This window comes from Lichenostomus cassidix, chromosome 2 (genome assembly GCF_008360975.1).
Source record: "Lichenostomus cassidix isolate B80296 chromosome 2, HeHo_3.0, whole genome shotgun sequence".
Taxonomy (NCBI): Eukaryota; Metazoa; Chordata; class Aves; order Passeriformes; family Meliphagidae; genus Lichenostomus; species Lichenostomus cassidix.
The window spans coordinates 39,107,383-39,179,471 of NC_139482.1; the positions used below are offsets into that span (position 1 = coordinate 39,107,383).

A 72,089-nucleotide genomic window follows, 5' to 3' on the forward strand; every position below is an offset into this window, starting at 1 on the left:
ATTAATTGGTTACTTGGATTTCTTTTCACTTAGTGCTGATTCTTGGCCCTGGCAGACTGACTCACTGTAAATTTACTGAGACAGAATTCTTTCTCTGTCCTCAGCAAATCTGAATAATTAATTTTTATTTTAATCATTATGCTCCTTAGCCAACAGTCAGAAAGGAGGGAAGGAAGGAAGGAAGGAAGGAAGGAAGGAAGGAAGGAAGGAAGGAAGGAAGGAAGGAAGGAAGGAAGGAAGGAAGGAAGGAAGGAAGGAAGGGAAAGAAAGAGAGAAAGAAAGAAAAAGACATGTTTAATTAAAACAAGAAAGTGCTAAAGTTAAAAAACATGTCAGTCACTCTGATAGTTGAATAACATGCTATTTTTTCAGGTTGCCCTCTCAGCACTATTTACTGTACCACTAATGCTTTCAAAGCTTCTTTTTGCAACAACGATCTGCCAAAAGCTAAATAATTTGCAATTAGCAGAGAGGAAGCTTCATGTTTGCACCTCAAAAATATTGGTAATAATTCCCTGGCCTGGGAAGTGCAGGAACAGAGGCCAAGGGGATGACCAGAGCAGGGGTCAGAGCTGTGTCCTGGGCAGCCACCTTCCCCACACAGGTGTTCCCAGTGCAGGAGATCTGGAAATCTCCCGTTTGGCAAAGTGGAGCATTATCAGCACCTCATTAACTGCTGTCCTGCAGGGGACCTGCAGTAATTGAGTGGGTGTTATGATCAGTGCCAAACACGAGGTAGTTTGTAGTTGCTTCAGGCTGAGTGAACAAGGTGTGTGTGGGGGAATTCACTGTGCTGTTTATGAATGTGCAATTTTTTATTCCTGCTTGGTCTAAGTTTGGCCTTTGTGACTAAGATTTTCCAGAACATTGTTGCCTTTATTGAAGATCTAACAAGGACCAATTTAATCTGTACTGACTCTTCATGCTCAGATTCAGATTTATGTAAATATCTTCAAAAAACACAAGGAAAGATGTTTCACCTTCCAAGATGTCTGCTTCAAGAGCAAAACACATAGTGAATAAAGCAAGCATTGAAGTGGCTAATTTAAGCATTAAGCTAAGTGATTTAAGTTGCAATGTAAATTGAAATATTCATGCCACTTAAAAAGAAAGACAAACAAACAAACAAATGAAACCTCATCACACATTGTGCATAGAAGTGGCATTTTAAATGTCTGTCCTGAAAAAACGTGTTTCCAGGCCTGGCTTCATGCAAATAAAGCATTCTGTCTTTCTTTGTACAAGACAGGATCACCTGATGTCTTGAAAAATAATCCACACACTCCTTTTCAGTGCCATTCTGGTATATATATGTTCACATTTCCAGCATGGATAACTTCCACAGAGCTCATCACTCTGATCACAAAAATTACTCAGACTGGAAGCTGTTCACTTCAGGCAGGTCTCCCTGCTTTTGCAGAGCAATGTGCATAGCAACATCCTGTTTTCAGGATGGCATCCTCCCAACCAGCAAGGGTAGTTTAGCGTGCTTTCTCCAGTTTGGGGAGAAAAAGTGGTATGCAGAAAATTCTCATTGGTGCCAATGTTAGATCCTCTCTACTTACTGCCTGGGTAGTTAGAATGGCTGCAAAATCCATCTGTGCCAGGGTAACTGGATTGGGATAGAAGGGGACTTGCCTAGGGCAGAAGTGCAGAGAGCATAATGATCTGTGCCAGTGGCTGGACAAGATGTGTTTGGTACAGACATTAACATGATGGATAGGTTGAAAGAATATTGAGAACCTCCAGGATTCCAAATCAGGAAACCCAATTACTGCATGATGTGGGCGAACTTAATAAAAAAATAATGATGGCAATGAAACTGTAGCCCTTCTTCCATAGCACTCCATCAGAACTGCAAAAGCAGATCTTAAAAGGAACAGAGGGAAGGATTAATGTAATAAACTTTAGTGCACATTTCATTAGGCTTGAGCCAGAAGAAACAGCAGGACATGCTGTAGTAGTGATTCCCTTTCAGAACGGCAGCAAGGGTGCTGGGAGCTGTGCTTCCATCTCCTATCAGTAGAAACTCTCCTATTCCACAAGTAAGGCACTAAAACCCATAACCATTAGGCCCTTGTCCAAATCTCTCTTCTGACCCCAAGCAGACTTCTGAACCAAACATGGAGAAACCTGTCTCTGTATGACCAGCCCAGATTTTTCATCGAGTCCAAGGGAGTGCAGAGGAGGAAGACTCTGAACAGATCCTTTGGCCAAGTGGAGTTATCTGCCAAGTGGCAGAAAAAGACACACTTTAGAGCACAATTCCTCCTCTTCTGAAGGTGATACCTGAAGGTGATCCTCCTCTTCTAAGGCCATGCCTTGTTTTCTCCATTGACTGAAGGGAGACTACAATGGGTGACTTACTATTATAAATGTCTTTGCTTTAAATGTCTAAGATTGGGTGAGAAGAGCCCGCTTGAACAGTACCCAATAAATATGCTCAGTGAAGCCTCCTCTCTAATAGCAGGATGAAGAGCCTACTACACATGCACTGGTGTATATATATATTGGATGTGTGCTTCTGCAAAGTCTGTAGAAAGAATGCGAATGAGTTTCTTAAAATTGGACCTGACACTTTTAAAATTTTGTCATGTACCTGTTGCTGTTCTGTTTCAATGCCTTAAATTTTTCTGTTGTTTTACACTCCTAAAAAAATGAGTGAAAAAGATGGTGCAGTCATATGATTTTTACCTAAAATCAAGGGTACCTGAAGGAAATTAATTTGTGCTTGTTGAATGCATTGAATCTTTCCTAAGAAGACAAAATTCACGATAAATTTCCTGATATCCTATACATCAGCATTTGTTATACATTCATTTTTAGTGAAAACAGGCTTTATCAGTCCCAGTCATGCCTCTGTCTTAATTTGCAATGTTTTCCAAGGCACTATAATCTCAACAAAAGGATGAAATGTCCCTATATACCTCAGAAGCAAATAATTTTATATTTTCATTGCAACATAGGTGCTCTAGAGCATCCATCCACACCAAATTAAGGTCCTGGGTTGTAAAGCTGACTATACCATCTGCTTTGGGCATGGAGTTCAACCAAAAGCCTTCAGAGGCTACCCCCATCGAGGAGTAGAATCTGTCTTCTAATGCAGAAATTTGGCCCCCACACTGGCACGTCAGATGAAAATGCAGGAATCAAAGCCAATTTGGGCTCCAAAGGTATTATCTGGAAGGAATAGATTGAAGCATACTAGAGCTCATTTCGCTGAGGCTAACATGTGCTCTGATTTGTATCATGCACTTATCACTGATCTCTGAGATTTCACAAACAAGGTATGTGCAAGTGTAGAACTTGTTGCTTTGCATTTTAAGCTGTATTTTTGATTTTTTACTTTTTTAGTTGCACTTATGATTCAGTTGGTGAGGAAGTGAGAAAACAATTAAGGAAGCAGTTTTTTGAGCTGATGGAAAAGAGCAAAGAAAATGATGGTGACAAACTAAATGCTCACATATGAGCAAGGACAGATAGTCTCACCTGAATGTTCTTAAAGAGCAGGCAGAGATAATTACAGAGGCGTTATCAATCATTTTTGACACCTCATTAAGAGCAGATGAATTGCCAGTGGACTGAAGGACAGGAGAGCCAAAGAACAGCCAGTAGTTAAGTAGGTAATAAACAGGAGGCAGATGTGGACCTTTGAGGCAATCTTCAATATCCAAAGAAATAATAAAAGGGTTTATTCCTATTGCTATGGCTTCCAAATGTACAGGTTTCAGTGCCTGTGGGAGGAAATACTCTCAGGTCCAAGGAGAGGCAAGCAGATGGACAAGAATATGTCGAGCTAGTAGTTGCTGACTGAGAAGTAAGACAATCCCTACTTCCCCCCCACCCCATTCCTCATATGTCAACACCAAACACTACATTTTATATTGAGAATATGTTTGGGCAGAGTACCAAACAAAGAAATAGCTATGATCAATAGAAGAATCCAAATAAAGGATTAGATGCTTGCTCAGTGATGGTTAATCTAATTTAGGCAATCCTCATACTGGGGAGTGATTTTGAGTACTAGTACTGGATTTAGTTTAGCAGACAGAAGTATGCAAGAATAGAGGCTAGAGGTGCAAGAATGGGCAGCCATGACCTGCCAGAAATAAATTAAACCATGCCCTGAATCTTCATTTTTCTTTCAAACAAATACAAGGCTGAGTTACTCACATTGTTTTGGAGCCCTTGAATAGCATTCCAATATTTCTTTCCACTATGGGGTAAATTGTTTTGCTCCATTGATTTAAGACAGCTCTTTTGGGGATTTCTTTGTTAGGTTATGTATGAATGTCCATTAAGAAATAACAGCAACAGAACCATTAATAAACTGGGGCAGATGTTAAATTAATATAAAGGCAATGATGCTAAGCTGATATATGCAAGCTAAAGATCTGTCCCACTGAATACTCTGAGAAATCACTTGCCAAACCATGTTATCTATGCTTCATTGCCTTATTTTCTGTATGCCTGAGAAAAGCCAAAGAAAATTAGTTCCTTCTTATACCACTCACAGCCAGGAAAGAATCTGTCATCATCAGTCATGAAAACACTTGAAATATGGATGCAGTGTCTTCACTACCACAGTCTTCCATGCCTAGCTTATTACCTTGCTTTAGAGGACAGAGAGCTTTTTTACAGTGCATGGGTTTCAGACATTTTTGTCAGCAGAGCAGGGTGGGGTGGTGGAGGGGAGAATCTGCTTTAATGGAATCTCTTCTTTGATTTAGATTTTTTTTTTACTTAATTTATTTTCAGGTACTTGAATTTTCTACATATATGTCTCACTATTCTGCAAAGACCATTAATCTATTCTGAGATCTCCAACTTCTAACTTTTGGTCATTCATAGCATTTTCAGTCACCTTTTCATGGCTTTTGTGGTCTTAAACTTGAACTTTATATTACTAAGCTTTCTTAGAAATGTCAAGATATGACATCACTAGGCACTTGCCAAGTGACCCTTGTTCCTTTCTCCAGAAGCCAGCAGAAGACCAGGTCTGTGATATGTGAGATGTCACTCTTAGTTAGGACTGTTTTAAGCCTTTATTTCATTACAATCGTAGCTACTGTTTTCATTTTGTATCTAGGATGGGCATTAAACTAAAAAGTGCAGCTGCTTTCAATTATACTCTAATGTTCCATTTCAAGATAGCTTTCATTTTTTGTGGCATTGCTTAGTTGCCCTTCCCCCTTCCCTGCTGTCTTCTGCACATAGAGCTTTTAACCACTTGGGAATTCAGCAGGGAATTAACAGATGTCATTTGCCACTGCTTCTGCTTCTGGTAGCAAGACCAATTTCACTTAGTGAAAAAATTATCTTCTTACAAACCAACTAAAAACTTCTGTCCATGGGGAAATGCTGCAAGAAGTCACTGAAATTAATAGGATGCTGTTAGGGAGGTGCCACAGATAAACCCTTTGTAGGCCTAGTTCCCTCTTCTCTTTCTGTATCTCTCAGTCTGGGGCTGGAGTTACCTTAAGAGAGGGGGATCTTTGCTGGTGAGATGGAGGAAGGGCAGCAGACATGGACAGCACCTGCAAAGATAGCATGGAAAGGAAGGGTGTCCCAGCCCCACAAAGTCAGTACTAGCAGGAGTCAGTAAGATCCATGCTAGGAGGTAGAGACAAGAGCCCTGGCATCTCTGACACAAACCTGGCAGACACTGAGGGGTTCCTATGATGCCCTTTCTAATGCCCTGGTTAGGCTGAGCTTGCCACTGATGTTGGTAGGTTGAGCATCCTTGGGGTGAGACACCACTACAGAGGCAGCAGGGGAACAACACAGATCCTAGGAATCACTGGTGTAGCTCCAGGTGAGTGTGCCTTCATGGAAAGCAGCAGACAGGCTTTCCCAACCTCCCTCCAGTGAAGATGATCTCTGGCTGTGTTTGATGGGGTTTTGTTAACCTCCAACAAAATGAATAAAGAGAAATTAAGAGCAACATGTGAAAGGTATGTTGGTTCATTGGGTGGTCATCAAGGATGCAGAGGTGAAGAACCACAGCAAGGACATTGGGGGTGGTAACCTCATGCTGTTCATTCTTCAGTGTTTCCTCAAATTAGCCAGAAACCTTTCCTTTTTGTTAACAGGAATTTCAAAGAGAGAGCAGCCTGCTCCCTTCCAAAGTAGCCACATGAGGAAACAGGCACTCTTTTGGCAGATGAGGTTTTCCTCTTACTTGGCGGCTGAAAAATGGAATCTGATGTATAAAACACCTCTTGTAATTAATCAAATGGCTTGTTTAGGCCTCCTAATCTCAAATTTGAAAGCTGTCTGGAAACCTGAAGTACCTTGGGGATAAAATAATGGGCATTAGGCTTATTTTCTAGCAAATGAAACTTGGAGTCTGCCAGCAGTAGTCAGGCTTATTGGACTGTACCTAAACGAAGCAGGGAAAGGTATGGGCTGAAGTCTTTGACCACCTGAAAGTTCAGAGAGTGATGAGCAAGAGTGACCTCTCTCAAGATGTGAGATAAATAATAAATGGTCAAAAAAAGAGGTAAAGAGCTAAAAATGAAGTCCAGCTAAACTGTGAGCCCTAGTAGGAGTGGTGAGAATCATTTCAGCCTCTTCTCCACTTCGTTGCAGGGAAAAATGAGTTCACAGAGCACCTCACTAAGAAAGTTTTTTGCCCCTTGCTGTTCAACTCCAAGATCTCTGTAATGAATGAATCAGCATTCTAGCAGAGCTGGGAGGGGAATTTGTACACCTTGGCTGGGAGCCATATGACCCTGAGGAGTGTGGTTGGCCCCTCACATCCACACTGGGAAATTCCAGAGACTCTGAGGAAGCAATTGCCAAGCAAGGGCTGTGGTATTAGGAGGTGAAAATGTATTTGTAGCATCTCCTTTGTAGAAGGAAAAAAAGAGGTGTCTTCAATGAGAAATAGTCTGAAGAAGGTGTTGAAGGGTTTTATTTGACTCATGCTAACAAACTCTTTGATGAAGCAAATTGGTTTTAAATGGAGGACACAGTCCAGTTATCCTGATAGGAACCACAGACAAGGGGTAGGTCAGTAGAAAAATGTGCGACTTAATGAAGCCTTGTGGTGGAAAGAGAGAGATGTGGGGGCAGGTTGGTGACTCCTGATCCCTGCTCTTACCTCAGTGAGAATTGACACATACATTTAAAGTCAGGTTAGAGGCATTTACTGAATTTGACCAAGGTAGAGAACACAAATTTTCTAAATGAGAGCAGGTGACTTTGGTGACTGAGGGAAAATTGACAGAGAAGTCGGTTCTTTCCAAACCCCACGGTCCAAAGCTGGGTTGAGAAATGAAGAGCCCACCTCAAAGAGAGCAAGAAGATGGAGCTGTCTTCCTTGCTATGTACTGAGCAACAGCTCTGAAGGTGCCTTCAGTCAAGGAGCAGAGGGAAGCAGATTAGACTCATCAGTGAACTGAGACTGAGCAGCAAGGAGCTATGACAGGAACTGCAAAAAGGGAACAAGTCAGAGGCAACACACAGAGCCGACGGTCTCTTCACAAATCCTCCTTCATATGAGAATTTCCTGTGAGTAGCTGTCAGGAAGAAAAAACAGGATAATGTCGGGTATGATCACACTGGGGATGTCAGAGCAGTGATACTGCAAAATTTGGAGGAGAGAGAAGAACACTGAGAGCAAATGGCAGAGTAGAAAATCTTACAGAGCAGGGTTTTGGGAACAGGAACCCAGAGTAAAACAATTTCAGCATAAAGGGAAGCAGCACTGCAGATGCACAAGCAGCATCCTGGCTCCAGCAAATGCATTTGGGAATAAACACAAATGGTGAAGGTGATGCACCTTGGTTGCATTAGCAATTCCCACCATTCACAACAGTGCAGTTTTGATTAATCTGTTGTGCTTGCATGTAACAAGGCCCAGTCCAATATCCACTTCCACTGGAACAGATCCTGCACGTCACTGCTGGTTTGCCCTCCTTTGCCTGCTGACTGGGTCTCACTTTACAAAGTGTGGGTTGAGACATACTGTGCTTGTCATACATATTTGTCCCTATTTATTTGATACCACCACCAGGATGCTTCCCTCTGCTAGTATTTCTGCAGGCTTTATTTCACTACAGAAATAATGCATGTCCTTGGGTTCTTTCCATCACACATCTTCTGTGCCTAGTCACTGAAGACGAAGATGTTTTTGAGCAGAGTGCTCACTCAGCATCTTCTGGCCTATGTGATGTGAGAACAGAAAAAGAATATTTGCAACTGACTCTTTATTTGGTCTTAGGCAAGAGGTGAAAGCAAGAACCACAATGAAAGGCAGACAATGTATATTGGAATGATAAAAATATTTATTTTAAGCCAGGTGTCATGTGTATTAGGAATCTAAGGTCCTCTTTCATGTAAAACTTCATGGCAGTCTGGGTTTTTTTGAAGTTGCTCAAAGAGTTGCTTCTGATGTCACCTACAGTGCCATTTTTTACATGGCAACTTGTTTGTTAGCCCATTTCAAGCACTGTTGACATTTTAAGAGGCATACAGGGAAGTTTTTCATTTATTTGAACTGTGCAAATCTTCAAGTCAGAGGCTTCTCTTTGGTATCAGATTTTTCTATGTTAGTCTATGCAAATTCCCCTCCTCTTTTCCACCACATTGTAAATACAGTCTTCCATTTGCACAGAAATAGTCTCACACACGTAAAATTCTCTCCAACTCCTACAAATGCCAGGAATTTGTAAAATTCCTAAATGAACTAATCTTTCCTTCTTGTTATACTGCTTCACAGTCCATCCCTGACACAGAGGATATTTTTCGTTTTCAAGTCACCTGACTAGTTTTATAGCTTTCAAAAACAGTAGTGCATCCCAGAGCACACAGGAAGTTCCAGAGATCTGTGCAAATTTTCCACTAATGCTGTTTTCACCTCCTAGCACTGAGCTGCAATAGGACCCAGCCCAATGCTCCTCCTCCAGCCCTCTTATAACGCCACTGGTGACACTTTGGATCTGGAAATGTGACATACCCACCTTAACTTCAGATTGTAGTTAATAATCAGAAAACAGAAAAACTGTACCAGTACATTATCCATGTGTCTCTGGAGTAAGGTTCAAACTGGCCTTTTTTTGTTTGCTCTCAGCTGATAAATGGAATGAGCCTGTCACCTTTTGATATCAATGTTGGAACAATCCTCATTTGCAATGAGCAGGGAAAAAACTTAGAAACCACTTCCACTCATCTGTAAGCGGTGTCCAAAAATTGCTAACGAAGACTGGATGATGGGAGCCTGCACTGCTTGCAGTAAGGGCTCACCAGCCAGGGTGAATGGGCTTTTTGTGCATGTGGAACACAATGAAATCACATCTGCTCCTTTTCATGTACACGACAAGTGTGACTGTGGCCCATCAGGGCCATTTCCCAGTGCTGACAGGTGGCAGAAATTGAGTTGGTCGTAAGACCCTAAAAGTTAATGAAGGCAGACATCTGCAGCAGAGCAGACTGTAGCTGAGCTACTTACAAAACTCCCTGTGCAGCCAAGAGAGAGAGAAGACACTTCTGTGGAGCCTTAATTTAGATGTCTATTTTAGGACGGCCTGAATCACACTTTGGTGCCCATTCAATACTGACCTCCCCTGGTCACCACTCAGCGCAGGTGCCCTACATTTAGGTGAGTGACTCCCACCCCTGTTCAGGCAGATGAAGTGCTGCTCCAGAAGAGCACTTTGGCTGGTGATGTCTGTAGCAGTGCTGGCTCTGCCTTCCCTCTTGTAACCATGACTGCTTGAGAGGTTATTTTGGGGCACTTGGGAATGGTTTAAATTTGCTCTCCCCAGTCGCAGGCAGTTTCCTCCATCTGGTCCTGAGGTCCATCAGCTACTGCTATTGGAAATGCAGTTTGCATCCCACTGCATCAATAAAGGTGAGTCAAGCACAGTAAGGGGCTCTAAAGGCTCATTTCATTGATGTTTGCTGTTATTGAGTAAATACGTAACTTTCCTGCCAGCTGGAGATGGCTGTAATAAGGCCAGTCTCAATAATATGGAACAGGATCCTTCCAGGGAGAAAAAGAAATTGCTCACACCTCTTTCACAAATTGTTTCTCACCCACAAATTTCAGAAAACAAAGTTCTGTTAGCAGGATGTTTTCCTGGTGTTTCTTCCCTGCCTGGAGGGAACCAGGGGACAGACACAGACAACTCTTCTCATTTCAGAAAAAGAAGACTGTGATAACCATTCAGAATGCAACAAAAAGGATTAGTATGACCAGTGTTGCAAGAGCACAGACAGCCCCATGGCTTGGGGCAAACCCTATAGGCATTTAATCCAAAACCACAATCACAAGCATAAAATTACTTTCACATGCCCATCCATAGGACATCTCCAACAGATCTAAGTGGTAAAAGGATGAAATATTTCAGAGTGACTCTTGTCTGTTTAAGCAACTTTATGCTTAAGGAGATTTTCTTCTACCACAACAAGTGACTTCTGTCTGACTAAAACCTATTTTTCAAGGCACTTTCTTCTTAACAGAGATGAAGATCCAGAAGCAGACACACCGTATCTTTTTAAAAAATCCTTTCAAAGATTCATACCCTAATGTTAAAAAAATGGTGCATCTTCTTGTCCTACAACCATTTCTGGCTTCCAAAATTTGAGCCTGATAACCCCTGTTCTTGTTTCTTGCTGAAGTCTTCTCACTAGATTAAGTATTCACTGTGCCCTGCTTTCCATTTTTTTCCTACTTCAGCTGTTATAAAGCCACTTCACAATAAATAGATCAAACCCTCTACGAATAAACCATTTTCTCAAACTCATCAGGCTTCAAATCATCTCTGCACATTTTCATTTTCCAAAATGTTTTTCAAGATGCCTGCATCAGAACTCCATGCAATATTTCAGTTCCAGTGAAATCACTTCCCCACTCCTACTTGTTTATCTCATGTTTATGTAGCTGGGCATTACATTTGCTTGTATTGCCAGAGCATCACAGGGGGACTCTGCCTGCACTGTGGCAACTCTGAGACTCTTCTCGGCATTGCTGCTTCCCCAGCTCTCCAGACACAGTCTACAGCCTGTGTAACTCAGCCATATTAAAAATCTTTATTTGATTACACTCCTTACACTAAAACTCCCTGCATTAAAACTCCTTACACCATTTCGTATAGTTGTCATGATCTTATAATTTCTATTCCAGCAGCATATGTGATAGTCACAGATTTTTTTTTAATTAACAGGAATGCTGCATTTCATTCCAGATCACTGATGAAACGGGTTGGTCAACACTGTTTCTAGTACATACCACCATGGGAGGCTACTAGAAACATACTCATTCAGAGGAAATTTCATGTTAGCAACAGTTTTGCAAGCTGCCATTTAGCAAGTTCTAAATTCATCTTATCCAAGCTTTATTGACACTAATTGCTTATTTTTGCAACCTTGCCATGCAGTTGCTCATTTTTGAAAAGCTCAGATTATCCTATGCCAGCAAACAGTACACATTAAACCATAGAAATCTTTCATGTCTACATGACTGTGTTTATCAGCCAAACACAAAATTCATAGTAAAATCAGGCTGTATTGATAAGATTTGTTTTTTAAAAACATCATATTGACTGTCATGAAGTGATATTCACACCTTTTACCTCTATTTACATCTTTATTAATTAAATATTGTTAATTTTTCTCTTATTTTTCAAGGGACATACCTCAGGATAGCAAGATGATTGCCCCTGATAACACACTTTTCCTTTTTACTGTATCATCACCAAAGGATTGAAGCAATTGGCTTTATATTTTGATGCAAGTTACCCAGGTCTGATGATTTATAAACATTCTTTTTAAAGAGATGGTAGAATTTTTTCTTACTTTCCGGTGGACTGGAAAACATTTGAAATGGCATAGGCTTATCACCTGCTTTTCTCCAAATACGGAATATAAATATATATTGTCAATTTCTCTTTTTTGTCTATTGAAGTTATGAATGGTCCTATTTTCACTTTGCAAAGATGGTCTTTTATTACTTCAGTTGTTTGTACTGACTCAAAAAGTCCTTCTTGTGCTAAACCTGACAGACCTTTCTTTTTGTAATTTCTTTACCTTCCTTCATGTGTTTTCTACAATGCTAAGCTCTAACCGGTAGCTGCTGTTTACCCCTCTCTAACACTGTTAGAAAAGCACCCTTAAGAGGACCAAGGGCTTGAGAGCTGGAGGTTTCAGGATTAATATAATACAAGTAGGGAACATTTCTGTGTTGAAACTATTGTTTCATGATCTCCACAGCCCTGAACTGCTGTAACTTTACTGAGGATATTGAGATCAACATTTCAAGGTTTTTCTCTTAAGAAAATTAAAATATTGCAAGGATCCTGGAGCTTGGAGGCTTGAGCATTTTTTTTCTTGAGGTTAGAAGCTCATGTAGTGGCTGTTATTCTTGGGTGGTGGCTGAGGTATAGTGAGCTGTGCCAAGCTGCCATTACGTTTAGTGGGATGGAGAGGTTGGTAGTCAGGATCACAGAGTAACTCAGCTGGGAAGGGTCAGAAGGTCTCTGGTTTGAGCCCCTGTGTAAAGCAAGGTAGCCTTCAGACCAGGTTGCTTGAGGGTTTATCCATCCGGGTCTTGAAAAGCCTCCCAGAGTGAAAACACACAGCCTACCTGGGCAGGATGCTTTGCTGCCTGACTGTCCCTGCAGTGAAAAACTTCTCCTTAAATGCAGTGAGAATCCAACTGTCTGTGGCACACCTGTCATGCCCAAATATTAACAGCTTGGTTTCATCTTTTCAGTGACCTCCTTGTGCTCATCAGGCATCTGCTGTTCAATCCTTCCAAAGCCATCATATCTCCTGGTGGATGAAGGCCACCTCTCTCAGCCTCTCCTCACAAGGCAAATGCTCCTGCCCTGATCATCTTGGAAGTCCTCTGCTGACCTTGCTCTGCGTATTGGTACCTTTCTTGTGTTGCAGGGGGCAAAGCTGGACACAAGTACTCTAGATGTGGTCTAGCAAGTGCTGACTAAAAGATTTCTTCATTCAACAGCTCTTTTTCAGCCACAATCGTTTTTTTTACAGCTTTTCCAAGTCCCTTAAGTGGATTGCTTGTACCCTGCCTCCATTTTTCGTGTCATTGCCACTTCAGTACAACAATTTGTTGCCCTGCTTTTGAAACTCTCACTGCTCTGCCTTGCAGTCTGCCTGAGTAATCAGTATTCAGAAATAATAGTGATATTTTGAACAGATGAGCACGGGTCTGGTTTTGCTAATGCTGGCTGCTGTGGCAGACTGTACAGCAGAAACCAAAGAAAATCAAAAAGTTCTTCTGCCCCTTCCCAGAACAGAGAGTGACAATAATGGATCACTTTCCTACAGCAGCAGCTGTGGGGGCCTTTTCTTTTCTGCTAACAAAATATGCCCTCTCTTCCCAGCCTACAGCAATTTGTATCAAGGAAAACCTCTCAGCACTGCCTTGTTATTTATTCTGCCTGCATGGCCCCTCAGTGCAGTCGCTGCCGCCAAAGGCAGACTCAGGATGAGGCATTGCCAGAGAATGTTAAAAGCAGAAAAAGTCCCAGAAGCCACACAAATGGATGCAAAAATGTACATTCTCCTCTCGCTCCAGAAAAAACGTAGCAACTGTTAGTTGTACACAGACTTCACGGAGCATTTAGGCTAAAGAGCCCTGAAAAGTCAGGGGAATCATTCCAGATGTTGTGAAAATGGATGGGATTCCACACACAGAATATTGAATGTTTCATTTTATGTTTGCCTGCATCACTCACTACAGTGGCCAGATAGACCCCTTCAAGATCAGACTTCTTCATCAGGCAAGGAGCAAACCTCAGCCATGGTTTCCAGGTTGGTTAGCTCTGAAGCATATATGCACAGGAGGGCCCAGTGTGCCACCAAAACTGTAATTAATACAAGAATTAATTAGTACCCATGCAAGCTCAGGGAGAGGACAGAATATATAAAATTCAACAACTAAAACAAGGCAAATTTTCATGGCATTTCAAACTTCTGTGTGTTCTTAGAATTTCAAATTTCCATACCTTCCTTTTTCCACATGCTCTGTCACAATCCTTTCTCAGCCCAAGCCTTCTCTGTCCTTCCCAGCTGGTGATCCTGGACATCACCTTTCTTTCCTAGGGTCTCTCAGATTCTTCCTGGTAGGGTCTATCTTGGGTCTCTCTACCTGTGTACTCCGAATCAAGAGCCGCAGAGCAAACTAGGTTGAGATTCATCAAGCCAGTGGGAAGTTGGGCAAATACAGAGGTTTTTGTGTTCTGTGACAACATGATTTCGGATAGGGAAAGGAAAAGCTTTTCAGCAGGTAATTAGCAATCAATTACGGCACTTAACAGTGAGACCACATATTGATCATGTTGGGGTGACTGTGGAATAGGTGCAATAAACACATGAAAATTAACCCGTGTGATCAAAATCTGCAAGATAGCTAAATGGAAGGACAAGCAAAAGTTTGGGGTTCTTATTTTTTATGAACATGTTTTTCCCATCCTTCAGCTCAACCTTTTGCAGCTGCTCTCCCAGACATTTCTTAAATTTGTAAAACCTTTAGGCTACTAGGCCCAAACACCCATATAAATAACTCATTCAACTATTTTCCAAAAACCACACCATGCTGTGAGCTATGATAGCTCAATGAAGTAAAACACACAAAAAAATAGAGAAGCTGGTGACATGGTGATTGGCATGCTCCATTTTAAAACAAGGCTGTTGGGCACTTTAAATACCATAATTAAGGATAATGCGAACCATTTTTACATACTGGTTTGCTGTGATAGATCTGAATTTTCCTCAAAAACTGGAAGGATCAGTAACTGAAAAAGCATGTAAATCTGGTCAGCTTAACACCAGCCTGGGAATGTACTTAATTTTAATCACTGAAACATATATATTGACAGTTGTAGGAACAGACTGAAAGCTCATTAAGGCTTGTTCTAAACTGGGAACTTAAAGAGGAATTTAGACCCAATCATCATTCGCCTTAAGTTGCAAGGGCGTATTTCAAAGAAAATACTTTGTTGAGAACAGTGAGATGAGAAACTCTGCTCAAATGAAATGGCTTTTTTATGTTCTAAGATCAATTTCATACAATCCAGTGCACATGGAAGGTCATTCAAGCTCAGGGAAATATTGCTCCCATCTCACTCTTGCTTGTTTGCAATTTTTGGAATACAACAGTGTGCAGTGGTTGTGCCAACCACCGGGGGAAAATGTCTGCCCCAAACATGCGTGGTTTGACTGCATCAGAAAGATGATAAACAGCAGGAGGCTGTAACCCTCGGGTCACAGAGGCTGACCCAGTGACTGCACCTGCCAAAGGTGACAATGGGAACCTGCAGCAACACCAAGCACTGGCTGACTGCTTTCTTGTCCCTGAAAAAATCCATCTCTGAAAGGACATCTTTGCCTCTGATTATTTTTTCTGAATATGTATTGGTTTTTAACGGCTGGTGAAGCATAATCAAAGAACATGTTCATTACTGATGTTTGTCCAAGAAGTTTCTACTCACATCAGCCTCTTTTCCTGACAATGCCAGTTTCACAGATCCATTTGCATCACATTGGGGAAGTCCTATTCATGCATCATTTGCAATATGAACCATCTGTTTTACTCAAAACAGAGATAACAGACAATGCAGTCTCAACAGTGAAGGGATTCATTTTTTAATCTTTGTGCACATTTGTTAGAATAATTTGCCTTTATTCAAGCTTAAAAATACTGTCAGAGCAAACACTGGCCTGCAAAGATCATAGTGATTTAATTAAAAATGTATAAAATGTCAAAGTTGGCTTAATGCTCCTGTGGGAAGGAAATATGGCCAAGTTTCCAGCCGCCTTGAGCACATATTGGTTTATATGAATTGCCCTGGAATGAAAAAAATATTTTCAATCAGAATTAATTATAAATTGAAGTTAGTCAAAGTGTATTTATCTTTAATGGCAGCACTGGCACATACAAAACTATATACAATCTCTGTTGTAATGCTGAAACTGTTCTATGGCCCATTCTCAAGACTTCTTGTCAGAGGAAACAATAACTTCCTTTTCAGCTCCAGTAGAGTATTTATATATTCACATCTACAATAGTTATTCCATCTCAGCAGAGAAGTAGCCAATTTTTCCCTAATTAAAGCCTCATTATGCCTTCTTAATAGAAACACATAGCTCTTTTCCACCTCCAAACACTTGCTACTTTCTAACAGTGCCCAAGGACACTCCATAAATCAGTAGTGGCAGTACAATTAGTACTAGGGATTTCTTGGCTCTTAGGTCTATTTTCAGCTGCTAAGCCAGCTCTCAGTTTCCATCCCCTGCCCACTCTTTTTGGTCTATACCAAGTTTTGTAGGTCATAAATACATGCAATGTCAAATTAAGCACCCCTTATCACAGCCTGCCCACTCACTCAACAAAAAAATGCACAGAAAAGAAGGTGAATGAGTATTCCTTGTCACGGAATAAACTCTTGCATATTTACCAAAAGGGATAATGTGATTTACTTACACCATGAGAGTTCATGAGCTCATTCTTCCCCATCTGGCAATACATTCCTTATGCTAGTCTGACAACATAAAATATTCTCAATAGAAAACAAAAAGCTAGTTTTTTTGTTTGTTTGTTTTGGTTTGGTTTTTTTTTTAATTTTTTAGAATAAAGATACCATATTTTTATTTAACATCCAAGCAGTGGCTTCACAGATGGGGTTGAAATGTAAAGCAAGCTGTTTCCTAGCACCAGTGGAAAGACCTTCCCAGTGACATTAAAGTGAGATCTTCATGGACTTAAGCTTGTCCCTGGTTAACGTGGCACACAGTACAGCAGGAGGGCTGCATCCCTCTCACTGTGTTGGTACCAGATAATAGGTTAAGTGATGGGAAGAATCACTCATGTCTTCTCTCCCTGTACCCAAACAGACATAACCAGACACATATATTTAGTGGTATTAACTCCCAGGGGTTTCTTCCCTTAGATTTCTTTGCAACACCTGTTTCCACATTTTGTAAGGAGCTATTTCATGAGTCAGTGCTATACAACAGGTTTGGTACTCCTCTTGGTGCCTAACCTAAACCTTTCTGTTATCTATTTTCAGACATGACTGTGTGTTTCTTTATGTTTATCATTCTCTACTCCAATTCTACAGCAAAATAAATCTTAGATATTAAAATGCCCTCCTTCACTGAATGGAATGGGATGATCATGTCTCTGCCTCTGCTCATAGTATCCCTGAGAATGGAGTGTATGATTTGGTTTGCCTTTGTGGCTGCAGCAGCACAATGGGGACTCAAGTTAATCTTGCTGGCCACTAGAAGCCCCACAGGAGAACCTCTACTGCTGCATCAGTCAACATTTCCTATTATTTCCTTCCATGTCCAGCTACCTGACCTAACTTTAATAAAGAGAAAATCTTCTTGTAGTCTCATCTTCATGTAATTTTAGGTGCTCTTTCTCTGACTCACTTTCAGATCCTGATGCTAGGCAAATGCTTGTTTTTAAATCCATTTTGCATTAAAAACCCCCATGTTAGTACCTCACTCCTTCTGCCATCTTAATCAAAATTGTGGTTTATTTGACTGCAACATTTCTTGTTCAGTAGTGTCTTTTGCTGTATTTTTCTTTCCAAAAGTCTTGGTGAATTCCAGGGGAGGAAATGCTCTCATCATCTGCACTGGGATTTTGTACAGAATCAAAACAAACTGTTCTCTCATGTGTAGTGACACATTAATGCCAGATTTCTCTGCTTCATCTCCACAGATCTCCTTGGTTCTCAAATGACCCATGATCTGTGGAGCAGGAAGGATGGGCTGGAAGCCCTGGTACAGCAAACCTTCCCTGAACCCTACAGATTGCAGTGTCCCGCCTGTGTAATCTGAAGCTGTCACTGCTACATGGATAAAAGCAGCTTAGCTTAGAAGCACAGAAATGTTCAACTCATTAGACTTACCAGGCCTTCAGCTGCCTTCTAGATGTGGTTCAAAGTGTTGGCTTCAATCAAAGGCTGTTGGTAATTGCTCCAACATCCAAAATTATTGAACCAGACATTATTTTAAGTCAAAAGAACAAATTTTAATTTTTTTTTCCCACTGACACAGAAAAGAGACAGAAGCTCACCTATTCTCTGGTTCTTTGCCTTTTATTAATTTGGTGTATTAGGGGGTGATAGTGGGAATGAGGGGGCTTGCTGGGCTTTCTTTTTTTCCTTCTTTATCCATTTGGGTGTCTCACAGAGAGCAACTGGGTTTTTTTTCTGCTCTAGTTTACAACTGAAGAAGTGTTTTACCTTCTATATTGTTTTCTTTCAGTTCAATAAAAAGGACAATAAAATACAACATAAAAATCTTATGATTATCTCACATGATTTTTCAGACTGAACTAAATGACTGGTAAGATGTAGAAGGGAATGAGGAGAGAGCTCACTTTTATACCACCGCCCCCAGAAAAGTTAATTTTCTGACAGAAGTTAAATCTACATTTTTCTGTAAAGCTACCTTAAGAATAACCGTCATAAAGGGCTTATATCATGCTGTAGCTTCTGGGTATTTCTGTATTGTTGCTAGAAGAAAGGTAACTCTGATGTCAGGAAATGCCAGTAACACCATGCCCAGCATAATGCAGATAAGCTAAAAGCAATGTAACCTTTAAGAAAACATCAAGCTGCTATTTAACTACTGCACATATTAGCTATCTGGCACCCCAGGCTAGAAAAGTGGATGATGCAAGTGTCTAACCTTTAGTGCAAATGTCTTTGTATGTGAATTATCCAAGCTTTGCGACCTGTGGCTTCCTTACCCAACTCACCTTCCAGCACAGAACATGGGATGAAGCTTTTTTCAAATCACAGGGAGGAAAAAAAGAAGGGGGTTTGATAGAGAATGGGAGACAGAAAAAACACATAGCAGGGAACAGGGAAAGTGATTCAGTCACTGCTTAATGAGAATGGGAGACATACAAGGAGCTGCTGCAAAGCATGACAGCAAGAAATATAAGGGAAATAGAAGGGAAAGTTGTTACATCAATTTAGACTTAGTCAGGCACCATGGACCCAATACTTTTAAACAGCCTGTGACTCCACATCCTCCTTCCTAATGTCCAGTCAGCTGTAAGTACAAGATTGTAGGTTAAATAAATATGATTGTAAATGACAGCATTTAGCTGTCTAATTACTTGCTTGTTCCTGTAATTTATCTGACTTGCAAATCTATCTCCAGGAAGGTGGGGATAATTTAATTACTCCTCATATGCAGGAAAACTTGGCAGGCACAGATCTGTGGCTCCAGGTGCTGAAAGTGTTTTCAAGCATAGTATAATGAGGTATTTTATTCAGGTATTACTCTGACTGGGGGTTCTTGGTTGGATTCTCAGTTGAAATTACCATGCACTGTTCTGCTCTGTATTTGTTCTGCTCCATACTCACACACAGAACATATACTTGTTTCAGCTTGTAAAAACAACCTTTTAGCCAAAGAAGCATGCAAGATACTGCATACTTGTTTCACTTGAATGTTTGTGCACACTGTGCTTTTTCTGAGTCTGAGCAGAAGGCAACAACCTATAATTAGTGATGATGAGAGATCTATAAATATGTTAAATATTCTTTTTGTCTTCCAGGAGATTGTGTGACTTTGGGTTTTCTTTAGCAGGAGAACAGCACACGATTCTAGTAAATGATATTAAATTATTAAATGATTCTAGTAAATTATATTAATGACAGACTCAGACTTGCTCTTCAATAGCAAAAGATTTATCCTACCCTTAAGACAAGGTAGGATAAATAGGAAAGGCATGCAGCTATGTTCAAGGGAGGTTGTGATCGTCTGTAGCAAGTCAACTGTCTTTGGGCTTTAAAAGGTTTCTTTATAGGAGTGAAAAACTGAAAATATGAAAATAGAAAATCTCTGCAGACCAGTGGGAGGTAGGCAATGGTTGTTGTGCAATTCATTTAGTACTGGTAGCTGCTTTCCAGCCCCTCTCCTGCCAGAACAGAGATGAGTTTATAGGGGAAAGGAACTTAATTCCCACAGTGGCATGTAGAGGTTTGGAGAAGCATTATGCACACTTAACTGCATTATATCCTGCTTTCCTTATGTGATAATCCTCACACTATGCATATACGTAAATAGGCATTTGTTTTTAGCACAGCCTTCTTCTCAGAAAACTATTTTGGAACTCCTTTCAAGTATTTTTCTTACTAGCAATTTATCTTCTTTTGATATAATGATGATTGTTCATGCAAATACAAGGCAAGCCAGAGAGGGATATCTGTGCAGGATTAGAGCTGCCTGGGAGAGCAGCTACAGTAATACCAACACACCCCTCAGCAGAAGGATAGCACCTGGCAATGCACAGAACACATGATAACTGTAAACCACAGATTGCAGCCCTCTGTGCCCTCCTTGTCAACTTCGTACACATTGGTGGCTCTCTCAAAAACAAGCCTGAAGTGACCTGACACACAGATTAGGAATGCACTACCTTCATTACAAACTGCCATTTCAGATGTACTTGATCTGCAGGGCTTGTCCTTCTGTTCACCTCTGTAGTAAAACACTGAATGGATTTGAAAAACAGAGGAGTTCTTCAAGACCTCTGTCTTAAGTATTTGTAATCCTTGGGACATTAGTTTGGGAAAACTTCACTGCCACCAGTTTAAAAACTGGTCCATTATTTAAAAATTGTAAGTGGTCCTTTCTCCTGTGCCTTTGCAATTAACTATTTCTTTTTTATCCTCACCTTACATAACTTCAGTTACATTTGGCGGGTGACCAGCTGACAATGGTTCAAGCAATTCCCTGTAATTCATGGAAATCAGTAAAGGAAATCAGTAAAGATTTCATTATCCACACACAGAGCCCAGTGGAGTATCTCTGGCACCTACCAGAAAGAGGTACAGATGTTGCAATTTTCTTGCTCCAGGGTAGTAGGGCCAGAAATCCTGAGGCTGGGGGCCTGCAGACACCCCCTATTTCCCTGCCTGTGCTTTCAAAGCCTGCTTAGGATGGGCACCAGCTGTGTTGCCTTCCACTGGGGACAGGACCGTGTCACTGAGAGCAGCCAGAATGAGTGCCCAGTTCCAGCTTGTGTTAGAGTGATCCACAGCTCTCTCATTCCAGCCTGTCCAGTGCCTGGCTATAACCTTTCAGAGTACAATTCCCAGCTTGGGTCCCAGAAGGAGCTGCCCTTGTACATCCCCATGACACATAAACTCAGCATGGTTTGGGTTTTTTTTAATTCCAAACTGTTTACAAACTGCTGTGTAGAGCTACTATGTGTAACACAGTCTGTCTGTCACTGATACTCAAGTGCACTCCAATCCAGGATTGAAGGGAGTCATGAAGCTTCAGAGAGGTTGGCCAGAGAGGCTGTGGAGTCCCTCTCTCAGTGGAGACACACAAAAACCATCTGGACACAATCCTGTGCCATCTGCCTTAGGACAACCCTACTTGGGCAGGGAGGCTGGACAAAATGACTTTGGTCCTTTCCAACCGGACCATTCAGTGATTTTGTGATTCAGTGGAGTCAGTGTTTCCTTGAAAAAAGGCCAGGCAAATAAAAGAGATGACACTACATCTCAGTAAGGATGACTGTATACCATTACTGTGACATGGGATCTTTTTTCCCCTGATCTTTGTGATGAGCATGTGACAGTGTCACTGGGAATATGGTACTGTCATGAAAGTGAGAGACATGCAGCAGAAGAAAAAAAAATTGAAGGACATTACAGTAAGAGAGGAGCACAAGTTATAACCCATAGTGCATAAACATGTGCTATTTGTCACTGTCTGCTTGCACACAAAGAGCCTCAGTGCCCCCAGCCCAGTGCAGGTCAGGCTGCTGGTGGTGGAGCAAGAATCCTCCTCCCGCTGGCACTGGCTGCTGGCACCTGGTGAACTGGTCAGTCTAACATCAGGAAATGGCAGTGACAGATCAGTGTTTGTGCTTGATATGCTCACAGCCATGCCAAGCCAGCTGTTTTCCGCATGTCTCTGCTATTTGCTTTCTCAGGCTCACTAGCTGGTGGTGAACACGAGCAGCAGTGGCACAGGGCACAGCTCTGTGTGGCTCTGTGCTGCTCTCACGTCTCACCTGCTGCAGGTGTGGGCCAGAGCTGTTACTCCTCCCTCCACTGCTGCCAGCCCTGCCCACAAGGCAGCTGGCCTGCCCCTCTTTGGCTCCCAGGGAGTCCAAAGCCTGGGGAGCTGGGGCAGAGTCACCCCCTCCCCATCTGTTGGAGGCTGGACAAGCTGAGCCATAGCCTGAAACTTCACTCTAGGGACACCACGAGTTGCACAACAAGCTTGTTACATGCAGATAAGGCAAAAGTCACATTTAATTGTCCATGAAATAAAAACTGACCCCCAGGTGGAGGTGGTGGGTTCAGGGAGCTGAGCCAGCCTTACTGGGGTTCTGTTGCTGCATCCTGATGCCAACACAATTTCCACAGCCTCCAGTTCCACAATCCCTCCTTTGATGTGACTCAGTGATCTTTTCAGGTGGTTAATTCCACCACCTGATCTGCTTTAGCACTGGAAAAGGTTTATACCTGACCTGAATCTCTGCTTCTTTACACAGAGCTGATGAGCATTCATTTTATCCCTCACAGTCTTGGGTAAGGAAAACTGTTTTTCTGTCCCTTCTTTTCACATTTCAGATGTTTGTACAGCATTATTATATTCCTGTGGATTTTGGATTTTTATTGAAGGTATATGAGAGAGGGGAAGAGAGGGCATACCTAAGAAAAGGATCTCCATATTAAATTATGGAGGAAACTGAGCAAATATTTAGTATGTGTATATGCATACGTTAAGGTAAATACATATAGGAGGATGCTGTATTTTTGTATTCACAACAAAATACACATACATAAGTAAAATCTAATTTTCATCATAAAAATGCTTCATTAATTAGTTGCTGTTTTAATGCTACATGAAAATTTTTCCCCTCTTAAAAAACAGAATTCTGAATGCCTCTGAATGCAGCCAAGCTCACACCAACCAAAGTCTCTATGAGAGAGGACTAGGGAGGAGTTTACTCATTTACTTGTCACATACTGAGTTATCTGAATGCACAGTAAAGGAGTCACAGTGCACAGCAGCGTGGGCTAGTGCATGAGCAGAATCTCCATAATCTCCAGTGCCCATTTGTCATAATATCTTTAGCTCCTCTCTCTGCTTCTGCAGCCAGTAAAGCTGGGTGTCTCTAGGCACCCTAGAAGACACCAGATACCCAGTGCTTCCCACAGGCGTGGGATAAGTGATGACAGCTTTGGCTGCTGCTCATGTACTGATCACACAGAGGCAGGGGATGGCACAGCCCTGGGCTTTACTCACTTTTTGCATCTCTGCTCTGCACAGAGGACTTGTACCTAGATACTCCTCAATGGGCAAATAGAGCTTAGACCCACACTTATAAGGCTCAGGCATACACTGGACAGGTGCTGTGCTGCTGTGCTGGGCTTGTGCAGGCTACACATTTTGTGTGGGTGAGCAGGGCTTTGGGTTGCAGATAGCCAAAGGTCCACCACCTCCCTTTGGGGCCAACTGCTGACCCATGAGACCGCTGACCATTTCCCCTTGCAGAGTTTACAAACAGAGCCTCTCTCCAAGGCAACTCAGCTCCATGCTCTTAGCTGATCGTTTCAGGGTTTGCACTGTAAAAAAGGTCATGATCGTGCCACTCTCTGGGTATGAAGAAAAGCTCAGTGGTTTTCTTTCTGTGAAGTCTGAAAGGCATTTCAGATCTTGAACTGCTGGAAAACCAGCAACCCTCCCCATGATTTAATTTTCAAAGGCACTGACTTCATTCCCAGAAGGCAGTGATAATGCTGGCTGTAATCAAAAGGGCTGTGCCTAAGAAGAATTAGAATTCCCCTCCACCTAATTTTTACTGCCTGGTTACATGACAGCAAAAAGCTCTGCAGAGAGAGGGTAGAAATGCTCTCTCCCCACCACCCCTGATACAACCAGGTCTGTCCAAGTAGGACAGATCCATGACTACTTCCCACCAGCTTTACTTCAGTGTAAATGTACTGACCAAAAGAGCTCATCTCTTCAGTCTCCTCCTGCAGCTACTTCCTCTTTTAATGCTACAATGCTAAGACTAAATTACAAAATTATCAGAGGGGAAACCTGGGGGAAAAGTAATGATTTCCAGCTACTCAGAGTCTCCATTCTGAGGGAATAATTTGCTGTGTTTGTAGGTGCTTGTTTCCCCTATGGCAGGGAAATAGGGGAGAGCTGGCATTTCCAGTCATCAGCTTCTGAAAGGCAAACTGAGTGCAGCCTGTCTGCTAAAATCTGGCGAAGACTGAATTATGCAGAGAAGAAAGGAGGACCATATCATTTGCACAGCATGCTATATATTTTCTTTCTCTGTGTTCTCGTTATGCCTCAGCAGTCTTCTCTACCAAAATACTGAAATACAATCCTTCCTTCTGAGAACACAGTGAATAATTCTTTTCTAGATAAATTCAATCCCAGGAAAGGCACTGATCTTAATGGCAGAGTAGCTGATTGAACTAAGTCTCAATCCACTTTATGGCCAAATAATCCAAAGTCTGCTATTAAAATTTTCATCAAAAGATGCTGGCAGGAAAAGACAGACTTTTTATAACAGCTATTGCATGAGACCATTCCCTTAAAAACACTGCTTTTTTGTAGCCAGGATGCCTCTCTGGCTGGTTGGACCTTGCATATGGCTGCAACTGCCCCTCCTGTTTGCTCCTGTGGCAAGGCAAGCTGGCAGCAGTGCGTGGGCTGGCCAGCAGCCTGGGCTGTGTGCAGGGCACACGGCTGCTGTTGTCAGCCACCTCCAACGCCTCTCCCACAGCAAATGTCATATAAGGGAGAACTGGAAAACAGATTTGACTTACAAAACTATTCCCATTTGCCTTCTGTGGAGGCTGATGCTCTACCTCCTCCCTGCTAGTGGCCTGTATTTACTTTTTCTGCTTTCTGTTCCCTCCCCACATCAAGAAGGAGGTGACCATTCAGGCCTGAATTGACATTGCACCTATATTGTTATGTGTTTTCTGCATTGACAAATGTATCTGCTTTAATGCATCTTAAATACTGGTTCTCCATTATGTATTGTATTTACTGTTTTCTTGTAAATTTTAAATTTGCCTATATTAAATATTTTTCCACGAGGTTGATATATTCCTCTGTGATTTTATCATCCTACCTGCATTTCTCTTGTTTCTTCAATAATAAAAATTGTCAGGACTGAAGAGAGAGTTTGGCCACTTAAGGAGTGGTTTCAGTATTTCTAAGGGAGCTGCTGAGAAACAAATTTGCATTTGATATGATTCCATATTAACAGAGGTTGACCTTATCTGAACACAGCCTTAAAAGGAAAGTCTGCTCTGTCTCAGGCTTGAGAGTACACAGACATGTGGACCTTATGTAAGTAGTAATAAGTGTTTACAGCATTGCTCAGATATCTTCATTGTTCTTAGCTGTACTTTTGCAATACTTTTGTTTGTTCAATTTCCTTTCTCTACTGTAATCTTAATGTAGTCATAATGGATTTGATTATATGTTGTTGCTCTTTCTTGGCTTATTACAAACTGCTGGCAAACAATCCATGGCTCAAATGTGCTCCTGCAAAATCAGCCGCTTAATAACGCCAAATAACAAACAAGTCCTTGGTGAAGAATCTGTAAACCAAGCAAAGGGACACATCTCTGCAGTATGCTAAACAAGCCTCTGCCTGCAGTTAGCAGCATGACTGACAGGTGAAGATAAAGGGCAGAAAGATAAAGTAAAGAAAACTGTTTTTTGAAGCTTATACAAAATACCTTTTCTCTACAGAACACACATCACAAATGCAGCAGAAATGCTGTGGACTAGCATATAGTATGCAAGAAAACTTCTTCGGCATGACCTGGATGTCTGATTTCAGCCCCTCTTATGAGTAAAATCCTTGTCCCAAACTTAAAACAGTACAAAACCTCACAGCCTCTTTGTGCTCTTCTCCTCCTGGGAGACAACAGTCTCGACAGAAGATGCCTATTTGTGAGTCATTGGATAAGAGAGATACCAATGCTGGGATTTATAACAGCTCTGTGAAAAATCCAGCTCCTCATCTCCTTTCTGTCTTTTTCAGGCACTTATAACAAGCTCACTTTTGGGGTTCGATGCAATACTATGTTCAATCCTAAGATTTTATTTCCTATTTTATTTGTTTTAACAAAAAAATTAAAATAAGGCGTCTATTTAATAATTTCACTTCTGAGACAACTTTGACACCTCCATCACTTTAATCTGCTATCCTTTGATTTATGCTTGGCTTGTAAGCTCCTTGGGGCATAGACAGGATTTCTCTGTAATGTTTTTGATTGCCAGAGTAATAAGAAAAGAAAATAGTAATTATAATCTGTTGGTGTTTGTTCATAATAATAAATGAATGCTGAATGCCTCTTCAAGTGAACAAAACCACCATATCTTGCTTTTAAGGTCCTTAGATTTGAACTAATTACTCACACAGCCATTTTCTGTGCATCTCTGTGATTTAGACTTGCATCCCTGTGGAGGACATCTTGCAAGCACAGACTGAAGTTTATTTGGCAAAAAACAAGCACATGTACTCCTAGTGCTGGACTGGACCTTCAGGGAGAAAGTGATGGTTGCCCAGTCACAGCTGGGGGACTCTGTGCTGATTAAATTGAGGGGTATTAATGCTAAATGTTTCTTTAATCTGCTCTCATTCATACTGAGTCTGAGCAATGGCCTGAAACATGACTGCACTCCCTGGAGCAGAGAGTCCTCTGTTAAAGGACTGGGATTATAGGTCCAAAGAGGGATTTCTTCAGCCTTACCTGCCTTAACCAGCAAACAAAATCATGCATCAACATAAAACATCAGCACATTAGTTTTACAGAAACAGATATATTTTCCAACCAAATCCATGCAAACCTTTCAGTTTTGCACAAGTCGTGACTAAGTTGTGTTATTGTGGCTGTAAGCAGCACAACGTGTAAATAGTAAAATGCCACCTCACAGCAAGCCAAACTGTGTGAGGTACAACTGGCCATCAGTAGGACAGAGATAAAATCATGGAATGGCTTAGGTTGGAAGGGACCTTTCAAGGTTATCTTGTACAAACCCCCTGCAGTAAACAGGGACATCTTCAACTAACCAGGTTGCTCAGAGCCCCACCCAACCTGATCATGAATTTTTCCACAGATGGGGCATCCACCACCTGTTTGGGAAACCTGTTCCAGTGTTTTACCACCCTCACTGTAAAAAACTCCTTCCTTGCATCTAGCCTATATCGACCCTCTTTCAGTTGAAAACCACTGCCCCTGTTCTACCACAACAGGCCCTGCTAAAATGTTTTTCACCCATCTTTCTTGCAGACCCCCTCTAGGTACTGGAAGGCGCCATCCTGTCTCCCTGGAGCTTTTCTTTCTCCAGGCTGAATGACCCCACCTCTCTCAGCCCTGTCTTCATAAGAGAGGTGCTCCAGCCACTTGATAATTTTTGTGGCCCTTCTCTGGACCTGCTCTAACAGGTGTTAGAAAAACAACATGTTTTTCCCATGCTGAAGAAATACAGACATGCAGAAGGTCAGAAAATCCAGGTGGTTTCTTCCTATTTAAAATATTTTGGAACACAGGTCAGGCATACAGTCACTCTGAAAAGAAAATCGTCCAGATCCTGGGATCTGAGCACACTGTCCACTGCCATGCAGTGCTGGCACAAACACTGGCATGTTCCTATATCCCTAGAGTTTAACACACAGAAATGGCAAATGTACCATGCCCAGTTTTATTCTGCAGCATTTACAATAGCTGATGCCTTTGTCACCACACCCACTATTTTCTTACCAAGGCTGTCACTAAAACCTGCAGAAGCTGCATTTATTTACCTGGTCATGCATGAGGAAATCTCTGCTCTGCACAATGCTGCATTCCAGTTTTCTCCCAGGTGAAGTTCTGCTATGGTAGATGGGATACCACCTCTTGTCCAGAGGAGCTGAAAACAGTAGAAACTTTGCTTAATTTGGCTCTTGCAAGAATGAACACTAGAAACAGAGCAAAATAACACTTCCTTCTTACAGGGATGTTGGAGACCCACCTGAAACACAGGACTTACCTTTGTAGGTATAACTATCTGGACAGGGTGCACCATCCTCCCTACGTCTGCAAAATCTTGTTCTTCACCTAACCAAGGGTAGGTGAAGACCAGATGACCCATGTGGCTAATATTTGCCCAGCTGAGACAAAAGTAGTTCATGGTCCTTCAGCCTGTATGGGGTAAAATTCTACTCACTAACACTCAGTGGAAAAATTTAAGCTTGTTTCCATGAGATTGCTACTCCTTCGCTGTATTTTCCTAGAATCACAACCAAGAAATCATACATGGTGTTCTATGAATATACAGCAATGCCTAAAAAAATGCAGTACTGAAAAAATGAAGAGCTGTCTCAGAAAATTTTCTGCTAACCTTGCCTATTCTATTATTTTCAGCAACTGTCATCTGATCAAAAGTACAGCTTTATAGACTAAAATGTATAGAATTGAAGGAAGCCAGCATATGCTATTTTAGTGAGTGTATTATCTAAAGTAGGACTTCCATCTGTTTCAGACCTAATTATTACATCATCTTTATGTAGCTCAATTTACAATGAGTGAATTAAATGCTTATGTGAGTGGTTCACACAATGTGAAACACAGCTGTGTCATTTTTATAGACAGAACAGGGCAAAATGTTCTAGACACACTGAATTTCATTTTTCTACTGTGTATACAAAAAAACCCCCTTTGTAGCAAATATTTTTCCCACTCTTTTAGTAATACACAATTGTATTTGGAGAACCATACAGCATATACTTGGATTGCAATAAAATTCTGAATATTTTCATCTGCCAAAGACAAGACTGTGAGCTTAGTGATCAAAACAGCAGTCTCTTTGAAAAGCATTCAGCTGGTTCTTCCTAACCTAGCTGTTGCCAAACAAAGACAGATTAAGATTAATTGCAGTAATTAAACAAAGGGACAGGCTACAGCATTAGTAGCAGCAATGTATCACATTCATTGTTCCCAGATACCTTATTCAACAGGAAAACAGAAAATCACATGAGCTCTAGTCGATGTTATGCACATTTTCTATAAGGATTAACTCTTCAACTGATACCAGTTACAAGGCATGTGCATGTATAGTTTGCTATAGCATATTGCTCCTCAAAAATGTCTTTAGCTAGTGAAAGTGAGCTAGATTTAGAACATATTTTTTTAGTAGATTATAACCCTCTAAAATAGTTTAATGGGAACAATTTTTTTAAACTACCCATTTTTTAGTTGCATTTCAAAATTCTTCTGACAAGTTGTAGTGAAAAGAGAGGTAGAATATAGATTAGGGTCTAGAAAAAGCTCTTGTTTCGAACCATGTAAGGAATAACCACCATTTTATTTTTTCTTTCCCCTTATCCAATATTTTTACTTGCTTTTGGGTTGGGATTGGGTTTTGGTTTTGTTGTTTCTTTTTGTGTGTTTGCTTCAAAAGACATGCACTCTGCAAGGCCAGTTTTGGTCACATCAAGGGTTCAGGTTACAGTGGCACCAGGCTCCCAGCAGGACACTGAAAATTAGCTATATAGCATTCACAAGGCTTGGCTGTATACCCGTTCTGAAAGCCAGGATATTGGTTGTTGTTTCCTCAGAATGAAAAACGAAGGACTGCCAGATGTCTCAAATACACACCCTGTCAGGGTGGAAAGCTAGATTTAAAAACCATATTTAGGATATTCCAAGGTATATAAATAGTCTTTGACCAATAGTTTAAGGACTCAGCATAAATTCCATGTGCCTCCAAAGCTTCATCTCTCCCAGGACATTTCCCATCTCTTTCGTCGCCAAAGAGCTGGACACAAAAGTAGTCTCTGCTGAGGAAGACACGATTAGAGATTATTGCAATAAAATAAGAAAAAACCAAACAAACAACCTTTTATGTCCACTTCAGTGTGGCACAGACACAACCTGTTTTGCCAGGGTTGGTACAGCTTAAGGCTTAGTCATTAGTCATTAGGACAGAAATACACACGTTAAGAAATCAATAGGCAGTTTTGCAAGCAGAAAGGTAGCAGAAAATAAACAGAGCTGTACTCTAGGAAGCAATTATGTATTTTCCTCATTTAAGCTTTGAACTGGAGAGTGAATCTGATGGTGGGAAGAAAACATTAAGCACAGCTGAGGAGGGGAGAATGTGTCCCTTGCAAATAATTTCCCATGAATAGCTGCCTGCTCTGACATCTTTTGATTGAGCTATTTCGAGAGCTAACCCTCTGCTTGTAAATACTGATGCTAATCTTGTTTCAGAAATGTTTCATCTTGGCAAGGCATTAATAAACACTGTACCAGAAATGCTTGGAGTCCAGCCATGCACAAGGCCTTGCTATAACAGATCAATCAACAGTGGAGGTAGGTAAAGACCAGAAGGATGTTCAGAAGCCTTTGTGGCTCTTTGACCACATTTTGATTTGGCCAAGACCTGGTTTAGCTTTCCCTTTGCACAAGAAAATTTTAGCTTGTGTAGGTGCTCACAGAAAACAACTGCTAATTCACAGGTTGAAGTTTGCTTGATGAGAAAATAAAACTTGATTTGATGGAGAGAACAAGACCTCTGTAATGCAGTCATCCATCAGGACAGTACAGGTAAAGCAAGGGGATACCTACTCTCACTACTACAAATTACAGCAATAACCATTACAGAACATTCACTAATCACTTACAGAAAGGGGGTCCACTGTATAGGCCAAAAGTAGCTCATGTCTGCAGATTTTTAAGTCTCCTTAAACGAGTCAGATTTTCAGGAACCAAGGTCTTCAAAACAATCTCATTCTTCGGTTGTTTTTGAAAGCCATAATGCATATATCACAGCCTGTTAAATAACAACCAAACTACAGGAAGTTAGCTCTTATTGCAGTAAATTACTATTACTATTACTTGCAATGCTGTTGACAAAGATTGGCAGCCTGGGCTAAACAACTGGAGACAGTCCCCTTGTGGCTAGCACAGGTCTTTCCCATGAGAAATCTTTTTGTGTTTTATAAATAAAGATAAGGTTTGGATGTTATTAAAAACAGTGTCCCAAGACTTGGACGGTGCAGACTTGGCCAATCAGGCCTAGGGGGAGGTTTTTGACTGACCAATCTGGGTGAGTTTTGAAAACTCTATATATATGATGAAATCAAAACAATAAAGGCCTTTTCCTTCTTGCCACTGAGAACTGACTTCCTTACTCTGCTAGCTGCTCAACAGCGACATCCCCTCTTTGCAGGAAGTTTTGTAAAATATACAACACAAAAAAGACAAACTCATCTCTAAACAACTTCCACTCTCAATGATGCATTAATGGAAGAGGGAGAAATATTACTTTTCCTTATCCAGTGCATAGACACCATTGAACTTTCACCACTTATCTGAGGCTAAAGGCTGCTCTCATTTATGCCAGATGAAGAGTATTAATAGCAACAAGTGTCACCGGACGAAAGCGGTGAGTGAGTCTTTGGTACAGCCTGTTATTGATAAGACTCTGATCCCCTGCCCAGCTGAAGAATGAGACTACAGCTGCCAAACAAAGTGCTTTTGTTTGATGTGGTAGCTGCAGCCATGTAGGGAAAGGTGCCAAGTATGATTCTGAAGTAGCCTTTTAATAGCAGATAGCTAAAATGAGAGGTTGCTCTGAGTGGGAACACAACACATGTGGGGGGAGGCATTTTTGCTTGATGTGTGAAAGCTTACTGTTTATACAAGCTGATGCACATAGCATTACATAATTGTAATTGGATGCTTTTTTGTCTCAGGAGACATCTGAATTGTAGCCTAATCATTTGTACGTGACATCATGCACCCCTATTATCGAAACAAAAGTTTTCAATTGTACAAAGAAATTAAAAATCTGAAACAGAGTTTAGTAGGAGTCATATTCACCTTTTTTTTTCCATAGCTTTGCCTTACACCCCTATAACCAGTGAGATGTTTATGGAAATATACTTAAGGCTAAATTATTAAAAATGGAGACAACAATATCATGATTCTGTTTCATTCCAATAAAAAGAGAAATGTACTGTAGGATAAAAGTCAACAACTCATTACACAAGTCACCATCTAGTGGTATGTGAGAACATGATCTACTATTCTGTAAGTTCAGATGTTAAATAAACCTTGGGGTCTTAGGGACTTTAAATCACATCTTCAGTTCTGCTCTGAATGAATTTGTGAAAATATATATGTGGTACATGTGTGAATATATATTTTGTACATATATGTTCTGTATTATAGATGCATGTGTTAATATATTAGTATAGAGAGATATTTTAAGCAAATTTGGTGTTACCCTATGAAAAGTTTAGTTGAAATAAAGTTTTAAATCATGTATTTAAAATTATGGAGCACAACAGTTTGTAGGGGACATGTTTTTTATCTGTTTTCTCTCCTCTGTATGCATTGATATGTGTGCCTTTATTTATGTGCATCTGTAGCTGTATTTATCTGTCTGTAACTGATGCTCCAGAGCATACCATGGAAGGGATCTGTATTTCTTACTAGCTAGCTGAGCTGCAGTGGCAAACTTGTAGTTTACTAGTGCTATTTGGTAACTGCAGGAAGAAGTGACATCTCCCCCACTGCAGCTATCTGTTCAGAGGGAAAGCTATTAGGACTGACAGAGCAGCTCATTCTTGCTCATTATATTCCAAGCCCTTACAGATGAGGCAATTTTTCACTCTTCTCAGTTGTGATAAAAGCTGAGGACAAATACAGCATTATACTCTATTCAGCCTGTATCTAAAAATGTTCTGAATTTATTTATCTCTGAAGAAAAGCTGTATGCAAGCCAGCATTTTTTCTCTCCTCCAGTCTACCTTTCCTATTTGCATTTATATTTAGCATTATTTCACTTGGGGCCAAAGCTTTGAGACATTATTTGACTTTTACCCAATCTTTCTTCCTGCATTAGTCACCATATGAGATTTGTCCAACAAAGGACTAAATTAAAACTTCGCAGAGAGGATGTGCACCAGAACTTCCTGATGAAACAAAAATCACATGGCAAACAAGATATGACATCAGATTACAAAGGTGTACTGATGATGAGCCATAACATTCCTGTTCCTGGGCTTCCAAAATGCCAGAAGATTTTGGAAGAGGCAGAGAAATGAGACAGGCTTGGTGTAAAGAAGGATGATCTGCAAATAAACAGCTATGATTAGTAGTTGGCCATGTGCAGAATTTGTTGCTTGGACTCCCACAGAAAGTGCAGTATGATGGGTCACAGAAGCTGATACCAGGTGCTGACAAAGGCCAGCTCACCCTTTTCCCCACAAGGCAGCCAAGAGCAAGAATTTGACCGTCATGCTATTCTAACTGTCCTCTACTTTGGGGAGATATTTATTATGGAGAGCTCTAAAATTCAGGCATTGTGGTGGAAGATCTTTCACTGGTGAGCACTGCAGCGATTGAGCCAGACTTCATCAAACGCAAGAGTGCAAAGGAATGCAGTGAAACTATCTTATAAAACACCAGGTGAGCTTTGGGGATGAGTCTTTGTAAAACATAGTCAGCAAAGCAGGGACTTTTAAACACTTTTACCAGTTTTCAGCTCCTGCCTCCTTGTACTGAACCTGGAATAAGGGGAAGAGAGGGTACTTTCTATTTGGACTCATACTCTGGATTTGGTTCCCTCAGTGGCAGGATACTACACGTCAGCTTAGTCGCAACTAAAATATTTTACCTAATATTCCTCCATTTAGCTAATGCTTTTTAGCTTTTTTTTTTTTGGTTTGGATTTTTTGTTTTTGTTTAAGAGCAGGCATATGACCACTTACTGCAACTCAGCTCAAAAGAGATAACTGCTTAGGTCTTAGTTGTCTCCTTGAATTTTTAAGTCTGCCTGGGTAGTTCTCTGTGCAGTCTGGGAAGGGGAAGAAAGCTGAAACCATAGTGTCTCAGACTCAGTAATGACCCTGCCTCAGATATCCCGAGAGCCCTGATGCCAGTGGGAAAAGTGCAGATTCATACTTCCCCAGATTATGTACTAACCTTATAAATTCAATTCAGTTCTCTCCTGAATTAATTTCCTGGCTTCCTGTATTATTTTCTCTTTAAAGGCACCCAACCTTACAAAGGGCCAAAGGCACCTCTTGCCTGACCTCTCCTTTCTACCTGTGCTCTTAAAAAAATGGCCTTTTGCAGATGGGGCAAGATAGAACAATTTAAGTTGAAGCTTTGTAGCACAAACACAGAAGAATTAGAAACCAAAACACTGTAGATGAAAAGGAAACAAAGTGGATTTAGGAAATGCTAAGGCTCCACTGCAATTACTGGAAGAACACTGAGGAAGATGAGTAAAAAGCATAAGCCATCAGATCTACAAGTGGTGCGAATTAGCATTGCTGAGGTAGATTCAGGGGCACTACATTGATTTTCACCACCAAGGACTGAGGACTGTTACTAGGGAGGAATGTGTAACAGCCCTGTGAAGCACAAATTTTACTTTCTGTGGAGAATATTGTTTCAGTCTCTCCCACGGTTTGTCAGTGACTGCTCCCTGGTGAGAACATGAAGAAATTGTCAGGTCTATTAACCTTAACAAATGTAAATATGAACCCAAAATGTGGAAAAAATGCTTATATCTGCGATGAATTTCATTCTAACAGACTGCACAGCTAAACAGTCACTTACGCAGCCAACCCAGCAACAGCAGCCACTGAAAAAGAAAATTGTTCACCTCATTCCTTTCAGGTTGTCCTTCCTGCCTGTTTCTTGGTTTGGTGGCACCTCATGTATACAGCTGCACTGAAGGATGTTGGAGTCACTTGTGTGATTTATCCCAAATAAATTACCTTGCAAATGCAGGTCTTTCTGCTCCAGTTAAAATTGTTGCTCACAATTTTTCTATACAACTGCAAATAAATCTTACCCACCAATTCACTCACAAAGCTGCTGCTAGGAACAAGACATATGCTCAGTTCTTGTAGCATGTGACCGGAATGAGGAGCTATATCCCCCTATTTCTGTTCCCTGAAGGAGTGGCATGTCCCCTGTCCTCTGTCCCACAGGGAAAGAGATATTCTTTTTCCTGACAGAGACTATTTCTGATCATGGGGAAGTGCATGGCATCAGACTAACACCAGTGCTGCAAGACTGTTTGGAGCATGATTTAGTTTGGGATGGAGTCCATAATGTTTACATTTCCCATTAAAACTGTTGCAATAAAAGCAAGTAATCAGAAAGAGCCTTAGCCCACATTTCCATGTTTGGACTCATACAGGAGGGCCTAAGGGATCCCATTGCACTGGGTTGGGATGCCAGGAGCTGTGTGAAACAGCCTATTTCTCCACATTGTGAAAAAGCTTTCACAAAATTGCTTCCTGCAAGGACCATTACCCTGGAAGGTTTGGGATGGGGCTAGAGGGAGAATTGGACTAGGGAATTCTTTACTTGGCAGATGCTTTCTGTTTCCTGCCAACATACATATACAGGCCTCCAAGAAAGGCAGGAAAATCTCCCACTAAGTTTCAGTCTGTGCTTTAGGATTGGGCAATACTTGCAAAGCAGCTCTGCAGCCCATCTGCAGCTTGAGGAAGAGAGAAGTCAGTGTTTGGTTAATGCTCTCAGATTCACTTCTCCAAGGCCCACATTGATACAGAGACAGAAAGCTGAGCACTGCAATGTTTAAGAAGTCAGAGGCTGGGCCCTGCTTGGTGCTCCCATGGCCAAGTTATGCAGACTCTCAGGCTCAGGCCTACAGGCTGTAGAAGCTGAAGGAGCTCCAGCCCATGCTGTCCACCTGTGTCTCTGCACCCACACCGTGCCCCTGCTGCCCCCTCCACATCAGCAGCATGGCGCACACACTTCTGCATCTCAGCAGCTTCAGTGCCAACCTGATGCCCCAGGTCAAACTGCAGGGCAGAGAGAATGGAGTTATTCTCAAGGACTGGGCACTTGTGCTCCGTCAGCTCTGTTAGAGAGAGAATGCCTTCCAGCCAGGGGTTAAAATTTGTCTGTCAAACCCACTAAGGTGCTGGGCCTGTGTCTGAGAACTGGGAGTCCAAACCTGGAGACAAGAGACACTGAAAGCAGAGTAGGGGAGAGAGACTCCAATTTTGTCTTTCCCTTGGGCTGGATCATCAGTTACCTGTGAAGGTGGGTTTCAGCCTTCAAGGTTTCATTGAAGGCTCAGGCACTGGTAATGTGCAGTCAGGCACTGGTGGGATCACATCTTCCTCACACTGCAGGGCAGCAAGAGAAAACAGGATTCCCTTTGCTTGATAACCAAGAGTATTAGGATACTTGCCCAGACAGCAAACTTTGAATTTCTGAGTGAGAAAATAAAAGAGAATACAGAAGAATTAGGAGAGTTGCCTTTATATGCAAGAATATTAATGAATATTTTCTACAGTATAGTGACACAAATCTCCTCAATGGAACAAAGATAAAAAACAGGACTATATTTGTCAGAATAACTCTGAGGTGTACATGGACATTAGGTTCCTCTAGCTCCATTTGCATTTGGATTAAAAAAAATGTATGCTTACTGTTCTTCCCTTAGAAAGAAGGCATCTAAATGTCAAAGGAGATTTTCTTAAATTTTGAGTTTTCTTGTGTATTTCAGTTTCCAAGTCAGAAGTAAAATGGGCAGCCCTTCATTTTATTTAGCACGAAATGAGTTACAAGGAAGTGGGACCTCTAGGAATAAAACGTCTTCAGTCTGTATGTTCATGTAAGTGTAAAATGTACTGCAAGGCAGATTGCTTCTCCAATTTCACTACACATTTATAATAATAAAAAAGTGGACTCTGAGGAGAAGTGAGCCATGAGCTGTGTTATTTGAACAGCTACATTAACACACAAAGAAAAAAAAGTGCAAAAGTTCAAGACAGTTCTCTATTAAGAGAAAAATAAAACAGCACCCAGAAATGCATTTTAAAAAGGCAGTAAATGAAAGATTGGATGAAATACATGATAAGAGCAAGTCTAGATGAATTTCCATTTGAAAATTAATAAAGGCTCCCAGCAACTAAATCAGGGGAAAGAAGGCAGGAATAAATGAGCACACAAAGGAAGGGAGGAGAAATCATACACATTGCAATGTACAGTCATTGGCACTTGGCTAAAATACAGGGTTGGAATGAATGAGAACCAATACCAATATTATAATTTACAATACAGAGATACAGAGAACATTCCATCGGTGTTTGGTAGGAGGGAAAACTAATGCCTGAGTCATTCAGAAAGCACTGATAGTCTGTTTATAATACCCACATCTGTCACACCACTCTCTGCTGTAATTACACTCTCCTTGATGGGAAAGAAGAAGATTATGTACATCCCCAGGGAAGGATGTACTCATGAATCTGCAGGCAACATTCAAAGAACAATCCACTCAGAACTTGCCTAATTCAAGAAGCAATAGAGCATACTGAGCCACTGAGCCACATTTCATCATCATAAAGCTAAACAAAAAGAAGGGACATACTTAACACTGAGCAGACCTTTGATAGCAAAGCAAAGAGATGGAAACTGGAGGAAAATACCTGACTAATACCTAAATAACTCCTTCTGGGCTGCCTGCAGGTAATCAAGGCTGGGGCTTAAGGACAGAATAGAATAAAACATCTTAGAAAGAAGCCTTGCTTGTTGACTTTCTAGCAGACAAAAAAACCAAAACAACTGTATATCTCTAACTTCTACTTGAAAAGCACCAACCTGAAAATGCCTATCCACCATGGAGCAAAAAAGTATTTTTTATCACTCAAGCACACTGAATATTTGTGAATATTTCCTGCTATTCAATCCACTTTGAGATAACTGAAAACAAGCTATAGCACTTCCAATTTAAACTGGATACTCAATGACTATATTATACATTGTCCATGTAGCTCAGCCTTAGAAAAAAGATATGGAGAATCAATAGGATTCTATACTAATGATGAATCTGTAATAGCTCAGAGTAGCTTGCTCTCTTCCACTGTGTAATGGCAGTGCCAAGGAAATGACAGACTTGAGCCTTTGCAAGATAATGATCACATTTACTCCTGTTTAGAAAGAAATAAAAGAGGATTAAGGACACATGATTTTAGCAGTACAAGTGAAATAGTATGCTAGAAAAGTTCTATTTTAAAAAAAAAAAGTGTGGGGGGGGATGAAATTGGATACAAATGTTACTGCTGGACTAAACCCTTTGTATAAACTTGGAAGATTTGTGAATTGATCCTTGAGACTTTCTCTGGCCCCTGCACCTTCCCCCAGATATCCCATATAGACATTTGCAAAAAACATTTTAGAGATGCAGCAACATGGTATCCACATATTCCTGTTTCAAGGAGAAAATCAGACACTACCACTTCTTTGCTGTTCCACTTTTACCTTTGTCTGTGGAAGCACAAAAATCCACCACATGCCGAAAACTGCTGACACATCTTCCCAAACGAGACAGGGGAGCTATGTAGGTGCAAAGGCAAAGCTGGAAATCCATATTTTCCTCTAGATGAAGCTGATGTGACCAACTCTGCAGTGTGTGGTTAGGTCATGAGTCAAGACCTTGAAATGATGCACATTTAGTTCCCATTGGTAAAGCACTGAGCCTTTTCCTGCACACCACATGAACATGTAGTGTGATTGTCAGAGCCTTACACCTTGAAAAATGAGGGAATTGGCCAGCAAAATGGGTATATGCAGACAGGCACCTGCCACATGTGCCACATGTGCCTTCAGGACTGCAGGTGCACAAGTACCAGTACAACATTTTACAGCATTGTTTTTAATTTTCATCCCAGATCCCAAGGATCCCATATGGAAGGGGTTTGCTGTAATTAAAGAGTACACCAGCTGTTTCCATGTTGCAGCTTTGTGGATTTGCTCTGGTTTATGCATATTGCATCTGAATTAATGTGTGCTCAAGCTAATAGGAGATCTCATGGGTAAAGCATCACAGAGATGTGTTAAGCATCCCACAGACTTTTTTTCAGACATACCTGCACAGAAGCTTTACTTCTCTCAGGCTTCCTTTTCCACTGTGGGCCATATTGTTCCTCTTCTCTCCTTCATCTGGCAAAAGAATGCTGTGGCATCTTTATGTTTTGTGCCTTGCCTGTAAGATCTTTGGCAGTGTACCACTTTTAGAGATTTTGAGGCCAGAGAGGATTTTTAGCTCATCAGCTACTGCTCTTCAAACTGCCCTCTGAGTAACTTGTCATTGGCAAAAAATGACACGTCTTCAGAGAACATGACTGCTCTGGAAGACATTGAAAGATGGAGAATCTATCACTTCACCAGATAGTTTGTTTCAATCACTCCTACCACAACAATCTATGTCTTGTTTTTAGTTTGAATTTGATATCCTTTAACTTCATGTTCATGGTTTTTTCTGTAACCTTACTTGCTAGATTAAGTAGATGACTCACTCACAGTATTTTCTCCCTAGTATGTGAGTATTCTGTGACAGAGGAGTTACTGTTATAGATTCATTACATACTGCCCAGCACCAAATGCATGATCAGCCTGTCCTGTTCCTTGGAGAGAAACAAGTTAGATCACTTCTAACCTCTTTTATTTATTCCATTAATCATTTTTGTTGCCAAAATAAAATCAGCAAATTACTCCCTGGCTAGATATCCTTCTTGACTGGTTTTATAGTTTCATAGTGGAACAATATGCCAGTAGTTAATTCAAGTATTAACTAACAGAGATTGACATTAAATAATGTAAAAATATTCATAATTCCAGCTTCTATCAAAGAGAAGTCTGGACTGCTGGTAACAGCAGTAACCAGAAAAGTTTAAATAGATGGTTACATGCTGCAGGGCATTTTCAGCATTTACACTGAGTGACATGCTCACTGTGATGGCTTAGTGTAAAAAATATGTTGTCTAAAGCACAATTGGGCACTTTTGGCAGATCTAGCAACTGGGTGGAAACATGAAAGCACCTATGTGACCCTTTTAGGTCTCCCTGTAAAAGCCAACAGGCAGAGACAGCTTCAGAGGCATTCTCATCTACCTGTCAAAGTCGAAGGTGTAGCAATGGTCTGAGCAAAGCTGAGGGAGCTGGGAATACCTATTGTTTTCTCCATCACTGGAGCTCCAGTGACACTGGCCTATGTTGAATTTTGTCTCTCAAATCAGCCCTCAGCCCTGCCAGGTGCCTGCAGGCAGGTCTAGCTCTGGAGGGCAAGGCTGTCATTCCCCCAGGAAAGAGGTCTGTAGATTTTTTTTTTTCCAACCAGATTCATTTAATTGATCCTGCTTAAGGGCAGGTCACTACCTACAGTTACATCAAGAAAATTGAGAGGGCACAGAATTGAAAGTGAGACTATGGAAGCTGGTGGGAGTGCCTTTAAAAAATAGTAAAAAGTTATGTTGGAAGAGACTCAGTTATCTACACAAAGTGGTTGGGTTTACCAGCTGTACCATGAGTCACTTTTAACATCAGAACACTCCAAGTTCACTACATGTTTATTTTAGTAAGTCAAATGTCTTCATTCCTGACTAGAACATCGAAAGTAAGAGTGTGTAGACAAAGACAACACAAAGTCATCTTGAGCAACACTTTACATTGGAAATCTCTCTTAACTGCTGCCTGGGCTCTTTGAAGGATATGACACTGTCATCCTGAATTGCTAGTTGTTAGATTTCAATGATAGTTTAAAAATTTACAGAGTTAGTCCTAGCCCCAGGGACAACCACCTGAAAAAAAAAAAAAAACAAACAAAGAAAAAAAAATCCCAAAAACCCAATAAGGAACATTTATAAAAGCACTGTGCCCCCATCTAAATAATTCCATTGTCATAAAATCCAATTCTTAATTTAAAATTAAATTAATATTTTTGTCAGTTCATTAAAATCTGTTTCTGTACAATTGAAACTAAATTATTTGAAGTCCTATCTTAAGAGAATTGATATTCAGCATCTTTCTTGAAAAATGTCTACGTTTGTTTACAAAAATAAAATATTCTTTCTAGTCCTGCATTTATGATTGGATTGCAAAATGTAAACTTCAGAGCTATGAAACGACTATGAAGGGAAGGCAGAATGTTAGTCTATTCCAGAATATGGGTTTCCATAAATGGCACTGAAGGGATCACATCTTGTTCTCTTTGCAAGCAATTTGGATCCAGATTTTTCTTTGGTCTTTCAGAAATGTTTAGTATTTCCTGAACATTATTTTAAGGAAACAACTTTCTATATCTCATCTACTACAGCATTACAAGTTTTGTTATTCTAATTTTAAGACATCATAAAAGTCATCATTGTGAAAGAAGAGTATAGAATGAAGTATCATTTATTCAAAATGTCTTTTCATCATCCCTGTCTTAGCCAAGTAACTGAAGCCTGAAATATGAAAACAGCTTTTAATATAAGACCAACATGTTCAGGCTCTTAATTTACAGAGTTTTGGAGATAACAACTTTGCAGAGAAATTCCTCAATATTTCTGTTCACTCAAGGACAATGAAATGGAAAACTGCCACATAATTCAAAAACACATTTGTCAAAAATGGAAGAGATCATTTAAATTTTCATCATATACATTGAAGGTTGTATAATGATCCATATACAGCTTCCCTTTTTGTATTATGAAGTACATGGACTAGGACATTATTAAGAATAATATTAATTTTCATGCTATGTTAATATGCACTGCTTTATGGCTAAATATTTTTTATATCTTCAAATAGTCCTGATGTGATTCCATGTTACCTTAAAAGTAAGCAACAAAGTAGAAAAAAATTAATGGTCTGTGCACCTACACATACAGCATACCAGTGGCCTTTTTAATTTAAAAAAATTTAAAAAACCTTTTGCACTTACAAATAACAGCCTAATTCTAAGTGGACCTTGGAAAAAATTATTCATGCTGCTCTCATGATGAAGTCACCTGACATTCTGCACTTCATTGCTTTTGAAGCAGTCAATTGCTTTCTGCACTCTCTTTTTTTTTAGCAAGAAAAAAGTTATTCTTTTAAACTATGCTGCACTTACATTTCTTATGGATTCCATTTTTGAGCTGTTTTACTTCTGATGGTCTATGTTGAACAATTGAGGTTCTTTGCATAAACTACAATAAGCCTTATAACAATTATCATTACCTTTACAGATCCCGCAAAATTATTTTTCCATTCATTTGGGAAATTGCAAATCTCTTTCCACTTAGGGAGTGTATTGTGATTTACAAAAGAAATTACTAGTGCCATCAGTGCCAAAATTACGATCTCTATAAGGATGTAATTCAGCCAATGAACAATGCTACCGTAGTTAGACTTAATCTGCCTGGTCTGTACTGAGACAGATATTAGGTACTGTATTCTGTTTATAACAAGCATTATTTAGTTTTAATAAATATATGTGATAAAATGCTCTTTACTTTCTGGGAGCTTGAATACACAGGCTAATCTTAGCAGTAATTCTTCAAGGTAGATTTCAACTCTGCTAAAAATATCTCCCTTTTTTTTGCGGGGGGGAGGGTTGTAATTCTCTTCATATAAAATAAAGAGAGAAATAGAGTATTCTTGAGGTTAAAATGTTCTACACAAATGTAAAATTATTATTTGGATGGAAATAATACCTCAGAGATATACAGAGAGAAATGAAGCTTCATCAAAGGTGAACGGTTTTACTCAGTAGTTCAGAAGTTCCCCCATGTCAGAGTCGTCTGCCATCCCCAGAGGAGGGGGTGAAGTTTGCAATAAGCCCTGCTATAATACCTGCCTGAAAACTTCCAAGACCTGTCTGAAAAAAAATCTGTGTTTCACAGCCCTGTTATGCACACAGTAGGTACTAAAATTCAGCAATAAAATACCCTTATGTCTCTTTGTGTCAAGTATTTCATTTTTCCATAGCTATTAAACGCACTTCACAAAAGATGGCTTTTTTTCTTGTGAATTGATCCTCAGCTGGGTTACAAGTAGAAGAAAGAGCAGAAGTTATTTATGCAGTGCCATATCTGTGATTTTACTTCAAGGTAGTCTTGGGAAAACTGAAAAAAAAATAAAAGAAGTAATGTCTTTGCTTTGTAAGTTTTGTCGATAGGTTTTGTTAAAAGACCTGATTTCTGCAGGCTGAATCCTGCAATGCAAACAAAGCTTTATTGAACAGTTAATTCCTTAGGGTAGTTCTGCAGAGGTTTGATAGACTGGCATCAAGGCTTCTCCTGTAGAAGAAGACCAAAATGGTAGGTGGTCTTTTAATCCAAGGAAAGAGCCTTGGGAACACCACCTGGCAGTACTTTCTCTCTTTTTTTCAGGACTTTCCTTCCCTCATCTTTTTTGGCTCCTTAATCCAGTAACAAGGGGGTTTTGATGATAGAAAACTCTTTCTCAAACATATCTCTAATTATTAACATCTTTCTCCTAATACCTCCCTTTCTGGAGTTGCACTCTGAAGTATCCCGTGCAAAATACTTCCGTTGCCACCCTGGGAATGTCCTGAATTCATAGTCTAGGCATGTTCTTGAAATACTATGTTTTTTCTGCTTAAAATGGCCTTTCTGGAGGTCAGAACCATTCTAAGATAACTTCAAGAGGCAACATTCCCACAATGTTTCATAGAATGTATATAATAAATCACATTTATGGCGTGTATACCTTACCCAATGCAGACATAGTGCATTAGAAATGCACATGACCTAGCACTTTGACAAAACTACCTTTCCTCTCTCACTATCTTGTCAAGAAGTTCATGGCATCATTGAGACCAAACACAACACTATAAGATTCAGGAACTTTTTTCACACAACGTGAAATTCTGTGGGCTTGGTGAAATATCCTGTCTTCTGGTTTCATTGCTTTTTATTTCTTGTGGAAGAATAGATGTTTTTCTACCACATGTAAGGAATTTATATTGTTTTCTTCTCAAAGCTGAGATATGCTTGCCTCAAGAGGATTTCCTTTGAGTAATTGCCTAACTGGTGGGCACTGAACTGTAATTACTCCAGATGAAACCAATTGTCATCATTCCTTATGGTGCAAACTGCACTCCAATCACTCCAAATAGCATTCCCATTAGTCACATCTCCAGCAGAACCTGCATATTTTTCCTGCTGAAAACAGATATTGATTTGACACAGTGCTGAGATGATATGATGTATAACTGATTGTACATTTCTGTATAGTATTGGATTAGACTAATGCACCCAGGTTTTCAATCTAATTACCTCTGCTCAGCTGATGGAGAGAGTTGTACCCTGTGCAATTGCCTTGGCAATTGCCAATATCACTTTATGATAATCTACTTAGAGTAAAGGAATCCTAGTGAAACAGGAACAGGTTGAGTTTCTTCCAGAATCTTTCTAGTGTCGCTTGCATTTTTAAAGGAACATTAGGGTTTTTTTCTGAATTGGTAAATAAACTTTTGAATCCTACTCGTGAAAAATTGCAGAAGAAAGCAGTCAACATTTTCATGGTCTTTGAAAGAGTGTATCACATGGCTCTCTACCACTGTTCCATAAATGCACTCTGGTATGATTTGGTCTATATGATGATAAATACGTGAATTGTGCAGCTGGCCCTGGATCTAGACTCAAGATTTCCCCCAGTGTAAGATTAGGTAATATATCTCCTTTTACTCCTTGAACAGTAGCTGCTTGATAAGTCATGCAGTCACAGTCATCTAAAGTTCAGCTGGAAAACTAGGTGGTAAACGTTCCATTAATATCCAGGTGGACAAAGAGAGGAAGAAAAGCTCTCAAAGTGAACAGGAGACAGAAATTGTAGATGGTCTTTTATCACGAGTAGCTCCATTTTTAAGAAGCAAGGAATTGTCAAAACACCAAGGAGTATTTTTGTTAATGTTTTCTATTATCCATTACTTCTCATGGACACCGAACTCCTATCACCTTGCTCTCCTAGTTCTTAGCAGGACACTAATCTAACCTGAAGCATGTCAGGAAAATAGGTGCACTTGGGAGTCTTTGGGTCTGTGAATGATCAGGATATGAAAAGAATGCTCAGATTCTGTGAGGTGATTGCCAAGAAGATAAAGGGCACCTTAGCATCAATACACAAAACAGAAAAAACAGGCACAATTCCTCTGCTCAGACTCTTTTTTTTGTGGGAAACCTCATTACAAAATCTGTGTGATACTGAATTGATTGTAATATAGATAAGGGTTTTTTTGTCCTTGGGAAAATGGACAAAAGTAGCAAATGATCAGGATGAAGATGGTATTCAGCCAATAGCCCTGAAAGAGCTCACTAGTGAAACAGTTTGATTACTGAAAGTGGTGGATAATGTTCTTAAAACTGCCCCACACACCTGAGCACTTGAAGACATCATATATGATAGTAACTGAACAAAAAACAGTTTCAGGGAGAACCATGGAAGTCCAAATATGGAATCCTCATACCTGTCCTTGGCTTCAACAACATGCTAATATCACAAAGAACAGACACCTGGATAATATGATCAGTTAGGGGAGGTTATGGTCTTCTTTTAGACTGTACATTGCCTTGCAGGCTCAGTGGAGTTATTTGAAGAATTCAGGAAGACATTGAATAGGGTGAACTGGCTGATGTGGTGTGTCTGTGCTTCTAAAGCATTGTCAGTATATTTTCTCACATTTAATTTCCTGAGTTTTCTAATAAACATTAATAAATAAGAGAAATGAACAAACATGGTGGTGGGCAGAAACCAGAGGGACGTGTGCAGCCTGTTCTGGTTATACTATTGATAAATGAACTGTCTGTGAAGAACTGCACAACTTACAAGACTGAGTGCCTGTGTAGATCACAGCAGCTGATAGCTTTCAGTACAGATAAACATAAAGGGAAGAACACTGGACAGAAGCACTTCTAATGTCACAGCTAAATGATGGGCTCTGAGCCCAGCGCTAATATTCAGAAGTGAGATTGTTCCATGAATACATCAGTGTATTGGTCAGTAGAAGTCAGGGGAAATAAAAGTTAAAATTGTAGGCATCAGCAAAAAAAATAGAGTATGCAGTAGACAATGTCACTTTACCACTGTATGGATGCATGGTTTGCCTACAATTTGAAAAATATGCATTTTACATCCACCTGTGCCAGAGAATCTATGATAGAATTAGAAAAGATCCTAAGAAAAGCCAGGATAATCTGAAATAGAAAATATCTTCTATACAAGAAGCAATTGAGTAGGCTATGACTTCTGAGTTTGAAAAAATTATCCAGAAAAATGATGATTGGTATGACAAAGGTGATTAGAAAGAAACTGTGAACAATGCTGTCTACCATGAGAACTGCAGATCTCCAAATGAAGCTGGTGCAGCCAGATTCAGAACAAATAACAAAGGAAATGGTTCTTTGTGCATCAGGTACCTGAAAAGCTGAAATATTTGCCAAAGGATGCCATGGAATTATGGAGCATTTATATGATCTCTTTTTGTCCAGCAAGTACTTAGTAAGTGAGAAGGTGATCCTGGGTCAGGACAATCATATGAATCCGTATGTCCAGATGCTCTTTGATGATTACAGATTTGGTGCACTGATTAGGACCTGGAAAAAGGAAACACAAAGTCATAGCAAAATGACTACTGAGAAAGAAATAACTCATATACAGTATGTTATTTTTCTTTTTCTTTAACGCCATGAATGTTTTCTGAAGAGGCAGGAGTCCTGTTGTCCCACCCATCACCAAGACCATCAGCAATGGAGGGCTGTGTATCAGGGTAGGAACCTGCAGGCTGAAAGCCAGTGAATCACTGATGTGTTCCAAGTGGTTTTAAGTGGTAGAATAAGAAGCTTGGGCCCTGGAGATTTGGTACAACCAATTGCCTGCTGGGCGCTGTAAATCAGGGAAAGCAGCTTGCAATTAACAAGGACTATTGCAGGTCTTGTCAATACACTCTGTTTTACTGATTATCAGAAAGGTCTGAAACCTCTGGGTCAGATTGTTCGTGAATGTAAATCTCAGTCAATTAAAATTCGAGTTTAAACTTTCAGAATCAGGAAAAAAAAAAAAAAAAAAAGAAAAAAAATCTTATTTAAAGGGGGAAAGGGGGGAAAGCAATCACAAAACCTGGTCAAAAGGAGCAATTCCCCTTCTACCTCTCCTGACTACCACATATGACTGCTCCAGCTTCACAGAAAGAATAGTTCCATCCAGTGAAACAGTCATTGGCTACACAGTAATCTGCACTACTGCCTCGCACCCATCATTTTCACCAGAAAACCCCCACATTCTTCTTTTACCTTTATGTCATCACATCCAAGAGCTGGAGCCTCATCTAAAACCCCTTGAAGTCAGTGCAGGCTGTCATTGACTTCAGCTGGCATTGGAACAGACTCCGAGAATGTAAATCACCTGCTAGCAAACTAAATAAAGATCTGGGTTCAATTCAAGTTTAACATAGATAAATTTAATAGTGCTGGCATCAGTGAAGTTGTACAGGTCTGCAAGCAAACCAGCCATCATTCTGTTTTTGCTGTTAGTTGACTTCAGTAATTCATTGCATGAAGTAACACATCAAAATGGCATTTGGTAAAGATTTTCATTATCAGTGAAGGCATGAAGCAGAAGATTAAATAGAAATCAAAGTTTCCAAGGGTTAATAATAATATCTTACAAATAGGAAAGGATACTTTGCACTGTTTATGCCATGCATAGCGTTTCAAAAAATCGAAGCCAATCACTTTTTCAAGACAGCATGAAGTCAAGCCCTATCTAGAAAATGGTATATTTATTAGGATTTCAAGAAAAAGTGTTCTTGTTATTATCTCTGGATGATACAGACTTTGCAGGAATGACATAAAAATATCCATCCTTGCCTGCAGTGTTGATCTGCATAATCTGTCCACAACACCTACAGAATATGGTACTATGTTGCAGGAAAGTGGCATCAGTCTTTTATAGGAGGAAATATTTGGAACATCTTGAAATATTTCATTGTCATGTATGTGTCTGTGTGTATGATAGAAAATAAATTCTCCTATTGGTCTCTTGAGATATATCTTCTTGCACAGAAATACTGATTGCAGTCTTCATTACTGCACAGAGTTATAGCCTATTGTGGTGTCTGGACTGGAGAAGTAAAACAGAAAGGAAGAAAATGTTCTTGTAAGTATCTATGTCATCTGAATCATTGCTTTGAAGGGAAGAAAACAGGGCCTGTTGACAATTTTCTATTCTAATATTTTCTATTGCTATACAACAAGTGTCACAAATTCACACAATTTACCACTGAGTTTTGGTTGGTTTTTTTGTTGGTTCTTTTTTGACTGACAACATTTTTTCCCTTGTATCTCAAAGAAAATCCACCAGTGTTGTTCTTTGCAGAGACTACATTAACCATGCCATATTGATGGGAAAGAAGACAACCCTCAAGAAAACCCCTTGGAACTGACAAGTTCTTGCCCAATTCTTTCATTCCTAATCATACAATGAAATCTTTGAATGGGTTCTGAGAAGCACTCAGAAACCACAACATTCCATCCACTCTCTGAGATATTTTGAATAAAACATTTTCAGTCACATGGGGAATCAAATCTCTCAGACAGGATGGTCTGGGTGAGAGTCTTCATTGCAGGAACTCTTGCAAGAGCAGCTTCTACAGGATCAAGATGGGATACCACAATTTGTTCTGATGATTTCTTACAGTCCCACTGCTCTGTGGTCTTACATGATGACTACAGTACATCAATGATCCATTTCTATTTATTATTTTAAAACTAGGCACAGAACTTCTTCTAGCTTCCCTACTATGTACAGGGTGTCCTACCTATAACCATAGAACTAGAGAACGATTTAGGTTGGAAAGGACCTATGAAGGTCATTTAATCCAACCTCCTGCTGCTCCCCATCCTGCCCTCAATTAGTTCAGGCTGATCAGGTAGTTAAATCTTGCTGACTAGTTACATCTTGAACATTTCCAAATGTTCTGTGCCTGCATTTTGCAGATTATTTAAATTTACCCATGTGGCGTTTGGAACTAATGGTATCACTGGGACTGTCCAGGATTCCTCTACCCAGGGACTTCACCAACTCATTGAAGCACACAAATTGTGCCTAACTGGTCTAGGCACAGCAGACAATTGTCTGAAATTTCCACCTAGACAGCTGCTAGTCTATTGCTGTGCCATGAAACAGCACAGAGATCAATCTATTGCCTTACTGTCTCAAGGCAGTCCATTGCCACATCTACCCAGAGATCACCAGGAGACTTATTGGATCAGCCATGGAGCTGAAGACAAAATGCATTGGCTATGTGCACAGATAGAGTGTTGGTACCCATCTACATTAAACCTGAATTTAATCATTTTGTCATAGCTATAGTTTAAATCCAAGCTTGTCAAAAATACTTCATTCTTGGGTCTAACCAGGCCTACCACTTCACTAAATGTTATACTAACACACACATAATTATGGGGTAAGAGAAATTTTTCCCACTTCAGCACTTCCATGCATTCAACCATGTGATATTGTCACATTTATGAAGCATGATTCTATTTATATGTTCAAGTAGCTGTCATAGCAGCCTCAGCATCAAATAGCTGCTCTGCTGGAGTGAGCAGATAGCTGCTAATGGGAAATGTTACAGAGTTCCTGTGGACAAACCTCATGCTAAGCAGTATTGCTGCTTACTGTAGGAGCAAATTTAGAACAATTTTGCATCTCTGAAAAATTGCCCCTAAGTAAATAGGTGTTTTAACTCAGGGTGGAGCCATCAGGAAATTATCTGGATAAAAGTACTTCAACAATTCATTTTAGAGAAATCATTAGGAATGGATGTCCATCTCAGATATACAACTACCTCACAGTTTTCACCCTGGGTTAAACTAACTAACTAATTGACTAAAGAGTCATGACAGAGCACCAGTGTCATCTTCTTACTTTCCCTGAGATGTACTGGTGATCACTTCATCAACAAAGGAAATTGAATGTAAGACCGAAATGGGAAACCAAATCACATAAACTAATCTAGAATGGATGTGTGTCCCATACTTCCATTTGCTTGTAATTCTAACACAGTAATTGCTGTTACCCCAAAACCATTACTTTTCCCACCAGCTTTCTTAGTAGAATACAGTGATATGTACTGTGCTTTTCTCTTGCACAGTTCACAGGAAGGACCAGTTTTTGGATTTCATGGGAGTTTTTTCTTTATTGCTTTCTGTGACTTGATGAGTTTTTGAAAAAAAAATATAATTTCACTCTAGCTATTGATATTTTATTGAAAAATACTGCCTTCTGCAATCTTGTAATTGATCTTGATTTGAAACAGAACAGTGTTTACAATACTTACTGTTTTGAATGGGAAAGGTTTACCTTCTTAAGCCAAGAGATGCACTCAGGCATGACTTCAGCTTACAGGATCAGATCGCCAGTGCCTCATGTATAGTCCGGAAATAAATTAACTAAAAAAAAATATTCCATTTTATTCTATACTTTTTCATATAAAGGTATAAAACATATATTTATAATTATATTTTCATATTTTTATACATATACTACATATAACAAACCCAAATAATTAATTATTAAGAATATTTCTTTATCTAAAATTAATTAGAACTAAAAATCCATAATTTTATTATCATGGAATAAAATTCCTTCTAGCCAAAAACCTTCTAGCCAAAAACATTAACAACTTTTAGACCAAATTTGTGAACTCACAGGTTCATTTGTAATAGAATTTCCATACTTCCCTTGACCCTTCCCTTGAGGGAAGAACTTCTGCAGCTTCCCAGGCAGGATGGCTCAGTAAGATGAGAGCTGAGCATGGCAGCAGTCCCAGTGGAAAAGCACCACTGGTATCTTAGCCCCATATACCCTTTTTTTAGGGTATCAGGGTACACAGAACATTGAGGTACATTCTGTACACACATACCTGCCTCAGAACTGCTCCTCACAGATCTTGTCATCCACTCTCCTTCTCTGTGAACACAGCTGGTCCAGGAGTGCCCATGTCATTTGTAGCACTGCCAAGTTTAATCACCTGTGGAGGCAGCCAAAAAAATATTTTACATACACACAAAAGTGCCTTTGGAGTTTGAACACACTGCATTGTCTTAGCAGTTCTACTTCAGTTGAGAGAAGCAATATCAGCAAATACAGGTCAAGGAAAGGAAATGTATTCAGGTAGTCAAGGTTATGAGAAGAGCCCATTTAAGCAGAATTGAGTCTTTGGGTAGCCATGAACCCACATCCTGACTTTATCTGGAGTTCCTTGCTGAGGGTGAGGCACTAGTTGGATGTGCCATGGGAGCCTTGGCACTGAGGATGTGCCAAGCAGTGGTCTATATTACTAGGATTTACTTGCCAAGAGGTCAGTGCTCCAGGGTGTCAAATTGCCATCTGAGAAGGGATTAACTACAGATAGGTCACCATTCATCAAGAAGGAGTGGAGACTTTGGGACAAATTGAGATGCTATGAAACATTATTCATTAATTATGCCACATGAGATTCTACCTCCAACAAGGGATTGCCATGCTGGCCACGTTAGTGCAGATGCCCACCAGATTGTCTGTCTCAGGGTCCTTTTGATTCCTTGGTCTTTCGTCACAGATTGATTTTATGCAGGCTTTGGGACACCTTCATGGCCCTGCACATGCATATCTCTGGCTCATGGTCAGTACTGGCTCGCCAGTTCAAAGCGTGCCCCACTGCTGTCTTCCAAGTAAAACAAAGAAATAATTTTAAAGGAAATCTAAGGATGGAGGGGCGATTTCCTGTTGCAACTCACTGGGCAGCTCCCACCCATAGCAAGCTGTCATTGCTGGAGCACATTTTAGCACCCCTGAGTGAGAGAGTAGCATCTCATGGTGACACAGATAAGATATCAACAGGGGGTCTAAGGAAAGAGATCATTCTGTACCCATTAATGCTGGGAGATCATCTACTAGTGATGCAACATGACTTTATATCCTGGCTGGAGTCCAGCCTTTGTTACAATTAGCATATTAGCTGCAATTATGTGAGCCTGCAGCTAGCTTTTAGCTACTATCTGTAATTTACCTTGGGAAAATGTTTGATTTTGTCTGTCTTGTTCCTGATGTAGCTTGATTGAGAGTGAATTTTATGCAGAATATTTCCTCTCTGGCTAACAGCTGTCTGTTTCTATAAGCTCTGGAGTCAAGATCCTATTTCATATCTCAGGAAATCTGTGATGTGTTTCCCTCTGTGCACAGCTTGGGTGCTGGTTGTTTGAAGATGCCCAAAACATCCAGAAAAATCCTTAAGTTTATGTCTTATTCCATGAGTTTCAGAAGGGACTCAGCATAGAAGGGTCACTCACACCAAGCCTTTCGGTGTGCATACCCTGTTTGGGAAAAAGCAGAACCTCATGAGACAAACCACTGGGAGAACTGGGAGAAGGGTGTCGTATTAAAGGATTGGCTGATGACTCAGACTTAAGACAACTTCTCTGTTTGACTGTAAACTTAAGGGACATGATCTGGGAAAATTTAATTAATAGTTTTGCATGTTTTTACAGGGGGGATTTTAGCAACAATGACTTATGAAGCTGGCTGTAGCACAGTAAGAATAAATTCACAAGTAATTATGAGGCACCTAAACACTGAAGCACAAAAAGGCCATGGATGTGCCTGGCCGAAACTGTCAGGTCTTTGCTTTATGGTAATATAATAACCTTCCCTCAGCAGAATAGAGGCCTAAAGATAAAGTCGTTCTCTCTCCTTAAAATAGCCTAGACATAGCTAAAGTAACTGAGGAACAAAAGGCTAAAAACTGTTGAAAAGCTGAAAGTTGTTTAAGCTAAAAAGGAAATGGTTATGAAGGATTGTAAGGAAATGTAATAGCCCTCCTGGGCCTTCAACTTAGCAGAGCATAGCCATGACCAGCCCTTGTGATGACCCTGAGAGATTAGGAGAAGCAACTCTAGGATTTTTGCTCTTACATCAAGCAAGACAAAGAACATTACATTAACTTGTGGCAATGTGGGAAAATGGAAGAGCAACTATTGATTGACTGCTTTTTTAAAGTGAGACATGAAGTGAAACACTTATCACCAGAACAATCTCTGACAGATGAGATCAGAGAAGAGAAAAGGTTGCCCAGCTAAACAGTATTCCTAGGAGTTTATCTGTGGATAATCCACATTGCTCTTTTCACAGAGCTATAACCTGATATTTAATTTTTCCACCACATTGTGTTTTTGGCAGGATGTTTTTACTATCTCACATAAGAACCAAATTGTTTTGTAGCTTTAGGATGACAAACTCAAACTCTTCTTCAGGGTAACACTAAAAAATGAAGAGATAGAAAAAGACTTCAGTGATGCACAGCCCTTATGTGTTGTTTTGTTACAAGACATGTATCATCAACTTCCCACACATTTTTTATGAAGGAGATCTATGGGATGCTCAGCTTGATGCTCCACAGTATGCCACCACCATCAGACAAATGACAGGAAATTGGCAGCATGTTGTGGACTTACACTTTGCCACAGAACGGAAAACACTGTTCAGTATGGATCTAATACCTTTCCCTCTTCACCCCATCCTGCCATGCTTCATGCCTTCAGCTTTCCAAAGCTGATCTCAAGCTGGAGAAAGCTTCAGTCCTTCACAGGTTGTGTGTAAGGCTCACTGAAGTACAACAAAAACCTAGCCACGCCCCAGGGGCCTCTTGATAGCCATAAAACCCCTCAGTCCCCTTCCCAACAATGCTACAGAAAACATTTTTGTTTTTCCATAAAGGGGAAAGATGGAAGAGAAAATACTTCATTAGGAATTTGAAGAAGAATTAGAGTGGGTGGGACATTATCACTCCATCTGTGTTTGTGTTACAATTTCATCTGGAAGCTAAGCAGTCCATTGCACATGCCACTATAAATGACAGCCTGTGCCCCAGGCTGTTCACCCCACAGACAATTAATAATTATAGCAGTGCTCTCAATTAGCCAGCTCTGAGTCACACCTCGTATTTCTAGTGTATACATACACCTTAAATGTTCCACAAGCTGCTAACAAGGCATTTGCCAATGTGTTTCTGTAAGGCCTTGAATTGTGCATCTTTCTTGCTTTAGATGGAGACTAATACAAGCTGAGACATGTGCTGCCAGTGCTGTATTCTCCTGTCCCTCCATCTCCAGGGTCAGCCCTCCCTGCTCACAAGCTGGCTGACAAACTGTCCCAGCAGTATCCTGCAGCCCCTGAAAGGCAAAGGCGTTGGCACACAGTCTCACTGCACCTAAGGAGCTGCAAGGAAATCCAAAATCAAAGGTCTGTCATACTGCTTTTAACAGCCCAAGGCTGAACTGTTTTCTTGTGGATCAAGCTTAGGCATACACAGCATGACTCGAGATGACAGCAAAAGTTCAGAATCAGTGCTTACCTGTTTTATTTGCTGGACTACACCTATACAGCCACAGGGCAGCATTGATGCTTCTTGCAGGCCTTTCAAAATGATTCTACCTGCTCTTGAGTTGGGCCTGGCGCTGGACTCTGGGGTAGTGTGCACACCCATCTCCATGTGTGTGGTTTCAAGGCAGAATTTACAAATTTCTGCTCCAAATGCGGGTATGATTATTGGATTACCAACCACACTTAACTCAGGGTGAATTTCAGCTGCCTAAAAGAAATCACAGAATCACAGAACGGTTGGGCCTGGGTGGTTGTTTAACCTAAAGAAGAGAAGGTTCAGGAGGGGATCTCTTTAATGTGTACAAATACCTGAAGGGAGAGTGAATAAAAGAGGAAGACAGACTTTTCTCAGTGGTTCCCAGTGACAGGACAGGAAGTGACACACAATGACAAAAACACAGGAAGTTCTATCAAAACATGAGGAAGCTCTTTTTTCCATTTTTACATCACTGAGAGTGATGAAGCACTGCAACATCTTATCCTGGGAGGTCATAGATTCTCCATCCTTGGAACTATTCAGAAGATGTCCAGACATGGTCCTGGTCAACCAGCTCCACCTCCTGCCTGAGGTCCCTGGATAAAATGCTCATATGCATTGTTTTCCCTCACAATAGATTATTGGCAGGAAGATGTGTAATCTCCATCAGAGCTAACTGGAAAAAGAAGTACAATTAAGACTGCAAAAGACAGGCAAAATCTAACCCTTTCAGTACAGTGATGGAGTTTGAGATTTTCTTTCTTGCAAGAAGTAGCTTCAGATGAGTTTCAGCAGAGTAAATATGCGCCATTGACTTTTATTCGGTTTTAATGGACTTTTGCAATACACTTTTTAAAACGTACTCCTACTTTATGGCTGCTACTTTCTCATACTCTCTTCCTTAATCTCTGTCCTCATAGATGTTTAATTGTGTAGAAGAATTACTGTGATGTATTTAACTTTCATATAATTTCCCTGTTTGGTAATAATACCCCCAATTAACTACTGTTCTCATTAACCAATTTACTCATTTATAATCAAGGGCAATGGCTTTAACAGTTCTAATAATATGCCTTGTTAATAATGTCTTAATTAGGATTACCCTTATACAGCTCTCAGAAGGTTCCCTTTTTCCCTAAATTGAGAAAAGACATATTAATGAAAAATAACCTTCTATCTCCTGGATAAGTGTTTTGTTGGAATGAAAAGAAAATATGGAAAAGAACTGTAGATTTTTTACCTCCATAGGCTGACATTTAGAAATCGGTTGAATTACAGTAGGTGGAGTACATGATGCACTAGTCCATAAATCAGTTCTGGCCTCAGCCCTCTTTCTTATTTGCTATAATTAGACACCAAGAGGCTCCTTTTATATCCTCGGTTGAATCGGGATGTAGGCATTCTTATCAGCTTCACTGGACATAACAAAGAGAATACTGTTAATTAACTCAGGGAAAGAAGTGAAATCAAAATGAAATCTCTAGTCAAGCTTTTATCGAATTAAACTAAAACATCAAATCTAAGAGAATCTTCTCCCATAAAACTAAGGCAACACAATAAAACTGCAATGACTGACTATATGTTCTGCTAGCAGTAGCATCAAAAATTTAATGTCTGGAATCGACAAATAATGAGACAGATTTACTAATGATCAGCAAAAAGGATCTGGCATGGCCAAGTTAAATAAAGAAGCTCACACATTTACAGGTACAATAGAGAAGCTGCATAAGAAAGCTTTCTTTTAAAGTATAGGGGAGCAGAAGCAGAAGTCAATGCATGGTCAGGCAACCTTGGAAGTTTAAATGTTGGAGGAAGGAGCACTTGGTGAAAGATAGCTCTATAATGCATCTGAACTGATAGAGAATTGAATGCATCTTTGCTTTTACAGTTTTGCAAAACAGAGCACCCACAGGCTGGCCTAACAGTCTCTGAGGAATAGAAACCTGCTCACTATCACCTGTGCAATGCACATTTGCTATGCTGCATTCTTTACACATAAAGGCCCACTGACCTCTGATGATTATGATATTTTAAGAAAAAATTACATATCCCTTGAGTCCTCCATCTTCCTACATGTTAATCAGACATCTCTGTATTTCCCATTCCAGCACTGCTAGGGTTTGAATCTTGCCTTCAGTGATCAATTAGGATTGTAAGGCATACTTAGGTGAGGAAAATAGTTGAATCTCATTAGTTCTAAGCACTGAAGACATGGCAATTGATATGATAAGCACCTATGCTGAGATGGGGAGAAATTGATATTCAAAAGTCAATATTTGCCACCATCTGGCAATGTTGGTTTGCCATAATCAGTTCTTTTCTTGCCAATATTTTAGTTTTAATGAGTGGAAATTAGAAAGATAAAAAAGCAATGTCCCAGCAATATTTCTGTTCCAGAAAAGCCATTACAGCTACAGCTATGAAGTGTCCAAATACATCCATTCAGTTTGGGATTAAAAAAACTGTAAAAATGTAAATGCCACTCTGTTTTTCAACCTTTTACAGACATGTCAGATCAAGGCCTGCTCACCCTACACACCTGTTTACACCTTTAATCTATATTTTTTATCAAGCACAGAAGTTGGAAGTAGCCTCAGCATTAATTTTTAAGAAGAGAATTCTCTAATACAAAACTTTCATTAGTTTCCATTATTTCTTGAAAGGTTCCCACGATATCAAGAAACACACATGGATGAAAACTTGTTCCCACTAAACTGATCAGGCATTTTCCTACAGACTTCATTGGAGGCAATATTTTACCTGGTATCTTATGAAGAGTAGATTTTACTTTCCCCTGAGGAGTCACTGTTTTTAGTAAGCAGGCAGTATCCTTTATACAGCAGCTCTGAGGCAGCTCATGCAAGTGATAAGAACTCGCTGAACAAATTTTGATGCATTCTGAGACCATATGAGAAAGTAATTGGATAAATTTATGGAATAGAGTTTTCAAAAAAAGGGGATGATTTTGTTGTTTTCCTTGGGCTTCAAAACATTTTAAGTCCTCTGATTTGGTACTGAATTTAACAATGAGCTCCTTGCCCTTGACTGTGTGCAAGCTACTTTTAAATCACTGGTGTGCCAGTTTAATTCCATCACTTATTTACTTTTTTAGACTGGAAGAATTTAAAGCCAAACTTAATTAAGCTTCTGACATTGTGAGATGGCATGCAGAAAACTGTTTAAAATATGAGCCTTGTGTGACTTGGTTCTTGATATCAATCCCATTTTGATTTCCTACATTATTATTGTTTAAAAACATGTCTTAAAGCTGTATTTTTTCCATGGCTGGGGTTTTTAAACTTTTGCACAGATCTATGCCTTCCTTTGCACCTAAAGACATGCACGTTCCTGTGGAATATGTTATATGCCCTTGGCTGGCTCTTGACTATATGTTGTTTCTCTCCAGATGAAAATACCTGGGGTGCATAGACACACAACTTCACTTTTCTGTTTATTGTGAAAATCGAGCTGAAGCTAGAGGGAAAGAACTGGGGATGGAGCCAATCAGCACCTGGTCTGACATGTTTTAGGGCTTACCTAAATGTAAACGAGCAATAATATTTTCCTTCCTATTTTTGCAGGACTGGTTTGCAGGACTATAACATAAATAGGGATGAAAGAGGCCACAGAAAAAGACAGATGGGAAGAAGCATGGCTGAAAGATGGGAATTAAAAAATATGTAAAAATCATGACAGAGTCATAAACCAAGACACTAGAAAAGTAGAAACCATGGCCTCCTTTGTCCAAGCTCTTCCTGTAAATTGTTACACAGCTTTAGGTCACCAGCAGACTTGGCCAGCTTTGGAAAATGGAACATTTTTTCGAATCTTCTGGCTAAAATCTTGGCCCCATTAGGCTTCAGTGTTTTACAAATCACTGGGATTTCAGTGCTGAAGAGCTCCTGTACTCCAACCATTTCACTTCTTTGAAAGCTTAAGGTTCAGCCAAAACTTGAATTGTTTTTCTCATTGATATAGTGGTAGCTGTTCATTCTCTTAGAGAGTGAGAAAAGGCATATGAATGCAAAATAACTTTTTACCTCTACCTCCTGTCAAAGTGTTTTGTCAGAATGAAAAAAAAACATACTTAGATTTGCCATTTGATTATGCAAATTATTGACTCTGGATATTAAATCACATTGAAGTGATGTGACAGACTGAACTTTTTTTAGATAAACTGGTTGAGCCATGTGATAAATTTCTCCCTGATAACCCAGGACTAACGTCTTAAAGTGTTTTCATGCCAGATAAGGGAAAAGGCAGGTAAGATGCAGATCCTTCAGAGGTATGGTAATGCTTTTTATCATGTCGATTTCCTCCCTCCCAGCAAGGCACAGCTGCATATAGCAGCGTAAAATCCCTCTTCCATGGGATGTATTGGGTGTTCACATGGAAGACAGAAGGTTTCCTCCCTCCTGATAAGGCACAAATGGCACAAGGAGAAGCAGGGCCAAGCAGCAGTCGTGTCATTAGAAGGGGCCACAAACCATCAAAGACCCCCCAATTCATTTCCACAGTGCTGCCTCAGGGAGTGAAAAATCCCTCTGCAGGGGAGGTGTCAGGTTTCTGCTGCAACCTAATTGTTTTGAAACAAAGCCGTCTCATGTGTACACAGGTCATTCAGTGTTGTTTCACTCTAATCCACCACAAGAAATCTATTAACAAGAACCTCAGTTACCCTGCCTCAGAGGTGGGCTGTAACAACTAATAAATAAAAATCTATAGAACTGCCAGGAGAGGCCAGAAGTGTCAAAAGTGGTCATATTGCCACTTTAAAGCCTCAGCTGAAAAATTAAAAAATAGCCATGTTCTGTTCAAAGCATATAAATGAGGAAGGTGTTTGTTCACACAATCCAGACTGCTTTGATTCAAGAATCAGGCAACCAGCTGCCCAAGTTGAAAGACGGATTACACTCTCACACACCACAATCAAGGTTTATACAGATCTCTGCCATTTCATGGTACATAATATTTCAGACGTGATTTTTTAATCATTGGCTTTTTAGATACAATTACTGTAACTCATTTAGCATCAGCCTGGATGTGCTACTGAATACTTCCACCTACTTGTTCTGAAGGGCTGTGGCAGAGACAGGAACTTACTCCATCTCTTGTGATTGCTAAAGAAAACCCAGGTCCATGCTAAACGTTGATACTCTCAGCCTCAAAATCCATCTTAACTGCTGAGGTAGTATCTCTGTTCTGGCCTCCTGGGCCAGCTATTGCTTCTTCCAGGTTGTGATGGAAAACTGATAAAGCATAGCAAAAGCTAAAAGGCCACTCTTCAGAGTTCTCTGGAAAAAAAACAAAGTAAAAGCTTGAGGCAGAGAGCTAGGAAATGCCACACAAATTAAAGATTAAAAGCAGGAGCTGTCCTGGTGACATGCTGTGGCAGCTCAATATCAGTTGGGATCTGGCTCTGTGCCTTTACTTATGAAAGATAAGCCCAGGACCTCCCTTCATGAGTCAGCAAGAACATAAAGGTAATTGAACATCCTGCAAGGAGAGGTCTGTCATGTTCCTGTATTTCACCGGTTCAATAACCTGATGTTATTAAAATTTCTTGCAATCTTCTTGCTATTAGGCAGTGCCTTATTTGATCAAATGATTATGAAAAATGGAGGGGGCTCTTAGGTAACAGAGTTTCCTTCTGATACAAAATTACACGGTGGGCTGATTCAACCTGCGTGTGAAAGTAAAAATAAGAATTTCTTTGCCTCCTTTCTCATTTTTCTATTTTGATTTCCTTATATTTTTTATCCAAGAATGTCATAGACTAGTAATATCCCACGACTCCATTTCACACTTACTTAGCAATGGTATTTATGACTTACCTCTGGTAGCAATCTGCTTATGTGAAGGTATGCAATACATCTTGGGATCAGGCAAAACCTCCTTTTCCTCTCTTCAAATGATATCCTTGTACACTTTTAGCTAACAGTATTACCAGGTTTATCCACTTATTTTCTGTAGCTTTTTCCACCTTCACTTCTATATGAGACAAATATCAAGCTGAATGTCTGCTTTTACAATGTATTCCTTAAAGAGGGGGAGCACAGGAATTTGCTTCGACATGCTCATGCTTATAATTGTCTGGAGTATTCTCAAGACACATCAGTGTATTATCTTTCCTAATTTCCTTTTAATCCTCCACCACAATAACCTTCCTTTCTACACAACTCTCTAAAGAGCTGGTGTTGAATCTCTCCCTGATATCCCTGGAAGTTAGGATGCTCAATGCATATTCCCTAGCAGAAAAAAAATCATGCCCAGGCTCAGCCCTAGAATGTAGAATTTTTAGACCGATGCAGAGATGAACTTGAATGCTAGGGATCTCATGTCTGTTTATAGTTATGGTTGCAATGTTTCCCCCTGATGACGACATGGAAATGGTCTGGGCATTACAAGAAGAACAAGAAAGCCCACCACTCTGTTAGGATCTGGTTTTACATCACCCGAGGCATTTTCATTACATTCTCTACTATGCCATAAACATAAAACTCTGTGCTTCTTCCTGTTCTCCAAAAAATCCTCTAAGAACCCAGGGAATGGTCTCAATGAACAAGCTTTTGTAGCAAAGAATAGCCAACTCACTGGCAGAAAGGGGGCTTCAGGAGACATAACTATGTGACAGAGATGACAGGCCTTACTGTTCTTGAGTCTGCTCAGCTTTCTTAAGTGGAGTCTCTTTTTACCTGTCTTTGCCTCTGATGATGCAGCATAGCAAACAAATAAATTCTGATAACCACCAGAATCAAGCAATCAATTTAGAAGCTTATTTACCGGAAAGATTTCCCCCTCTCAGTAAAAACAATTAGAGCTGTTGCCATAAATCCTTTGCTGGCAGATGCTGCTGCTGTGATGATATCCATCAACCATTTCAGTCCCATTTATTTCTTGCTGGACATGGTACTCAGCAGATCCTCTGTCACATCCATGAATAATCTCTCTTCTCACTGGCCATGCCAGAGCTTGGACACACTAGCTGCATCCTGATCCTGCTGCTGGGTCTGGGAAGTCCTTCCTGGTGCTTGCTCAGTTCTTCATGCTCTATTTCACACCTTTTTTTGGAAGGGAGCATTCATTTTACCCAAAGTAACTGTAGCTGCCTGAAAATCAGGTTTAGACTAAACTAATTGACTATATTGATTCTGCAGACCGTGGAAATAGGAATCTACTAAACACTGATGTTCCCCACGCATCTCATGATGGAAGGACTTGCCTTCTTCACAGGATTCAGTAAAACAGAGAAGTGTCATCAACTGACTGGGCAACAATTTTGAAATACTGATGGAGGTTGTGACAGGCAATACTGTACCACTGTATTTATGGCTTTTTAGTTTTCTAAGCATGTGGCTAGCACAGGTTTTTCCCATGAGAAGTTTTCTTGTGTTTTGTAAATAAAGATAAAGTTTGGATGTTGTTGGAACAGTGTCCCAGAACTTGGACAGTGCAGGCCTGGCCAATCAGGCCTGGGGGAAGGCTTCTGACTGACCAATCTGGGTGACTTTTGAGAACTCTATATATGTGATGAAATCAAAACAATAAAGGTCATTCCTTCTTGCCACTGAGAACTGATGCATTCATTACTCTGCTAGCTGCTCAACAGCGACATAAGCAAACAAACAAGAATTAGAAATAACATATGTGTAACAGCGATGTCCCACATATATTACAATATAATGACATTTGTATCATTATGGGATATTGGACGGAGTGCAACAGCTACTGTTCAGAAAGCTGATACATATGGCTGAGGTGCCACAAACATACATCTGTGTCAATCCACATGGCATGGCCATAGAGGATTTTGAGTATGTTACGATCTAGCTCACTCTGTATTGACAATTTGGCTGGCTTTTACAGGGCACTTCTTTCCCCTTTCCCAAATACAGCTGCTTAAACTGTGACTAGAAAACTGTCACAGGCCCCCTGTACCAGGGAATATACTGAAATTATGAGACTAGGAACTACATTTTCCTGTTCTTTATATTCTTCCACTAATTCATCCTTTTCCCAGTTCACCTCTTCTGCACTGCTTTTCAGAGTCTTTATGTTCTTCCCTTCACCTTATTCCCTTTAGATTATCTGTCGGTTTAAAATTCTAACAGCACAGTAACCATTTTCCCACTTTTAATGACAGCTCATAATTGCTGACAAGAAAGAGAAGCAAACCATGTTAAAATGTGTATGCATAAAACTGTCATCATGTCATACACACTGCTGAAATCTGTAATGAGAAGGTTGGGCCTTAGTTAAGACAGCTAGACAGCAAATATATACCAGGATGAAGAGGCAGAATATAAAAATGAATAAAATAGTGGCTGTGGAAAGCTAAATTAATATAGTATGGAAAGGTGTGTTAGAATCAGACAGAAAAAAGCAGTTTGCTTTATGTAACATTGATAACATAGCAAATAACTTTGGGAACCACTGGCAATGAATGATATTTATGGCACCCAACCAGTGCCATTCTACTACCATTCCACAGGAGAGGTGGCAGCTCCCCGGCGATTCACTGCCTTCCTTGCTGTAATCACCACCACTGAAAGCAGCACATATTCTGCTTCTGCTGTGAACATGACCACAAAACTTTTCCAGAAACTGGGTTTATGGGTCATGCAAACACATAAACTTGTTGGTTCCAATGAGGCCTTGCTTTACACAGAGAAGAAAAAGGTGACAAATTCTGCTGAGGATTCTGCTGAGTGCAGCAAGAAGGGATTTTGTGAGAGAGAGAGAGCTGGAAGTGTATCTTGGTTTGTTTATTTCTGGAGCAACATTTACAGTTCCTGTCTCCATTGGAACCCTCCAGCAGTGCTCACTTTTAGACAGAAACATCATGAAATCAGCACTGTAATACAGTTCATTACTGGGTTTATGGGCAGAATCTCAGTCCATCTCTACTATAAAATGTGGCTTCAAAAAGGCCAACTTTGCTAAGGACTTGGCAGTCAGTTCATTAAGACAACGCCTTTCTGTGACTGCTGCTCACAGGAAGGGGCTTTCAGTCAAAAGAAGGTAAAAGCTGAAGCAGTGAAATTGAGCAGAATTCACGTCTTTACATTTTTATGAGAAAAAAATTTCATTGCACAAACAGCAAATGTAACTTTAAGCCATGACAGTCAAACCCAAAAAAGGCCCAGTGTGCAGTGCTGAATATCCAGTACCTACCCCAAATCATCTGCTGTTGAAAACCTGACCATGCCTCCTGAGGTTTCCATAAGTGATTCCAGTAATTGGGGTTGCGGTTGGCCAGCTGCCGTTTAAGTCAAGCTCCCCTAATTAGAGAGACCTGTCTGTATTCCCCAGGGAATTGCCTCATCAGGACACCCATAATGTATTTCTGCAGACTCCCTCAGACTTCTTGCATTCAAGGTTACTCAGCAAATGTTATTCTCAGAAACACAAAGTGATTCCTGTATCAACAGAGATATTAGTTGAAATGTATTATTTTTGATTAGGACGAACTGTGGGGGCAAGAGGGGCTAGGCAAGGGGAAATTACAAGAAACTATAGACACAATAATCTACTTGTGATCTATTCTACAAATGTCAACAGGGTGGGATTTAGGGTGGTTTTGTGTTAGAGCATTCTGGTTTTCTTCATTTCTAAGGTTGGATGAACATTGTAAGGGAGAGGTGAACTGCCCAGGTGTGTTTTTGAGTTCAAAGGAGAAAATGAGGTGTCAGATCTCCTGTTACACAGCAGAGGAGCTATCACACAAATCTATTTCAGTGATCTAGGCGTGTGCAGGAGCGATCCCAGATTTCCACAGTCCCTTATCAAACAGCTTGCACACAGCAGTGAGGCTTCATAGGCAGATGACCTCCTTTCACATGACTAGCCAGTCTTGGCTGACTGGCTTTTATAGTCAGTCTGCAATGTAAAAACATATAAAATACTAATCTTAAGCACAGCTTACATTTTCCTTCTTTCTCACTGATTGTGATCTCAGCAAATCAAGTTAGTGGCTGATTAGTCCCAGGCTTTACTTACGGAACACAAAACAGTTGTTATCATGCAGTATTTCCCTTGCTATATTTTTGTTAGAGGCAGGAAAAAGTGATTTTCAGTCTGAGATCTGAATGAGATGGACACAGCCATAAGGGTTGATAGGACAGCTGAGACAAGAGCCTCTTTGCTGAACAAGCTAAGGAAAAAGTGCTCCTTATGCTGGGAATGGAAGCTAATAAAAAGTGCTCAGAATGAGGAAATGGCTGAGTCTCACAACTCCCTCTGTACAGCTGTGATCTCACCAGCTTCCCATCACAGAATGCTCTGTCTGGTGCCAAAGATACTCACATGAGCTTCAAATATGCATTTCTTTGCTCCAGTGTTGTCCATATTTAATGCCTGCTCTCAGAAATATCCCATTAACATTCTCTTTGCTGTAAATGTCCCTAGTGGCTTGACATTTGGGAATAAGCAGCTTATGTGGCCGAAGATGTCAGTTAATTTTAGCAGTGGCAAGACTTGAGATGGCAGTCCTCCCCACGCAAAAATATGGATGGCATGCTCATATCTCCAAATGTTATGGCTTGAAAAGGCTGACAGCTTCTCTCCCTATATCATGGAAAAGAAAAATAGGTGATTTCAATATAAAGAGAGGCATTTGCACACATTTGCCACAGGAGTTCACTGGCATGTATCCTGCCAACACTGCCAGCTTTATTAGTATCTTGGTCAAATACTCGAATCTGGCATATTTTACTACTTTATGCTCATTGTCTTCAAATACTGTTGCTGGGTCTGGAGAGCGCTGCCAGGGCAAAAATAACTTACTGCAAATTTCAGAGCACTGCCTTCAGTGTAGCCTGGATTCTGTCAAGCATAATTTCACCTGGGGAAGAAAAAGGGAAAAAAAATTACCCCCTGTAGTTCTGAGCTCCTAAGTCAGTGGGATTGATCTTGTGACAAACTACGTATGGGCATCATCCCCACACAGAGCTAGTGGCCTAGAGGAAGCACCTACAGTGAGGCTCTGAGCTTAGGGAGAGCTGTATCCACGTTCCTCTCATACCAGAATCAGAGCTGCAGAGGGTAAATTATGAGCAGTCACCACAATGGTCTTGGGGGCCAGCAGCATGCATAGTCTCCCTTTCATCCTCCCCATGACAGGACAGGCACAATACACCCTACTAGAGCATGTTACCGCAAGGAAGAAAGAGAAGAAGTAGTTTAGCTCACTTGAGTTACTCTCTGAATATGTGAAGGAAAGATGTAGGTTACTGAATCCTGTGACAGAAGAAGCCTGGTTTCTGCAGGCTGAAGTCTTGAAGATTCATTGATATTACTTAATAGAAACATACAAGTTATGGCTGAAAGTCTGCCTGGAGCTGGGACAGGTGTAAGGCCAAGAGCCCTGCTCTGTGGGGTTCCCACTGCGCTCACCATCAGGGTGTTTGCAACAAGGTTCCTGGTCTTCCTCCTTTGTTGTCTTCCAGACCCTTTTCCCTCTCAAGTTTGGGTGGTATCACACAGCTGGTGCAAAAATTACTCTGGGGAGAGACCAACAGCTGCATATGCCCACAAGCACAAGTTTTATGAGACACCATGCATCTGCATCAGCTGTATAATTATTCCAATAGAATACCTGTATCATTGCTCACACTTGTATCATTGCTCAGTGCAGCCCTGTCCTCCTTGTCCCTGCCACCAGACAAGTATTCCCGGAGCTGGCTGAGTTCTCCTTAGCAGACTCTTTTCCAGTCTTAGTAACACAAACCTTGTTTCAGCTCCCCAAGTTCCATAAAACAGAAGTCATTCCTAGAAAGAAAATTCATCAAAAGCCACCTTGTTGGTGTTGTTATTTATGATGTTTTGTGTTCAAACACCGTTTGAGGGGATGCTGAAGACACTTATGGATGTTTTGCTTTATTCCATAACACAGAGAAATGTGTAAATCTAGGCATGTGGGGAGAAGGTAGGCTAAATGTATTCTTGTAAAGTCTGTAACAGCTGATTTGCTGGCCCAGGACTGCATTTCCAGAGTGGGCTGCTCTCACTGACAGTATTGGGGCATTGGCTGAAACAAGTTAGCTCTCAATGTTTCAGGGCTCGGTGGAAAAAAAACCTCTCAGAGAACCCTGAGCTAGAAAAAGTCTGGTTGCGTGCTCTACACTGTTGGAGCAAGACAGAGGGAGTGAGACACTGGTTTCTTAAGAAGTTCAGACATAATAAGTGGCAATAATAAAATACAAGTTTTCATGGGTCTCCTTTAAGATCACCCATTGTTAAGCAAAGCTCTCATTAAAGCAAGGCACAAAAGAGAAAACTCTGGACAGAGTGATAGCTTTAAAAGCGGATTTTCCAGCTTTTGTTAAATTTCACTGCATTTTTCAGCTGTTTATACTGCTGACAACCAGTGTCTGCTTTGCACTGGGGCAGAGGATTACAGCAGCAAAGGTGTACTGTTTTTTGTGGACTGCTCTGTATTTCAAACATTGGTAATTAAAATGAGAAAGGCTTATTTTCCTGAAGAACTGCAATTGCAGAAGAAGTATAGGAGAATTTAATCTCTCATCCTAAAGTTTCTGCTATCTTTTTTGAGATACAAGAGGTTATATCTGGTGACTGTAGGAACCTAGGACATTGCCAGTTTTGAGATAAATCAAGATTTGATGCCTTACAACCAAGTCCTCCAAGTTCTGGGACACAGACTGAAAGGATCAGCTTTTGGAGGAAAAATAGTCCTATAATCCTAGGTATTGAGCACCCAAATTTGGCTCTGATTTACAGTTCTACTGAAAAATTATAAACCCCAAAGTATTCAAGGGATATAAAACCAGATCTCTTAGATCACTAAGGTTCACTCATGCAGTGAAATACCTTAACATATCATATGATCACCCCCTTATTTGTCACTGTGCATTTCAGGGTTCTGCCTAGTTGAGGTGGAGGCCATGACAAAGCATCTGATACATAAGAAAATTAAGACCAAAAAGATTAGGCATGAGCCTCAAACTCTATTGAGGGACACTGGCCAAAGGAAATTCACAGACTCATTCTGTCAGGTTTGGATGCGTCTTAGGTGGGTTTTGCAGTGTATGCCTTCAATCCTGCTGCTAATTCTGACTCCCTTCTCTCTCTTCTACCTACATTCTGCTTTCTTTACTATAGGTTTGTCTCCTGGGTAACAGCTCTCACTACTGAGGACTGGTTTGTTGTGACAGTATCCTTTAATTTCTCTTCCCTGTAAAATTAGAAGGATTTATTGGAAATTACTGTCCCCAGTTATTGTTGACTTACAAGAGGTTATTTACTCATTCATCTATATCTATCTAGCTAGCTATCAATCATCATATATCTATGTTATATATCTATCTGTTCTGCAGTTTGAATCCTAGAACATTTCCTTCTGATCATAGACTATCATCATCATCACTGGAAATACATCATCCTTGACCTGAAGAGAAACCACAACTGATCTGCCCCTTTTTCACTTGTATTGCCAAACAGAGATCTTTAACTCTAAAATTCCCAAATATTACATCCGATTTGGAAGTGGTGAGCCAAAAATACAGAGATCAGCTATCCTTATGGTTTCTGAGCTTAGTTTAACCTCCAAGTGATAGAATAAAGCTGCAGGTGACACAATTTCCCTTTATTCCAAGCCTGTCCAGCCTGTAGACCCAGCTTCTTTGTGCACATCAAATAGAAGGGAAATCATATGATTATTTGGACACAGAGTCTTGGTGTAAAATTACCAGAGAAGACCCAGAGCTCAGTGACTGTCACTGTGTGTACTATTGCCAGCTGCAGAAGAATGGAGGGACGTGAACAGACTCAAAAGTCTGGCAAGATTTATTGCTACAAAAATTTATTTTGAAAATTCCTCTAAGTCTCTCTTTATAAGCAAGAGACATACTGCATCATTTGAAATAAAATGTCTCAGTCAGAAAGGCAATCCAATGAAATTCCAAGTAGTGTTCTCTCACCTGTTCACCCACTACATCAGCAGCCTCTTTTGTGGTAATACAAATCATTTCATTGGCACTACTGTTGTTCCTGGGCACAACTCCTACATTGACAACTGTGACTTTCCAAAACCAAGCAATGGAACAAACAATTATTTTCCTCATGGCTCTACTTCTCCTCATATGCTACAAATGAATTTTCTGTCAAATCTACTGCAATGTGAAAATAATATTGAAAAAAACACTTTATTTCATAAATTATTTGCCTGCCCCATTCCACTGGTTTACTTTCCTCTTTAAATGTGTACTTGAAAATTCATTGGCATGTTGCTTTCTACTTTTTTCTAATATAAACTATGGTAAGGAAGACAGAAGCAAGAGAATAAATAACAAGGGCCAGTTTTTCCAATGGAGCTCCAAAAAGTCACAAATGTTATGTGCTGGTGTATAGCTTTACAAGACAGTAGATATGTATTTACATATACAAAATACATTGTTAGCCACACAGTGTTCCATGGACATGAAATATCCTGTTGCCTGCACAAACACTCACAGATACCCTGAACATATTTCTGCAGAATGACTCACAGTTTGCCTTGAAAAGGCAAGTGCAACTGGCAAGACTGCATGATATTTCTACCTAATGAAACTTTTCCAAACACAGAACAATCACTTGTGCTCCTTGGGTATGAAACCCAACAAGTCTGAAGTAATTGTAAGTAATTTCTTAATGATCAAAGAATCACATTCTGTAATGAGGTAATTTTATTTTTTTAATTAATTTCTCTCACCACCACACAAAAGAGTGTTGTAATACCTTTTAAAAACAAATTACTTCCGTGAGGAGAACAAGCAGAAGTAATTTCAGCACAAAAGGTAATTTTGCTGGAAAGTTTTATGCAGCTGAATAGAAGGTTTTGGCATGAGAGTGTTTTCTCACTCTTGACTATAATGCCTTGTTATAATGAATGTTAGAAGTCAATCCTTCATTACCCAGCAAACACAAATTAAATAGAAACCCAGTAGGTGACTTGGATTTAAGACTCAGTGACAATATATTTCCATCAGTCCAATTTAGTTTTCTTTTACTGTCAGATCATTATCGTCTGAATGCAAATCTGGAGAGTGTCTCCACAGCCAATCTTTGGGAATATTTGGAAGTGCATTAGTAGGCATCTAGCTATTCCAGTTACAGTAAGGAGCATAAATCAGTAATCCATATGAAAGTATCTATGTGATGATGGTGTACTTCGAATCTTCTTCCTAATAGACAAAAGGAATATGTTCTTAGGCATATGCAGAGGGACCTCAAAGGTCTCTTTGTAATTCATAACTACATAATGAAAGGCAGAAAGCAAAGAAAAACAAACTATTTTATTTATTACATAGAAAGAGCATTACTTTCCAGAAAACCATTTTCATTTTCTTCGTTACCCCAGAGCTTATGTTCTTTTGCTCTTTATTTCCTATGGGCTTGTCTATGCTGTGTATTCCATTTTTGTGCTCAACTTTAAATACAAAACAGACACAACCAAAACTTGCTTTTTAAACTTGATCTCATTAAGAGAAATACTTTCCTTTACAAGGGATATGGAACACGGAATAAGGTAACATTATAAACATTATTCTAAATTTCACGTACTTACCAAGGCAATTAGGAGGTCCCCCTTGCCATCACAGTTACAGTGAGCTCTGAGCCACTAGTCTCCTGGGAAAGGGAAGCATCCAGAAACCACAGGAGAATTGCCCTGGCAGGTCTCACATCCAAAAACTTTCCTTAAAAGACTGTCTGTGCACTTCCCAACTGCTGCTCCCTTACACACCCCAAGCTCTAAGCCTGGAAGGAAACACCAAATTTTAACACCATTGAGGAAGACCTGTGCTGAGATACAGAGATTGGAAGTAGAGCTAAAACTGTAAAATATGGGAAGAAGATACATTCTTTCCAAACTTCCTAACTAATTTAGCAATTTAGCCACAACTAAACCACAGCATGCTTATAAGAAATCAGTACCTATACTCTTAAACTCTGTTGTTGTGACAAAAATGATCAGCACAAACTAATAGCTTGTAACACTGAAACCTCCAAGTTACCTTTCTGTTTTTCAAGAAGTACAGGCTTCTTTTGCCAAAATAAACAGACAACTGTACATCTCTATGGACTGACCTAGTAAAAGAGATGAGCAAATCTGGAAGACAAACAGGAATTTTTACACAACAGTTTGTGTAGTGTTAGGTAAGCAATCGTATGTGACTGTAGGCATATATCTCTCCCTAGCCTGAGTAGTTGAAACTGATCTCTGATCTGCTGAGTAAGCTTTTTCAGTTACTAAATAAATCTCTTTTTCAAAACCATTTTCCATCTAAGTCAGTTTAGAAATTCAGATCAATCAGTAAAGATCAGTAAAAATCAGTAAAGATTTGGCTCCCAGTTGAAATAAAGCAATTCTGAAGAGTTAGAAGTGCACTTGACAGTAATCCAAACCATGAATCTATACTAAAACTGCATTTCAGGGACAGTTTTGAAATACGACAAAGAGCCTTAAAGTAGAACCAGATTTTGATTAAATGTTTACAGATCATCTATGGAACTGACCTTTACCTAAACTGTAACTTGGAACATAGACTTCAGCAAGTTTTAAGTATAATTTAAAGGAACAGAAAAGTAACTGTCTTTCAACAGACACTGGCCAACATATAGTTTATAGCAAAACCTATTATTTGGTCTGTGGTCTCACATGCTTTAAATGGGTTTACAATGCAGAATTTGGGATTTGTAACACAGCATTCAGAGTAAGCCCTGAAGACAAGTGATGCCAGCCTATGGTGATACCTAAACACGCTGTATCTGACCTGGGTATTCATTAAATCATCTGAAAATTAGCTACTAGGAAAGGTAGGATGGGAATAAAGGAAGTCTGAAAACCAATGACTTCTGAGCCAAAAAAAATTTTGTGATTTGTGTGAATCCAACCACAAAGTTTTGCATACCTCCAGATGACAGTCTCAGTTTTCCATACTGAAATAAATGCCAGGAGATCACTATGATAATGAACTATCATCCAAAACCTGTTAAACTGTGGCTGGGAGGAATAAAAGAAAATATGAACAAATAGGGCAAAAATATGGCTGTAAGAAACAAAAAGTTTCCCTCACCCTTTTATTTTTATTTTCAGTTTCCCTGCACCATTTTCTTCAAACCACTCTTGTTTTGGCCCCATTCAGCGTTTTCCTTCTGTAGAAGCTTAAGAGTTGCTTTATCCAAGAGGCATTGGGAAGGTACCTCAGAACATTTATGTTCATAAGGTGGGGAAAGGCTAAGAAAAAGAGAGGTGGGACACTTGTATTTTGATCTCTTTTAACTGAAGCTTCACTACCTACAGGCTACCCGCCTGTTTCTTGGGCATGAGGGGCATTTTGATGTTTAAAAAAAAGAACTTGAAGCATGCTGAGTACAAATTTTAGCAAAAGAAGCAAGGAAGGATTTAACTGTTGGTCCATCTGTGAGCTGCATCTGGGAATAGGAGCTTGGAAATACTTATTATTTATCAGTATTGTGAGTCCATTCCCAGCACAAAGTTTCCCAAGAAAAGCCAGAGTGTGTTCTAAACCAGTCCTGTGCTATAATTTTTCAAGAGAGCAGATAAAGGTAAAGAGCAAATCCAAGAAATCTTTGAGATCCATCTCAAAGGAGATTTATAAAGGGATTGCAAATTACACTACAAGATTGCTTTAACTAGATTGTTCAATTAATGTGGTGATCAGATCTTTAAAAATTAAAATATATAGAAAACAACTAAACACTTTTCTAAGACATTACTACATTTTCTATAGCATTTTTAAAACATGCATCCATTCATCTTTGCAACTCACCTACAACTCAGGTATCATTATTTGTATATAATGGGAAAAGTTAGACTCTGAAATTAAACTGAGACAGTTTTAGAG

General features: G+C 40.1%; 1 long non-coding RNA gene across 1 annotated transcript; it reads right to left on the reverse strand.

Moving 5' to 3' along the window:
* Positions 1-15,657: 15,657 nt before the first annotated feature.
* Positions 15,658-36,245, reverse strand: LOC146441179 (uncharacterized). Its single transcript, XR_014850413.1, has 3 exons — positions 36,088-36,245; positions 27,818-27,924; positions 15,658-15,820 (listed from the first exon to the last, which is right to left on the reverse strand). It is a non-coding gene; the product is annotated as an uncharacterized LOC146441179 (long non-coding RNA).
* Between the last annotated feature and the right edge of the window lie 35,844 nt (positions 36,246-72,089).